At 42.0% G+C, this 72089-nt stretch overlaps 3 protein-coding genes across 3 annotated transcripts in view; 1 reads left to right on the top strand and 2 right to left on the bottom strand.

Annotated features, from left to right (window-relative positions):
- krt1-c5 (keratin, type 1, gene c5) overlaps positions 1 to 4306 on the bottom strand; it is a 6567-nt gene extending 2261 nt beyond the window's left edge. The window contains exons 1-6 of the mRNA XM_083673130.1: positions 4237 to 4306; positions 3432 to 3838; positions 3052 to 3134; positions 2355 to 2511; positions 1072 to 1236; positions 659 to 784 (exon numbers count right to left, since the gene is read on the bottom strand). Of these exons, the coding sequence (XP_083529256.1) occupies positions 659 to 784; positions 1072 to 1236; positions 2355 to 2511; positions 3052 to 3134; positions 3432 to 3830 (930 nt within the window). The 5' untranslated portion in view covers positions 3831 to 3838; positions 4237 to 4306. The remainder of the gene's footprint in view (positions 1 to 658; positions 785 to 1071; positions 1237 to 2354; positions 2512 to 3051; positions 3135 to 3431; positions 3839 to 4236) is intronic.
- Positions 4307 to 11884: 7578 nt separating this feature from the next.
- Positions 11885 to 17685, bottom strand: lhx6b (LIM homeobox 6b; the record flags this gene model as incomplete). The annotated part of the gene is made up of 8 exons (XM_083672882.1): positions 11885 to 12737; positions 13002 to 13176; positions 13436 to 13531; positions 13820 to 13920; positions 14541 to 14761; positions 15614 to 15735; positions 16042 to 16218; positions 17608 to 17685. 8 exons carry the CDS (start codon positions 17683 to 17685, stop codon positions 12652 to 12654), a joined length of 1056 nt encoding a protein of 351 aa, XP_083529008.1. The 3' UTR covers positions 11885 to 12651.
- Positions 17686 to 26612: 8927 nt separating this feature from the next.
- On the top strand, positions 26613 to 47314 carry ptgs1 (prostaglandin-endoperoxide synthase 1). Its single transcript, XM_083673100.1, has 11 exons — positions 26613 to 26660; positions 27210 to 27305; positions 30071 to 30187; positions 31085 to 31225; positions 33853 to 33996; positions 34127 to 34308; positions 34619 to 34702; positions 35916 to 36162; positions 36520 to 36806; positions 45476 to 45623; positions 45969 to 47314. Exons 1-11 carry the CDS (start codon positions 26654 to 26656, stop codon positions 46316 to 46318), a joined length of 1803 nt encoding a protein of 600 aa, XP_083529226.1. The 5' UTR covers positions 26613 to 26653; the 3' UTR covers positions 46319 to 47314.
- The last annotated feature ends 24775 nt before the right edge of the window (positions 47315 to 72089 follow it).

Here is a 72089-nt window from a genome sequence, read left to right as displayed (position 1 = left end):
TTTTCCAAAGCATTTCGAAGAGCTGTGTGTATAGACATTTCTTCGCACGTCAATGACAGTGACACAGTCCTGGCCTTGGCTTATTTGACTGTCTAGGTCCTGCCACATTGATGAATTGGTCTCTTCTCATTGAGCGAGCGGAAACAACAAACAGTGCAGCCTCTGTTGGTTTCGAATTGAAAAGTATATACGGTATGTTCAGTGTTTGGAGAAAACATGTAGGTGTGGTGCACATTACATTTACATTTATTTATATTTATGGCATTTAGCAGACGCTTTTATCCAAAGCGACTTACATCAAATACATTTGTTTAAGTAAGGGAATCATCTATCCATCAGTCATCATAAGATAAAGTAATCAATGCTCAGGACCAGGGGCCATAGGCAGTCATAATGCTAGAAGAATTTTTTTATTAACAGGAGAGAAACTTGTACGGGGGGCTAGTGGGGGTGAAGAGGTCTTTAGGAGGGACCGTTAAGACGTAGCCTGAAGAGATGGGTCTTGAATCTACGGCGGAAGATTGGTAGTGACTCTGCAGTCACATTAAGTGCTAAACCCTAACCCTAACCGTAACCCTAAACTTCATACATTGCCCATTTGTTAGCTCATTTGAGAGGGGTGTGTCTGAACAGGGGTGTGTCTGAACCGCTGCAGTACCTGCTTGCGCAGATTGTCCAGCTCCACCTCCAGGGCCTGCAGGAAGCGACGTCTCTCGTTAAGCTCGCTTTGAGCACAGCGCAGCGCCTCACCACTCTCCTTCACCTCCGACTGCACCGCCTCCAGCTACAGAACACACACACGCACGCACACACACACACACGCACGTACGCACGCACACATACACACACACGTGCACACACGCACGTACGCACACACACACGCACACACACACACACACACGTTCAAAATGTATACATGTAACATACTGGAGGTATACATCAAATTTCCTCAGACATTAGAGACATGCATCTCACATTAGCATTGTTGCACACAGCTGTCACGACGGGCATGTACTGTACAGTAACGGAGGCACTTGAAGGATATCTTTCACAGTCCAAAGCGTGACTGACCTTCTTCAGGTACCAGGTCTCTGCGTCCTCCTTGTTCTTGCGTGTGATGCCCTCATACTGGACCCTCAGTTCAGCCATGATGGCCGCCAGGTCCGGACCCTGGGCCGCGTCCACCTCCACGCTCACCTGCTCGTTGGCCATACGCGCCGTCACTGAAACCATCTCCTAAAGCAAACCACACAGTATGGAGACACACACATTCAATCTGGCTGGAGATGACTGTATTGCAATCCTTTACAGTAGTTCACCTTCACAGAGGGGCGAGGGGTGATTGAGGTATTGAGAGGATACTGAACTGTGGTATCACGACTGCACTGTTTTTGTAGTGTTCCTGTTTTTGTCTGGGTTCTGCATTGTGGTTCTCTATGGGGATGTTGAGTGACCTACATGCCACAGAGGGCTTTCTTATCCGCTTGACTGAGGATATTCCAGTCGATGCAGTGAGTCTGTCTGTATGCCAGTCTCACCTGTGACACCTCTTCACCCCCACTACCCCCCTGAACAAGATTCTCTCCTGAAAAAAACAACAACTAATTTTTCCTTCTTCTAGCATTGTGACTGCCTATGGCCCCTGGTCCGAGCATTGATAACTTTATCTTGTGATGACTGGTGGATAGATGATTCATTTACTTAAACAAATGTATTTGTTGTAAGTCGCTTTGGATGAAGGCGTCTGCTAAATGCCATAAATGTAAATGTAAAATGTGTCGTTGGCCACATCCTGGACACCACACCTGGCTGTCTAAACATACACACTCCTATTAGTGTGTACAGCGAGTGTGGTCTGTGTGTGTGTGTGTGTGTTTGTGTGCTGTAGCCTGAATGCTGTATGATCACGGTATCTACAGACTGAAAGACAACAGAAAATGCAGGGTGTGGCCATATGCATGATCAGATTTCAGTGAGTACACTTAACCCTACCCATGTCTGAGGTAGGAATCTGTAGCACCTTATTAAAGGACTAGTTTGGTGGAAATACATGGGATAGAGAGGATATATCTAAATACCTCTACTGCCTATTCAAACACAAGTTACAAAAACAGCTTTTAGAGACATCATAAGAATGAATAAAGTCCAAATAGTTTTACAGGCTATACCATAATTCATATTTGCACTACGCTTTTGAACATAAGCAGTCCGAATCCTCTTTTCCTTCCTGCTGCCTAATGTCCCCCCACTCCCCCCTCAAAAAGGTTTGACAACTGAGGTCGTTAGGTTGATGTGTACAGTATATACAGATTGATCATGTCCTGACATGACCTTTGACCCAGAGGAAATGTCACCTCATCGTGATTCTTCTTGAGGAAGTAAAGCTCCTCCTTCAGGCTGTCCAGGTCTCCTCTGAGAGTAGCTATGATCTGGTCATGGTCTGACTTGGCCCTCCTCAGCGCCAGGCAGTCTCTCTCAACAGACTGGCACAGTGTGGCCTCAGCCTCCCATCTACGGACATGGACATGGATAGACACAGACAAACAGACATACACACAGACACACATGAGCACAAACACGCACACAGGCATGCACACATGCACACACGCACACACACACGCACACACATGCACACACACACACACACACACACACACACACACACACACACACACACACAGAAGCACTGCTCTATTCCTATACTTTGGGGGCATACCATTAATACATTGTGAAGACTTGAAGACAAGTCATGACCATACTCTCTGTACTTTCAAGCCTCTTGGCTTGTGCTTCATCCTGCCAACCGTAGATACCTCTGTAATGGATGATTAGGACCCTATCTTCCCTGACCCTATCTATCTAACATGGCCTGTGCTAACTGATGGGCGAGCTGTGAGACTCCTTTCTGTGAGTGAGCACCGTGGGAAGGGGCTCTTATTTCACAGCCTGACAGAAAGGTCATTTATTCACACAGTGCAATGCAGTCTAGCACTCCCATGTGAAACCCATAGACCAGGAGGTAAAAGAAAAGCCCTTCTGTGTGCCACCCACTTGACTCTGAAGTCATCGGCTGCCAACTTAGCGTTATCAATCTCCAGCATGATGCGGGCGTTCTCCAGAGTCTTCTTTCTCACCTGAGGAGTAACGGGAACACACTTAGTCACGTAGTCAAATCAGTACAACACTAAAGTGTGTAAATTCATGCCCCATTGCAACAAAATTTTGTTTGCCTGCTCATCTAATGAAGGGCATCTAATGAGCAAGCAAAAGAAAATTGTGCAAAAGAAGATTGTGTGAGTGTGTGTGTGTGTGTGTGTGTGTGTGTGTGTGTGTGTGTGAGTGTGTGTGTGTGTGTGTGTGTGTGTGTGTGTGTGTGTGTGTGTGTGTGTGTGTGTGTGTGTGTGGGAGGGAGGTATAATGACCATACTGACCTCCTGTCCGATGGCGTGAGCCTGGGCCATCATGCCCTCGATGTCGTGACCCTTGGGCGCCCGGTCCAGCATCAGCTGCTTGATCTTCAGCTCCAGCTCGGCGTTGGACCTCTCCAGAGAACGCACCTTGTCCAGGTAATTGGCCAGCCGGTCGTTGAGGCCCTGCATGGTCTCCTTGTCGCTGGCGCCCACACCCATACCATTGAGGGACAGGTTGCTGAGCACGTTGAGGCCGTTCCCCACGGAGAGCGAGCGGGAGAGTGACAGGGTGCTGGCGGAGGATAGGGGGGAGGAGATGGGGGCCTTGGAGCGGACAGTCCGACCGCTGTCCCTCAGGGACATGCTAGAGAAGGAGGGCTGGCGGACTGAGTAGCTGCGCATGGAGAAGGTGGAGGCCATGGTGTCCGCTGGAGAAGAGTTTGTGTGGATTGGAATGTTATCAAATGATGTGTTTACTTTGCCAAACTGTGTTGGTTTTGGAGTCTTATCAGATTATACAGGCGTATGGAACGCACTGTAATTGCAGCTTTGTGTCAATACAAGAACAAACAGTACACAGCCAACTTGGAGTCTAAACTAAACGGTGAAATAATGCAGAGAGGATTTAGACACCAACATTAACAAACATTATCCGTATCTTTGTATTCAATCCTGCAATAACATTTTATATTCTACATTAGATAGATAAAAGCCTGATTCTAGACTTCTTAGTTGTGTAAAAATCACATTACGCTTAAAGGTAAAAGTTCAACACAGAAATGACCTCTGAAGCAAATGAAGCCATTCAAAGATAAGGGGTACTTACATAGATATTTCTGCTGAAGTGATGCCTATGAAAGTTGCCTCTGTAGGGTTTTGACCCTGGTGATACTGTTGACTGACTACTGACTAGCTCTATGCAATGTCTCAGGTGAGGCTGACTGTGACACTAGAGGGGGCGGGGCTAGCCTCTGAATATGTGTGTAAAGAGGCGGAGCCTCAATGGATTTATCAAATCAAACTGCTCTGAATAGAATATGACACCTATGGGGAGTGAGAAAATTAGCAATGTCATTAAGCGCTACTGTGCACTGATAGATCCAATATGTGTTATGTGCATTATTTATAAGATGGATTCTTAAGCAGTGCACATATCAATGCTGGCACACCACCACAAAGCCTAACCAAGCCAGCCAAAGAGATTTTAGAGACTAACCTGGATAAATAAAGGGAAACAACGGTATGGTAAACATCATGATGATGATGTGGGGTGTTATTACTGTATTGTAACTCAGCCACAGTGCATATATGAGCAATTCCAGCACTATGTCCAAAGTGCATCATCCATCAGATCATCAGATCATCATTCATCAGATCGTCAGATCATCATCTATCAGATCATCAGATCATCATCCATCAGATCATCCGTGCTGCGATTCTGCTTGATATCTCCCTACAGTGACAGCATAGCAATCTGTTTAAAGGCCCTGGTTGTCTGACCTGATTGGCTACAAAGTAGTGTGAGTCAGACCAGCCCTGGTCGTCTGCACAGTGATCCTTTTGAGCGGGAGCACAATACCTGGCAACCTGAGAAGCCTGCTCCACCTGAGGATGGGCCATCGGGATGGCGAGACCTGGGAGGAAGCAGAGGACAAAGGAGCGAGAGAATGAGGAGAAAGAAAAAACCCCTGAGAAATGCTCTAGAGGTGGGTGGAGGTTGGGCTGGGGTTGAACGCTGGCTTCCAAAAGAGCACACATACCTTTGCATGTCTGTGTTTCCACTATATGTGCCCCTTCTTTGATTTCATGTTGTCTGCCGTCCTCGATGCAAAAAATACAGACAAGCATCACCAGCATAAAACAATAGCAATAGCAGAATGTCAAAGGGGTGGCCTTATGTTTCAATGTCCGTCTGAAGAGTAACTCAGCTTCACGTGGCTTGTCTGATTCCCAAGAGAGAAAGATCATTACCTCAAATCAGATAGTGACACTGACCTGATTTATTGACATATATATGGCCCCAACCTATGTAATGATAAGGAAATCTGAAGTCACAGTCAATACAATTGAGATCTGTAAGTCATCAAATTAAGGCAACAAAACAAGGAAGGTTTCATTTGGATGTTTCTGGGTGGTCACATTTATATGGCTACAGTTAATTTATCATAGTAAGAATCGACCCATCTATATGCAGTGTGTGGATATTCAGAGACTCACCTCTCCAATTCACCCCCCACGTTATCCACTCAACCTTAACGATACAGTGCCACTTGGTGGGAGCAAAGAGCTACTACATTTAACAACAACCTTATTCATTCATATATTAGTCTCTCAAGCCTATTCATGTATCAGAGGTTCATTCCTCCTTTTCTGAAATAGCTACACAGACCACGATGTCTAACCATTAGAATTAAGAACCCATTAAAAGGCTAAATCATTTGTGGACTATGTAAACAAACTGAGCTATGAATGTAGATTTTTAAAAAAGGGTCAAAATAGAGTACTGGATGAGCCCCCTTATCTTATTCTCTCATTTTCTGAGAAGGCTGGGGTGGATTCAGTAAAGGACTTTTTGGCACAATCTAAGAGCTCAGTCTGCCAGATGCCTCAGCTCTCCCTCTATCCGCCCGCCAGGACAGTACAGCAGCCACGGCCATGATGCTTCCAAGATGTTACAGTAAATTATGCGGCAGTGAGTGCAGCCTATCATTTATCAAACTGAAGCGCTGTAAGATTTTAAAAGTTGTTGTCAACTCCATAAATAAACACATTTTTGAACACAATCTTGCTTTGGACTTTCATATTTGTTTTTGCAAAGTGGAGGGTTGGCTCTGAGCCATGTGGAAGTGAATCATTTGTGTTAGCTATTTCCTCTGTTTCACGTCGGACGCTCATCTGAACAGTCCTTAATGGTGTTGTTCTTACATGATACTGTCGTGTGTCTACTGTATGATAACCTATGAAAGGATTTTGCAGTTATTTCTGAGCATTTAGAAACGGTACGATGTAATGCACATAATGTACATTCTTCACTGTTGAAAGATATTCAAAATCCTCTCCCCAAATGTTGTGTCAAAACAAAAATACTGTATTCAGCCATTCAGATTTGGGGGGAACTGACTGTACATATTGTCTTAAGTAGACACTCTTAGCCTCTAACTAAGTTCAATGTGGTCTGTCCCATCTAAATGAGGTCTCCCAGCACTGCTTGGCTCTGCAGTGTTAACTATCACACCCTTGTGGTGCTGCCGCTGGCCTGGTTTTAAAACACTGGACCTCAGCCAGCCAGTTCAGGGTCCAGAATAAAGAGAATGAAATGGGAAGTCCTTCATGAAGACATTTCTTCTGTCTCTTGTCACAGAGGCAGCTGATGAATGACCCTACATGTCAGAAATACTTTAAATATGAGGTTAAAGCGCAACTACAGTGTTCCAACAAAAGCAAATTCTCAGATGCTAAAAAAGCCACACTCACCCCATAGTTTGTGGTGGGCCGGCAGGACTGTGAATCCCTGTATTATTCTGAATGTCCAATGTGAATACTCGGGGGAAAATGACAGAGAGAAGCATTTTGGAGCAGTCAGTCTGAGGCATTCCCAGGACTCTCATCCAATCATTCCAATAAAGACACCATGCTTAGAGTTAGCTCTGCTCTAGGAATGTTGTCTTTATGAGTGTGAGCCTCATAACCAAGTCCTCAGTTTATTAATCAGTCATATAAGATAGTGTGAACTTTTTACCCATGGCTGTATTTACCTTATTTTGTATTGCATTGTGAAGATGCAGGTTTTCACAAACAAACCCCCCAAAATTTAAGACAGAAAAAGGTTCTGACATACACTTCAGGAGTAGGAAGAGGAGGCAGAGCAAATTGTGAATCTTCAGCAAAAGGCTTTTGTTGACTGTTGCGGGAGTGCTGATCAGTATGAAGAGCAGTAATGTGAATATGCAGAGACGAGAGGTACTGTAGGGTAATTGCTCATCAGTGGAACAACGCTGTAATTCTGCCTGAGGAATCCTGCAATCAGAGGCCTATTCATTAACATGGGGGAGCCATTTCATCTGCAAGCACTTGAGGCTGCCAATCACTGTGGCAAACGCATGACATTATGTCAAAATGAGATAGTTCTAACTAGCAGAGATGCTTGTGCATGGAGTTACATGGCTAAACGCTCCACTGTGGCTGATGCAAGCCTTCAATAGGGATTAGATACATGTATGTAGGAGAATTCAATGAAAGAAAATAAAGTTATGTGCATTTATATCTCATTGAGTTGAAGTGTGGCCCAGAATATGCCCGATTGATAATGATCTGCACTCTTAGAAGACAGTTCTTTGTTCAGAGATTGTACAAGCTTATCAAACAAAAGACTGCATTGATTTAAAAAGAAGAACACTGATTATAATACAACTTCCCTATCAAGTATCATATTCAATTTCTCACATAATCACAAAATAGCTGGAGGTGATGGATTATAAAACCAAAAAACCCAACTATCTTGATGCCACATCTTAAAGTTACAGTATATGTCCTCTTCTTGGTTCTGCTCTGTATCTTGGGCAATGTTCATGGTGTGTCAGGCCTGGTGATGTCCTCTCTGTTGCCCCAGTCAAGACATATTGGGTGGGTTTCACATATCTCCACCTGTACTACATACACACCTGGCCCAGGCAAAGCTTGCCCATCTTTAATTAAATCTCCAATTGTAAAACAAGTGCACAGAGGAATCCATTGTGTCAGTGTTTTTATCTACAGTACGTCTACCTCTTTTTACTGTAGCTCTGGTTTCTGGGTGTCATTGCCAGGTCATACAATCTAAAATTCTCTGTCTTCTACATGCTGCAAGGATCCTCTCCCAGTAGAAAGTGGCACTAGGCACAGATCTAGGATCAGCTTACTGTAGCTTACCAGTATCTTACCATCCTCATGCAAAACTGACCTTAGTACAGTAAGTAGCGCACAAGCCAGAACGGCCCATAGGGCAGGAACCTCCTGTTGTGAGCCAGTGTACAAGTACACCCCCTGGACAGGACGCTTTAGATCAGCCTTTTATGGCAAATTCATCCTACTCCAAAGACTCTTTGGTGCAGTTTGATCCATGATGTGGTCATTGTTTCTATGCCCCCTGGTGGTGGGGAAGGGCGTCTCTATGAAAGGTGCCACTGGGTTATTCTCATTTCAGTTGGTTTCAACTTGGCTTGAACCAACACAGTAATATTTTGTGAAATTCATAACTTACGGTAAGACCCACTCATTTCCAAACGTACTTCACTGCTCTCATACATCAACACTTACGAATGTTTTGTTTGTGTCTTGTGTTCTGTTTGTTTTTTCGTCACTCTCCCTACAGTTGAAGTTGGAAGTTTACATACACTTAGGTTGAAGTCATTAAAACAAAAAAAAAAAGTAAAAATTTTTAACCACTCCACAGATTTCATGTTAACAAACTATAGTTTTGGCAAGTTGGTTAGGACATCTACTTTGTGCAACAATTGTAGATGGGTTTTTTTTCCAACAATTGTTTACAGACAGATTATTTCACTTATAAGCCACTATATCACAATTCCAGTGGGTCAGAAGTTTACATACACTAAGTTGACTGTGCCTTTAAACAGCTTGGAAAATTCCAGAAAATTATGTTATGGCTTTAGAAGCTCCTGATAGGCTAATTGACATCAGTTGAGTCAATTGGAGGTGTACCTGTGGATGTATTTTAAAGCCTACCTTCAAACTCAGTGACTCTTTGCTTGACATCATGGGAAAATCAAAAGAAATCAGCCAAGACCTCAGAAAAAAAAAAATGTCGACCTCCACAAGTCTGGTTCATCCTTGGGAGCAATTTCCAAACGCCTGAAGGTACCACATTCGTCTGTACAAACAATAGTACACAAGTATAAAAACCATGGGACCACGCAGCTGTCATACCGCTCAGGAAGGAGATGCGTTCTGTCTCCTAGAGATGAATGTACTTTGGTGCGAAAAGCGCAAATCAATTCAGTGCAAAGGACCTTGTGAAGATGCTGGAGGAAACAGGTACAAGTATCCACAGTAAAACAAGTCCTATATCGACATAACCTGAAAGGCCGCTCAGCAAGGAAGAAGCCACTGCTCCAAAACCGCCATAAAAAAGCCAGACTACGGCTTGCTACTGCACATGGAGACAAAAATCTTACTTTTTGGAGAAATGTCCTCTGGTCTGATGAAACAAAAATGGAACTGTTTGGCCATAATGACCATTGTTATGTTTGGATGAAAAAGGGGGAGGCTTGCAAGCTGAAGAACACCATCCCAACCGTGAAGCACGGGGGTGGCAGCATCATGTTGTCAGGGTGCTTTTCTGCAAGACGGACTGGTGCACTTCACAAAATAGATGGCATCATGAGGAAGGAAAATTATGTGGATATATTGAAGCAACATCTCAAGACATCAGCCAGGAATTTAAAGCTTGGTCGCAAATGGGTCTTCCAAATGGACAATGACCCCAAGCATACTTCCACAGTTGTGGCAAAATGGCTTAAGGACAACAAAGTCAAGGTATTCAAGGTGGCCATCACAAAGCCCTGACCTCAATCCTATAGAAAATTTGTGGGCAGAACTGAAAAAGCGTGTGCGAGCAAGGAGGCCTACAAACCTGACTCAATTACACAAGTTTTGTCAGGAGGAATGGGCCAAAATTCCACGAACCATTCTCTCTACTATTATTCTGACATTTCACATTCTTAAAATAAAGTAGTGATCCTAACTGACCTAAGACAGGGAATGTTTACGAGGATTAAATGTCAGGAATTGTGAAAAACTGAGTTTAAATGTATTTGGCTAAGGTGTATGTAAACTTCCGACTTCAACTGTATCTTCATCTTTCTCAGGCATTCTGGCAATCAATTTGGTTCAGCTGCACCTCATTCCTCATCACCTCCATAGCCAATCAGAGGACGGCCCGACGTATTTAAACCCTGCACTTCCTCCCCTCATGAGATCCTTTTGTTTCTATTTGCATGTGTGTGTAAATTCATTGTGACAATTCTCTGTTCAGAACTTATTCCTTCATAATTCATCCATTGTATTTTCATTCCGGTTACAGGAGAGAAGTGGTATAGGTGAGAGCAGCCCATGGGTATACATTTATACACGTAGGTTACTCTTGTCTACGTATATACACTAGTTAGTGGGAGGCAGGTGCCATCTGTTGTGTTTTCAGTTAGCTTAGAGTGCTGGCGCTAGACTTTTTTTTAAATCGCCCCCCCCCCCTCTTCTCTCCTTAGTCTTGGTACAATAAATCATCATTCCACTGTTCACCTGGTCTCCTTGTCATTGTTTTTCATTGTTCTCACTCCATTGTAACTGTCTGCGTGTGTCCTATGTTTGCATGCCTCACCCACCCCCTAGTCCTGGGCTGGGTTGCGTAACAAACACACTTCCCTCCATTGAATGCCAAAAACAAGATCTTTCATTTCAAGTGAATTCATTCTGACAGCTTTTCAGAGAGAGGTTCCGATTGGTATGCCAGAATTGAGAGCACCAGAGATGTTTGTGCTATTTTAAAACACCAGTCAATGTCATGGGCTAGGAATGATTGTAGTTGAGAGATCAAATGTTTTAGGCTAAACATACATGTTGTTTTCAGTGTACTACACAAAGTACATTTACATGTAATCCTTCAGTTTTTATTTTGAGTTTGAATACCATATTGTTACCATAAATACCAATATGTTAAAACATATTGAAGCAGTGTTCTGTGTTGCAGCAAGAGGTGCATCGAGTAAGTTGGCTTATTCTGAAATGTTGTTGTTTTTAATGTTTAATAGAAAAGGACTGGAAACTCACTTGAAGAGAACACGAAGAACATGAAGTGGAGACAAGGACATTGATCCAGGCTACAGTTAGTGTAAAAAAGCTTTATATAGTCCTTAACAAAAGAGACGCTCAGAACTGTATTTTCCTGCGTTGCTCTGAGTTCATTATTCTGTTCATTGCTACAATAGCAGCTTGAGTGCTGCTAATCAATATAACAACTTCAGATTATCTGTTTAAAAAAAAAGGTCTTATGAAAGCCAACAGAGCGCTAGATCAATAACTGAGGGAAATGCTTATAATGGTTTTCACCATTGAATTGATTGACTTCCCCATTAATTGTACAGAGAGTAAATTGGGGACCCTCAACCCATAGAGTGATCATGACATAACTAGGAATATTGCTCTTAACAGCAGGGTACTAAAGGGGCCTCTGATAGGTGGCCTAATAGATTTTTGGTCTGTATGTGTCCGTGTGTGTGTGTGTGTGTTTTGTGTGTGTTTTGTGTGTGTGTGTGTGTGTGTAATAACAAAGTAATGTGTGTCTTATTTCTATATTATGCACAGCATGTTCCCTATTACACAAGAATACTAGTAAGACTTTAATACGTCATGTGTGCATTTGAGTCCACAATTCAAAGTGTGTAATCAAATTTTTCACACAAAAAAAAAATCTGTCTTTGAAGGACATTTTATTACATTGGTACAGTATGTACAATTAACAATAAATGATTTCTTTAGTTTGAAAACATTTTTAAAAGTGCTTCGAGGCGAAGTTTCTTTTTGAATAAATAAAGGGCTTCAATATTACAACCAAAACAAATAAACAGCAACACACAACACAGTCTCTCCCTCAACATAGATAAGAAATAACATAAGTGTCTTCATCACCAATACAGAGAAATGTATTTCAGTCCATGCGTGTGAGCATTCAAGATGAGGAGACAACGTGAGCGACAGAAAAAAAGAATTTGCAAGCTGAGGATAGAAACATAAAATACCTTTAGTGGTATCAGTTGGTGAATGAGGTGAGGAAAATTGTAATCCAGAACAAATAAAAAATGGTTTCCAATTAGATGAGATTTCCTATATCATGGATTAGCAAACACCTTCCCAGTGAAGTAATGGGTGGTGGTGGTGGTGTTGGTCATCGCTGGTCCCAGTGAGTCCCAGGTGAAATGCAATGGGATCACTTTCCACTGATGAACAACAAGTGTCATTATAAAACAGTCAGTCCACTTGACAAGCCTGAAGCCTTTGAAATGGAAGAAACCACTAACGATGTCCCGTTACAGTCTGATGAAGGAGACATTTTCTCTTTCGGTAAGGTAGACGGAGGGAGACGGTCTGTGCAGGAGACAGTCTGAGTGGCGTTAGCGGCTGATGCCCCTCATTCCCAGGCTAGTATTGACAAGTCGAGAGAGGAGCGAGAAGCTGCGTCTGGTGGAGATTAGCGGCTGATGGGTAACTGTGGTAAGGTCATGGCTGGGTGGGTGAGGTGGTGGTTAGGGGCAGCCAGCATTGAGAAGGGATGACCTACACACAGAAAGAAATAGAGACACCAAATTCAATGTTATTTAATTCAACTTAACTCAACTCATCTTACAAGGGACAATCAATTGTGTTGGACAAAAACACACATACATACAATTCATATCCATTTACTTGCACATAAAGACACATCTACGTATCTTATGTGGAACATGAAACATGAAATTTCAATAGATATCAACACCTAGCAATATTAATGCACGGTCATGTTTGACAGTACGTACGTACATGTACTCGGAGAAAACTCACTGTCTATGTATCCGTGCAGTGCCATCAGGTGTGGTCGGTCAGGGCTACTGAAGGGGGAGTAGTGAAGGTCGTCAGGCAGGGAGGGCGGCATCCGAGAGTGGGGGGCACCCTGGGGGGGTCCATTGTGCAGGGGCGGGTGCTTTTTGTGTCTTGCTCTGCAGTTTTGAAACCAAACCTAATATGAAAATGTAACGTTACCAGGGATGAATATGATGCTGTAGTATTCATATATAGAAATCATATTATATCGTATTACTGTATATTATGCCATAACATTGTATTATAATGTCTCATGATAGTATACTATATCATATTATAGAATACGTTATGTTATTTTATTTGATATTATATTATTGTAACTGTACACTGTCAATTAAATTTGTTATCTTAAACATTACAACCAGTAGTAGTCTGACATTGTCCTGTAAACGTACTTGTATCACTCGTCTGCTCAGTCCTGTCATGTCTGCCAGCTTCTGTAGCGTCTGCGCATCAGGGTTGTTGTCTTGGTTAAACTGTGACTGCATGACCTGTGGACACACAACTAGCATACTCACTTATAACAATATCTATTAGGGCATTTACGACAGTCTGTAATCTTTAACTCTGCTATCAACTCTGCTGTAGTCTACATCTGCTACCAGAAGATCAAACTGTTTAATACACAAATGCTGTAATTGTACTACACACACGTGCGCATGCCTGCCTGTACACATATACAGTACGCATGGGTGCGCACACACGCACACACACACATGCACGCTTGCACTCTCTCACACACTCACCCACCCCCCCACACCCTCAGGGGCCATCTCTACCTGTAGTTGCTCAGAGGTGAAGGAGGTGCGTGCCCTCTTGGCAGCCTTGGGTTGACTGTCCTGATCAGAGGGCAAAGCTCCCTCTAAAGAGAGACCTGTCCCTACAGTATGGCACAGGAACAGAAAGGGAACATTAGCACAACATTAGCACAACAACATTCACTATCACAGAGATCAACTCATGACCTGAAAGAGAAATTATATTTTGGTGAAGAGCATTGCATTGTATTTGTGTGCAAAATGTTCTATATAAATAAAGTTTGATTTATAGCATACACCGATCATATGGCTCTATGCAAGTGCTGGATGTCAAAGTATAAATTATCATCTGCCAAAAAAAAAAAAGAGGGTTCCAACACACTTTGAGTTCTTAACCTATACAGTGGACATACAGTAGTCCAATGGTAGGAAATGCATACGGTATATTTATGGTGAGTATATGATTAATTATCACTATTATTGTTTAAGTTCAAGTTCAAGTTCAAGTTCAAGTTCAAGTTTATTGTTACGTCTCATACACAAGTGCAGGGAGTAAAATTCTTGGGCTTGGCTCCTTGACAATGCAGCATACAATACAAATAATACAAATAATACAAATACGCAGTAGTGCAATGAGGTAGGACAAGACAATAAGTGACATAGTGCAAGATAAGTGAGCCTATGCTAGTCACATGGATAGCCTCCCCCTGACATTAAGCCTATACTGTGTCCGAAGACTGACCGTTCTCAGCTGCTCTCTGGAGGTTCTCCACCATGGTGTCGTAGTGACCGCGACACAGCACCCTGCCCTCCACCAGCCCAAACTCCTCCCCGGTGGACAGCTGCCTCTTACAGGAGAAGCAGGCGAAGCAGGCGAGGTGGTAGACACTGCCTCGGGCCCGCCGTACCCAGTCACTGGCATACACCTGACGGCCACACTGGGCACACTTGGTACCAAACCTACTGTGAGACAGACGGGAGACAGGGACAGTGTTAATGATTACAGACAGGAAGGTTAGCCTATATCTGAATATGTCAAACTAGACTTTAATGTAATGAATCACTTGTGAATAACTATATGAGATCAAGTGTGAATATGAGGGTCAGGACGATGAAGACAAGCTCTTTTTTTGTAAAGAGTACAGATCATATAATATATAAGTATTATACATATACGTATAATAAGTATTATACAAATTATAATAACAATACTAATAATAATAACACATAAAACAATAATATTCATCATAACAAAGAATTAGAGTATGTACCTGTGTTGTTAAAATGTAACCAAAATATATAATATTTTCGCCATAAACAGTGAGGCCCATGGCTGGAAAATAGAGAGCTGGAGAAACAACGATAAAATGTCTAAAAACAAATAAAGCGAATGGATATAGTGAAAACGATTGAGGCTAAATGTTCATCATTTCCATCAACCCACTATTACAAAGTCTAAAAACGAAAAACTTAAGACGACAGAATGTTATTTGAATAATGGGTATACAAGTATTCATTTAGTATTATTTGGATAAGCTTTTCTTGAACGGATTTCGTTTGGTGCGGAATGATGAGTTAAACCTGCGCTTAAATTGTGCTGTTCTTGAGCTCGCAGGACTAAGACCTGGCTGTTAGAACTTAACAATGCTCGGAGTGTTATTAGACAATTGAAATGTTTTGAGGTTTTAACAAAATAAAGTGCCGTAATCCAATGTATAGGGCCTTCGCATCAAAGTAGGCTACATGCACTTTTCGATTTACAGTTTAGATTGCTGGTGGACTTTGTAATGTAAAACAGTTGCAAGACTTACCTACCTAAAATAATCCAATTTGCAAAATATTTCTTTGTTTTTAATGTAGCAGCTATTGTGCTGACGTAATGACGCTCTGCAGACTGAACACTCCAAGCACCCAACGTGCCAATTCAAATTGTTCACCTAAAAGGGTAACATGAAATAAACATTACATTTTGTGTCATAAATATATCTAATGTAATATAAACAATAATAGTAAAAATAACAATAATGACAACAATACACTGTATGCTTTATTCTGTCGACTACATTGTAAATAATCGAAATTGTATCCAAAAAAGTGATCCTTTAAGACGCGTGCAATTTGTGAGGATGAAAATGGGATGAAATTCAATCTTGTATCAACATTTTTTTTTATTTTTTTTTAAGTCTATAGAAAATGTGGATGGTGCATAATATGATGGCGTAGCTTAATAAAGGTCACCTCACCTTCAGCAGGTATCTGTCGTGGATGTCCGTACCGCAGCTGGCGCATTGGTTCTTCCCTGAGGACCGCACCGCCGCCGGGGAGACCAACGACAGAGGGGAGCACATAGGTGTGGCTGGCGGACTGGAGAGGTGAGCCTCCTCTTTCACACCCGAATGAGACTCCCCATCCGAGTGAAACTGTTATTGGGAGATATGCCATCTTACTAGAAACTTTATGAACATTATATTTGGAAGATACAATGGCCTAACTATGATTTGCCCACTTTTGGATTAGGCCTTTTAGATAAAATGTTGATAGATCATAAGAACATGCTATACGTTGAGGAGTGCAACAGACTTGGAGTGAAACAAAGGTTCCAATGAAATGTAGGCTACGCATTACATGAGATTCATTAACTTTTTATTCTGAAAATTAGTCACTATTTTCAAATATTGAAACGAAAAGGGAAGGCCCTAGTCCAGCAGCTTCACATTATTATCATTATCACTATCGTGTGCCAGACTCACAGTAGAACTAGATGAGTTAAAAGTAGACGATATAAACAATATTACACGTTAAAATATCGATCTGTTAGAGAAAGGCCCATCAGGGAAACAAATAAGATTGCCTGCCATGTTTAAAAGTGAAGCTGGCCAAATGTAATAATGTAACCACTCGAAGTCTTTTGATCTGAGTAAACAAAATGTATGTTTTGACTCACCATAATCGTGCCTCTGGGTCTATTCCGCGTGTGTGAAGAAAACCCCCGTGAAGATAAACCCTATAGCAGCGCCCGAAGTAGACTCTGCGCCCTGCCTTGCGCGTTACGCATCACTACCAGCCCATACTGCAAGCTATATCCGGTCCAAAACAATGAATAACACTTTCTCCTGCATTTAAACCCTGTCAACAAAAGCTAATTTTGATGAAGCAATTAGAATTATGATTGATTTTTTTTCCTCTTATGCTATACCTCTTAGTTCCCATGTAATCGAAAACAGTGAAAAGATAGACTACCTGCAATTAGTAATGGCTTGACATGCTCGGGATAAGAGGCAGCCAGAGTGTCAATTTCAGCTGTCAGTCAGAGAAGGCATATAGGTCCACCTGAAGAATTGCATATTTTAATTTTAATAGCCGTAATCGAAAATCGATTTTTTTTTTCCAAACAGGACTACGATGTGAAGAGGCTCAATTGGAGATCACACTATTCATCAGAGACAATGTACAGAAGATGCAGCTGATCTTGAAACATAAAAGAGCGTGATTGTCTCGCTTATGATAGGCTAGTTAAGTACTTGAGGCAGGCTCTCTTGGTGATTATAACGGTATTCACTGAGTGCCAAAAATCTGCTTTTGGATAAAATTCAGAATCTGTTTCGTCCTTCATTTAAACGACATTAGCACGAATGTGGAATATGTTGATAATTGTCACAAAACATAGTCGTTGAAAACAAAAAGGAATACGAGTTGGTCCTATGAAAAAACGCAAGACTTCACTTTCATCGTTAGCAGAGTCATAGTCACCAAATCACACTGAAATGCAGACATTTACAACTAATAATCCTCATAATAGATGTCATTACCTGCTTAACGAAAACATTGTCCAGTGGGACTTTATCCTCCTTTGGATGTGCGGACGGAACTTCATTTTTCCAGTACATGCAGGACACTTTCAGCAAGAGATTCCGACAGCCTCCAGATATCCAAGAATCGGGACGTGTTCGGTACCGTGCCAAATTGATTATTTATTTATTTACTTTCATTATTTTAGATAGGCCTACCTTCATTAACTAGAGATCTTGGCTGAGGTTGTTTTTATCCACTGCCTATTTTAGTTTATTTTTAAATAATTTCGTTACGTATGAAGTTGGGGTAGTCCCTTTTCTATAAGTAAGTAATTACAAATCTGAGGCGAATGTTCATATGCAGTCGACCCGTTGGAGAGATTCAGCCGCCCGTGTCTGTTCAAGAAAGGCAAGTTCTTGAGGGCTAGAAACGGACAATCACTGGTCTTTACGGTCACTCACCCTCTCTCCACTACACCTCTCCAACATGTACTGTACGTTAGGCAACTCCCCATCCGCCCTGGGGATACAGAGGAGTAAAATGTATTTTTAAATCAGGAAGACAATATCTAGGTTACAATCTCGTTTATATTACACTATAGCTTTCAGTGGCCACAACACAATTGAAAAGTAAAGGGTGAAACAAAATAAATTACTGCATTTTGTTATGTATTGCAATGTTCTATTCCCAATACAAGTGACATGTGTTTATCGCAGTAGGAAAAAGGTTGAGCATACTTGACAAAAAAAATGAAGTTGTGGATGGTTTATCATCCTGGGGAGGCTGCAAATGTTATATTAGGCCTACTGGTAAGAGGAGGGGAAAATGTTATTGGTAATAAACAAAAAGCTTCTCGTATTTGGTCTTTACTGTTTGGTTTTAGACATTTCTCAATTTCAAGCCGTCTGTGTGTGTGTGTGTGTGTGTGTGTGTGTGTGTGTGTGTGTGTGTGTGTGTGAGAGAGAGATAATGAGAGAGAGAGAGAGAGAGAGAGAGAACACATTGCAAACAATGTTGTTCAGCATGTGTTTGTCTGTGAGGATACTCTTCTTCCAGGTATAGGGCATGATGCATCCGATGGTTTACAGGAACCTGCACTGATTTAACCAAGTTGTTCTGAAGACAAATAAACAACCCTGGTCAGCCACGGTGTCCTATGTGCTGCATGAATGTTTTCCCTCTATTTCCCTGTGGCTTTTCTTAACGTAAGGGATGTCTCTCACGTTCCCAGACCTTTCCCACTGAGGGTTCCATGAGGACGCTTCCTTTAATGCAGTAACAGAGTTTAAGGCCTCTACCAAGTGACTATTGTGACTAAGTGACTTCCGCTCGTGCGTGCTAGTTTCCAACTTTCAACACAGTTTTCGAATTTAATGTTATATCTACGTTCTCTACTTTCTAATTTTCGCATATGTAAGAGCGACATTGGACTACTATTTTGTGTTACTGTTTTTTCATTCAACTTTATACAACTGAGGACCTAACAACCGGTGAATTACACCAAGCAAATCACAACTCACGTAGCCCTAAGCTATTGACTATTGAAGCCGATGGGCTGTTATTGATCCCATAAAACACCCTCAGCGTTTGTTGTCACCATAATCAGAATCAGAATCAGAATTCAGAATCAGAATCAGAATCAGAATTCTTTTATTTGGCCAAGTATATTTGCACATACAGGAAATTGACTTGGCAGAATATGCTCCTCAGTCTGTTGTCCTCGTGCATTACAGTAGAAATAATCACTAGCGCTGGGCAGGGTTGACTGGAAGAAAGCTGGTAATGACATTAGTGCACTATAAATGGTAAAAGGGTAGATTGATTCTCCCCCACAACTATTACCCCTTGAAGAGAACGGTTGACATAATTCAATGTGTGGAAAGATATATTTCATATTAGATTTGGGTTGACAGAATTGTGCATGCAACAAATGATCATTTGAAAAGAATGACCACATTTTGCTTCATACTATAGGGATTCACACAACTGAATGCACTTGTCTTAACGAAACACAATTTGATAACGTTTTTAAAAAATATGAATAGTGATTGGAGTAAATAACAAAAGCATGAAATATAAAGTGTTGGAATTTACAGTAATGATTCTAAATGTAATTTATGATAATCAATCATCTTAATGTCATTTACAGTAACATTGGAGCGTATAAAGAGAGTGTGATTTTTGGCTGTAAATCAGTGAACGTGAAGTGTATCAGTAACATTGTCTGACCTCACACAATGGGGAGGGTCATTGACAGGGATGTGTCACCTGCTGCATCCTGTTCTGTTGTGTGGATGTGTGAGTGCAGTGCTATACGTATTGGCTGTAGTGTATTGTATTGTAGTGTATATTCTTGTATGGCTCCTCTTCTTCCTTGTTACTCTGCCCTTCCGTTTGGTACATCTGTCCATGCTCCATATAAACAATGAGCTTCTAGCCGCCCACCTCAATAACAACAACATAGCACATGCTAAATTCATCACAGACACTGATTGGGCCCCAGTGGACAGTCCATGGGGTCAATATGTCAACAAAGTATTATGTGTGTTGTCTGCTCTATATGAATACATAAGAGTCATTTAAGGGCGTTATTTACAACGTGTGTGTTCTGCTTCTAGGGAAATAATCAGCATTAAGGTGGAGTTCAATTGTTGCTCTTGAATAACAAGAAGAGTTGAACAACATGTTGACTTTCAGTCTACAGTATACCCTCACCCTAAAAAAACTGAACAGGCTACATGTTAAAGTGGTAAGTACCATTTCTGGTGAGAGCTATACTGATCATATCATTGATTTTAGATGTTTAGTCTCATGTTATTTTCTAGCAATATACTTTGTTCTGAGTGGGTGAACCTCCTCTGGTTGATACTAGAACCAGATTAGCCATGGACTACTCTTAGTACAGTAGTATGGAATTAGTATGGCACTAAAGGTGTAGCATGTAGCTTTGTGTGTTGCTGTCCTCTTTGACGACACTGAAAATCTGAAAATATACTGTACAATATGCTACGTTTTCTAATGGCGGAAAATGTGTGCATATCCACAAAACCTACAAATGGTACGTAAGGGCCAGTGCCATGACAGCAGATTTTAGAATGCCTTGTCTGGACCAAAACCGTGCTCTCCAATAAATGTTCTTTATCATGCAATCTCATTCCTTGATCGCTACTGATTTATCATGGCAATTTAGCACTATTTTAAAGCTACATACTGGACCTTTAATAATAGTTTCTAGTACAGGGTTATTGCTAATCATATCTGTACATATTTCATGACCGAATCATCTAAAATTTAAATCAAGTCTTTGGAAACCATGTTTTGAAACCATGTGATTTTGTAATTTGGATGAACTATCCCTTTAAGGAGGGAAAACAGACTATTGTGCTCTGTTTCACACCGACATCTTGGGTGTTAACCTTGAAAGCTATTGAAAGTTCCTTGGATTGGACTGATTGTTGCTTGCACCCTGCAAATACAAACTGTATCTAATCAGAGTCAGAGGAGAAACGGCTTGGCAGTTGGTACCAGACATCTTTGTCCCCTCCTGTGTAATCTGAAGCAAGTCTCTCTTTCTCTCTGTGTTGTTCTTTCCTGTGCAAGCGAGGTGTAGATGCAGCACTCTGGTCTCCTTTTGGAGGGCTTTCCCCCTGATGGTCTTGATTACAGACGTCCTGCACACAGCACAAAGCCAAGTGACAGAATGACAGATGCTCTGCTTGGCATGTTCGCTGAAAGAAAATGTTTGGGGAAGGACACGGCAAAGCCCAAACCCAACACTGAGGCCTTATCTTGTTTCTGTAGCACCACTGCCACAGTGGCTGTGTGTCACTAGTAACACACTGATAACATGGTGGAGATGGAATGAGGGGTATGTGATTGTGAATAGTGTGTGATTATAACCAATGTTCAGTCTGGCACTCGAGTCAATTTAATAAGGGAGATATGCTGTGTCTCGTTGACCTCGTTGGTGAGAAAACTTTAATTGGGGAGGTAACTAGTGTAAACGTGGTGTATATTTCTGATTCAACACAGATACTTGCCCGCAGTTGCCTATAGCAATAATAGGCTGGTTGGGGCTTTGGAAAATCTCCATGAGGAGAATTTAGTCTATGAGAAGAATTTACCCCCAGATCATAAACATCTACACTGGGGTCCTTCAGCCAACCTTTCAACAAACAAAGGAAATATCACATTACACCAACCCTTTCTCTAAAGCATTGTTGTACTGTGACTGGACGAAAATACTCCCCAGTCATTAAACAAACAAGGGTTTATTTGAAGTACAAAGGAGGTAAAATGGTGGAGTTTTTCAGCACTTGGGGCCCCATATGACAGCAATTTGAGGGTATTGTGTATTTTGGCCTGAGCCAGCGGTTCATGATGGATGACAGAGAGAAAATCACCAGCCCCTGGCTTCAACACAGACATGCCAATTGCTTTCAGCTGATTGCTTTATTTCAGTTGATATTCATCAAGTGGCTTACAGTGTTTACAACTAGCTGGCAGTGGATAGGTTCCGCTGAGCAGTAAGGAGAGTTAATGCTTTTTCTCTGCTGGATTCAAATATACAGCCTGTGAGTGGCCACTGTAAACACGGAGATGGATTGTCCCATTTTTGCAGGGGTCTTGTGCAGGTGTGCGTGTACAGTATAGCTGACCATTGTGTAGGTATCCAGGTGAATGACCCTCCACTGTGGACCATTCCAGTGAAGATAGACACACATACTGGCAATGCACTGTAGTAGCTAATCTGTGTACCTGCCTTGGTATGCAATGCATGCTACTGTACCCTACTGATTTTGCAACAGCATACAGAGAATACAGCCCAGTTCAAAAGGCAGGCAGGCGAGCGGGCGGGCAGGCAGGTGGGTAATATCAACATAGTAACTACATAGCAATAACTAAGTAGCAATAACATTAAAGACACAGTAATAACAGCATATTATGTCGCAATGAAAACATAGTGATTGATTGATGTAATAATATCCTAGAAATGTTGTCATGAAATAGTAATAACAACACAAAAAACAGCAGACTTATAATGCAGCAGTACAAATGCCTTTAATAATCTAGCTCCGGCTCTACCTCTGATCCCAACCACAACTCCTTGCCTCAGCATTATATATGGGTGTATGGAGTGGGGTTGGGTTTAGGGGTCAGCTACTTACACAATCAGGTAACTAGCTCCAGGAGGAAAATTGTTTCCTTCCGACCACTTGAACTCACCTACAGTGACCCCGAGCAATTAGAGGTGAAACCGGCCCGTAATCAGGGAACGAATCCCTGGGTACACGGGCAGCATGTCCAGAACGCACCCTGGCACACAACCATCCCCTCCAACAGGCCATCTTTGAGTTCAAGTGTTTAAACTGTCAGATCAAATCGGCTCAACATGGAGATTATATGTGCAGGACACATTGTATGTTTAGTTTTATGCCGACTGCAATATCCTGCTGCCCTGTTGATCCTAACAGCTCTGAGTGTGTAAAATCGAGCAGTGTCAAAGAGAGGTGGCCAATGCTCGTCACTACTGCACTCTGATCAAGTGAGGGAGGTGGGGACAGGAAGGAGAGGAGTGTTTTAAGAGGGGGATTGGATTGGGTCTGTAACCTGGACCACAATCAGAGTAATTTCTCCTCCTCAGACGTTTCTTTTGAATGTGTCCCTCCCTGGTCATTCTCCACTATTGGGAAGGAGATCAGAGGTTTCTTCTCCTCCATTCAATTGACAAGCACACAGGCAGTTACAGTCAATTGGACTTCTCAATGGGGCTGAGGAGTGAAAACTATTAGTGACAGGCCATGAGTTCCCTGTATCAAATGAAGGCCACACATCATCAAATGACACCACCCACAGGTAACCCCTGTGCAATGTGTTGTGATGCACAGTCTGACTGAGCAGAAACAGCCCATAAAGGACTCATCTCTTATGGATGCCTTGCCCTATAGGTCTCCCTGTGTGTAGAGTGACTCCATTAGAATGAGGGGCCCCTGTGTTTTTCTACAGTGAACTGTGCCAACTTTCTGACAGCTGATAAATGAGCCCAACACTGACTGCAGCCGACAGATCATTACATACCACAGTATACACCACACAACCTGGAGCACATTCTGTATGGTGACAATATGTTATTGCTATGGGTCAATTGTCTACTGTATAATGACTACCTGTCTGTGTAATAAAAGCTTTGAACTGCTACCTGTGTTATTGACTTCACCACAGTATGGAAACTTACATAAAATTCAATTTGATCCTGAGAAGAAAAAAAACTCACAAATGACAAAATTGAGGAGAGACTCCTTATGAAGTTGGAGACCACCTACTAGAAGAGAAATCCCACACCACATCGCCAACGACGGCCATGTAGATAAATGTATATATCCGCTTGTGGAAAGGTAGGGGGGACCTCATTTGGAATAGCTGCTTCTCATCACAGGTTTAACAAATGAGACTCGGAGGGCCTCTTCTGGAACAAGCGCTGTGTGGCTCTGTCAGAAAGCCCATCTGAGGTAATGCATGATGCTCCCCGCCACAACCATCCGTCGGAGTAGTCCCTTCCCCAACTGGACAGGAAGTCTGCTAATCTGTAACCCGACCCCGGGGAAGGAAGAAGTCAGGAACCAGCCTTCAGTGCTTTCACCAATCGTATTCATCACCGACCCTGGCCCTAGAGTCTAGACTCATTAAACTACGCTGCTGCTCTTAACTAAACATCTTCTCCATAAAATAAATGCTTCCAGGTTACTCTGAGCCCAGGTTTCGATGGAGCATCTGATCTCAATTACTGGGACCCTATAGAAGGCTATGAGCCCCGTGCCAGCATGCATACGCAAACAGCACCATGGCAACCAGCAGAAAGTGTAGCCCCCCCCCGCCCCCCTACACAGATACAAGCCTTCTTCACGCACTTGAAAAGGGGGAAATTATTATTTGATAATTAGTTCCTGATGCTTTTCATTCCATTTCATATCAATCATGAGATGATTGCCGTTTTCTTGCTGTGTGCTCAATTTGGGGAAACATCAGACATAATCACGTTCCCACTTGTATTATGAGGTACTGTACAGTAGACCTCGGTGTACTGTAGGCCTACAATGTAGAGACACATATTTTCCAATTGTATATTTGCACAGCTTAACAAATCAATGGTTGTCCATAGCATTAAATGTTCCAAAGGTCAAATGCAAACTGCCAGTCTTGTGATTAAAGTTAAAGGAGTAAAGCTGTGTCACAAACAGCATGTCTGACAGAGACAGTCAGCCATTGTCAGAGGGGGGTGAGTTGCTGACACAGTATTGAGCTTTTGGACAGCAGCTGGACCTTCTCTCCGTCATGTAGCCTCAGGGCTGCAGAGTGATGCAGGCCCCCTCCAGAACACACACAGTGAACTTGGCTGACATTAACACTGAGATAGGCTGAGCTCATGCATGGGCTCCATTGAAAGCGAAGCCAGAATACAGAACGCTGAGGATGACAAGATGTTGACACATATTTATGTGATGCTGGATAATGGAACTCTATCTCTACTGTTGTTGTTTTTTGGTCATGACGTAGGGTCGGTTCACTCACACACAACGTCGATATCAACATTGACCTGAGCCTGTACGCACGTATGAAGCACTTTGCACAACAGCAGAATTAAAGTACCACCACTCCCTCTAGTGGACGTATGAGGCACATTACTATTGTAACTCTTACAATAACTCGTACAATCTATGAAGACTATACAATCTATGAAGTACAGAGGTGTGACTGCGAATAACATTTTTTTTTTAAATTAAAAAAAAATAGAACCCTCGTAACTTCAACATTTTAAAGGTCATGTCAGCTCCTCGGTACTGATTTAGGAGATGTGGGGGTTTTTTGTGTTGGAAACAGTAACATTCTTGAATCGGGGGCGGAAGGGGGCAATGACCCTGCCCCGTTGCCCTGCCACTCACACATTGTTTTGATAGCTCAATCTTTTGGGTTGATATTCAGAACTTCATAAGGAAAAACGTGTTGTATTGTTCATCTCAATGGTAGAGATATAATGTTGTACTATGAACATGATAAGATAGAGACGTTTATTTAATTCAGCTACTGATCATTATAGGGACATTTCACATCCACAAAAATGAACGGTAAGATTCCAAGCCAAACTTTTTGTGACTATTATCCTCTTTGTTGTTACTCTAATTTTTTGTTTCAACTTAAAAAAAAAATTAGATGCTGATTATGAAGGTGATACGAATGGGGTGATGATGACGACGACGATGATGAAGATGAGCAGGAGGAAGAGGATTGGGGTGATGATGATGATGATGATGATGACGATTTTGTGCAGGATTATAGATATATTATAGATTTCATGGTATGGATTCACATTCTCAACTTGATTTGCATCCTGCTGAAGATAACTGGATAAACCATTTCCCACCATTCTGCAATGCTCTTTCACAACCGATAGATGGAGTCAGTAGATAGCAAATAAAAGAAATTGCGCACTTCATAGATTATTGACACAGCTGATGGGCATGTAATGGGCAACTGTAATTGTATGTCTCTTACTGTTGTAGGGAGAGGGTTATTTGTAGGGAGAGAGTTTTATCCGGGCGATAGAGATTTTCACGTGTTGAACGCTTAGGCCTACTCTTAAGCTTACATTTTCACTGTGCAACTCATGTTATTCAATGTCATATAATCACAAAGAATACAATTAAATATACTCGTCTAGATTCACTTGGACCGAAAGCAACTATTAGGCATAGGCTACATACTTTAGTTGAACACTTATCAACAAATGAATGATTCGTTGAGAAGTGAAGTGGTGTGGGGAGGTACCACACCATCTGTGTCCGCCTCTTGCAACAAGACCACTTCACATGTCAAGTTCTGTTTCAGTCGTAGTCATGCTGTGTGAAGTTCTCATTATTTAGATAATAATTATTATTTAGATAACAATTTCCGGCAAGGACAAGGAAATACATTGAATTGGTTATGAGTAGGCTTATTTATTTATGAGTAATTTATATGTTCTTACCTTGCTTGCACTTGGGGTTACACAGAAGGCTAAACCTGACAATGAAAGGTAAGACCATCTCTTTACAAGTCAACGCAGAGTATCGCATCCAAGGGTTTAGGGGGGACAAGGGCTTAGGGAGTCCCCCTCAATAATAATCGCGAGTTTCATTGCAGGATTTTTTTTATTTTGAAAGGCCTCCACATAAATGTGAATACACTTTGAGATGTTAAACAAATGTGGGAAACTATCCTAGTAGTTACTGTAATCGTCAGATTTTATCTTTAGCATCTGCAAAGTTAGCGAGCTAAAGTTGGGTAGTTATGGCCTTGTGAAAAAGTGATATCGAGTAGTATCAAGTTTTGTATAGTAGGGAAAGAGTACAGAAAAATGATTATTTAATTGACTATCCAAATTCACAGTCACACCATTGCCATACAATAGACTAGTAGAATGCACTAGAACGACCCCTGTCGTAAGACAATGGTATTCAGTACATTATGAACGGCCCAAAGACTGATTCGACTGTACCAGAGGAAGTACCACAGCAAGGCCCCCCTTAGTCTTGTAAATTGCTTAAGTTGTAAGTTAAAATGTGTCTTTATCCTGCGTTGCCAGAGTTCAGCAAGAGCGTTTCCATGTGGACATTCATCCTCCTGCTGCTATTGGTACAGACAAGTCCTGGTGATGGAGTTAAAGACTCTGCAAATGTTGGTGAGTGTCTGAGCTTAGTGTCTGTGTTTGGATCTGCTCTACGTTTTTATCAATTATCATCCACATCAAGACAAGACCTTAGACAAGACCTTTACTTGAATGACAATCTTACTGTATGACACCTTGATCCTGCCTTGTCAATAGTGTGGGTTGGCCTACGCTTCTCAAATCATTTACTTGTATTTGGTTCTTTGCAAAATCTGCCATGACTTGGCCATGACATGTGCTTATGAATGATTACTGAAAAGTCATGACTTCTCAGGCCATTATACAGTATAATGAAATAACCTTTAATGACCCTGCTTCCAAATGTAGACCTACTTGTTGCTAGTCATATTAAAAGAGTGTATACATGCTTTACACTATCATTAGTCACTCTAATACCATAGCTGTCAGCACAGAGTAACAGTACTGAATGTCTCATATCAAGAACCTACAGTTTCCTCCTCAGATCTGTCCTGAAGACTGAAGGGTCTCAGCAGAGCTCAATGTGCAGGATGTACTTATCTACTCCCTCTAGGAGGGCGTAGGAGACAGGGGGGACATGTCCCCCCCAGTGTTAGAAGCAAAATTGTCCCCCTTAATGATAATAGGATTATTTTTCTTAACAAATTTTTTCAAAAGTCAAAGGTTTCATTGCAGGATTTTTAATTTGAAAGACCTCTGCACTGCTATTGTCAGCCTCAGCTTCAGCAGTATCATTAGCCTATTCACCGCACCGGGTAAGGTAATTGTAGAAACAATAAAGAGTAAATATAACCGGGTAAGCCTAATGATTGATTGGACTGTACCAGAGTACCCCTAGGCCTTGTCATTTGCTTCAATTGTAAATTATAAAAATAATAAAATAATTAACTTGTACGCCATTGTTCACACTTCACTGTAAATGAAATAACCACTTTGTATGATAATGTCAATGAATGTGTGTCTTTTTGAGGGAAGGACAGGAAGCAGTAACATGACATAACACTGACAGGAAGGGAGAAGGATGTGGACGTTGGCATCTCACTTTGTCTCGTGACAGCAGGCATTCCTTCACCACAGCGGTCTCTCTCTCTCTCCCTCTCTCTCACTCCCTCTCTCTCTCTCTCTCTCTCTCCCTCCTTCTCTCTCTCTCTCTCTCCCTCTCTCTCCCTCCCTCTCTGTCTCTCTCTCCCTCCCTCTCTCTCTCTCCCTCTCTCTCTCCCTCTCCCTCTTTCTCTCCCTCCCTCTCTCTCTCTCTCTATATATATATATATATATATATATATATATATATATATATATATATATATATATACATCTCTCCCTCCCTCCCTCTCTCATTCCCTGGCTTATGGGTTTAGGGCTCCTTCAGCTCTGGCTCTGGCAGCATCCCCTCCAGATGTTGTCACACCACTGCCGAATGAATCTCTTAATCACCAAGCAGAAGCCAAACACATTAGGTTGAGACTTTTGCCTTACCCCCTGTTCTGCAAAATACATGTCTCTCTGGCTCCCACCAAGGCTAGTTACACATTGGACACCATTTTGATATTGCACCTTCACACTTGTTTAACTCTTGGCCCACTCACCAGACTTGTGTGTGACTGATGTTGAGTCATGAGGAGTAAAGGGGTGCTAGGGTAGGATGTCTACCAGAATTCCGGGAAGGGGGTATTAGTCATAGCATCTCTCACACACATGTAGAAACAAGTGTTATGGACTATACACTCACCGGCCACTTTATTAGGTACACCTTGCTAGTACCGGGTTGGACCCCCTTTTGCCTTCAGAACTGCCTTAATTCTTTGTGGCATAGGTTCAACAAGGTGCTGGAAACATTCCTCAGAGATTTTGGTCCATATTGACATGACAGCATCACGCAGTTGCTGCAGATTTGTCGGCTGCAGATCCATGATGCGAATCTCCCGATCCACCACATCCCAAAGGTGCTCTATTGGATTGAGATCTGGTGACTGTGGAGGCCATTGGAGTACAGTGAACTCATTGTCATGTTCAAGAAACCAGTTTGAAATGATGTGAGCTTTGTGACATGGCCATCAGAAGATGGGTACACTGTGGTCATAACCGGGTGGACATGGTCAGCAACAATACTCAGGTAGGCTGTGGTGTTTAAACAATGCTCAATTGGTTCTAAGGGGCCCAAAGTGTTCCAAGAAAATATCCCACACACCATTACACCACCACCACCAACCTTTGAGTTACTGTTGCCTTTCTATCATCTCAAACCAGTCTGGCCATTCTCCTCTAACCTCTGGCATCAACAAGGCATTTTCGGCCAGAGAACTGCCGCTCACTGGATATTTTCTCTTTTTCGGACCATTCTCTGTAAACCCTAGAGGTGGTTGTGCATGAAAATCCCAGTAGATCAGCAGTTTCTGAAATACTCAGACCAGCCCGTCTGGCACCAAGAACCATACCACATTCAAAGTAATTTAAATCACCTTTCTTCCCCATTCTGATGTTCGGTTTGAACTTCAGAAGGTCGTCTTGACCATGTCTACATGCCTAAATGCATTGAGTTGCTGCCATGTGATTGGCTGATTAGATATTTGCCTTAACAAGCAGTTGAACAGGTGTACCTAATAAAGTGGCCGGTGAGTGTATATTGTACACAACACTGACTCTCTCTCTCTTACACTGGCAAATCCAGTGACATTTACAATGATACCTCCAGCATTAGAGGTGTGCATATACAGTATCTACATTTATGACCATGGTGCTACACTCCAATTTAATTCACGTGTGATTGATTGATGTGTATTGTATTGTCTCATTTTCAGTGAATCCCTGTTGCTACTACCCCTGCCAGAACTGGGGATTGTGTGTAAGATTCGGCATGGACCGCTATGAATGTGACTGCACTCACACTGGCTTCTATGGAGAAAATTGCACCAATCGTAAGTGAACTATTTTGCTTGTACATACTTTTGATGCAGGTAATATTTTCCATTTCCAGCTCGGGCTTATCAAAACATTGCTATCCTTTCCCCATGTAAGAAAAGAAGAAAAAAACATGAAATAACATTTCCCATAAAACTGATTATGTCTCGTGGTAATCCTATCCAGCTGGATTTGAACGAGCCAGAAAGATGCTTTCAAAGTGTATCTGTTTGTGTAATGACGCACTTGAAGTGACAGATTACAAGAGAAACTTCTGAACCTGTAGAACTGGTCCTTTCACCATCCACATCTTTATTTTATTTGTTCTTTAACTCTTCCATCCATCCTAACATGGTAACTTGCATGAAGCTTGTATGGAACACTTGTATTGTTTGTGTAATGGCAAACAAATGTGGGGTTTCTAGGAATAACATTGTCACTCTATTAGGAAAAACTTGCTTGAAAAAAATGTCTACTACTTTTATGTTTATTCCAAGTCAGTGTGACGTCTGTGTAACATACTCACAGTGTATTCTGTTGGTTGTAAGTGAGGTGCAGTGTATCACTTCTCATGCCATGGCGTCCAAAACCCACCTACCTTTAATACCGTTATCAATGCAGTACAAATGATCCATTTAAATATTATGTATGGATTTAAGTATTATGAATTGTAGGACCTACTTGTGGACCAACTGTTGTCTAGCACTTGCTAAATTTAGTTTGGCTTCAGTTGGTTTCAACATAAAATGTTACTTTTGGCAGGCTGTAGCCCTGGATAATGATTTTAGGCACCTCTGGATCTTGGCTAAGAAATGGAGGGAAACAATGGCTGGCAGTGATGCAGTGTGTGACGTCTGCTCGATGAAAGCTTTGTACAGTTTTGTACCAGATGTGTACCTTCTCTCTCTCTGTAGCTGGGTTTTGGACAAGGGTCCACCACCTGCTGAAGCCCAGCCCTGACATGATCCACTACATCCTCACCCACTTCCACTGGCTGTGGAGCCTCATCAACCGGACCTTTCTACGGGACATGCTCATGCGGGTGGTCCTCACAGGTTAGTCCACTGCAACTGCAATCACTGGGAGCATTCTGACACAAAATGGCTGCCACACAGCACCCAGATGGTTGTTAAACATGAATGTTGTATGGGGTATTGATGGGGTATTGTAATAGACAGTTGCTGACTGGTGCCTTAGGTTGGGATTCATATTTGGCGACAATCAGCAAATCAAGTTACTGGAAATTACTCATTTTCAATGGAAATGTTTGTCAACAAGAGGCAATGAGCTATGTGATTTGTTGGCATGGTGATCCCTGCTGGTGATGCGGCTTGCAAGACGTCAGGAATCTCCAACTTTATGCATCATTGGGGATGTTTGAACAAAGTGTCAACAAACACAGTTCAAAGACACACCCATACAGCGACCAGCCCAGTTAATGACTAGATTTGCTGATTGTCTCACCAAGCGTGAATCCCCAATTGCAATGGTATCACTATTGAGACATGTTGTTCCACTGCTCTGGCACTGATTATATTGAAGGGGAACGAGGAGTTCCTCTCCCTCTACTACTCTACACAGTCTACACAGCAGATCAGACAAACTGCATACAGCCACTGGCCATTTGCTTCTCCTGTCCTCAATTCTCCTCTGTTATGTTGACTACATATAAATATTTGGATAGCACATATTGGCCAATGGTTTCATCATTATGTCATCCCCAGTCCCACCAGTTTGACCTGGAGAAGAGTTCTAGCGGTTTGAGGCGTATTTGTGTGGTCTGAATGCTGAAAAAGGAACACGTTGAGGCGCACAGTTGGTTCTCATCAGAAAAGAGGAAGGTTAGCAAGGTCTTGCCACAAGTGCAGATATAGACACACACAGCTCACAGTCTAGATAGCAACTGTAGCTGCAGTCATGGGGATATTGCTTTATATAATCATAGCTTTTTAATAATCTTTTGCAACCTACAACACTCAGCCTACTCCATTGTATGTGTCACTTAGCTTGTTACATTACACTGTATACTGTAACGGTTTTATAATTCTAATATTGATACTAGTGTAATCACTCAACCAATAAGTTCTGTACAGTATGTGTCATAAAACGTGTATTACATACATGCCATATTAACTTTGGTGTCTGTTATTGCTCTTGACACCATGTATGGACTGGCTTTCAATATGATTTAATGAATTGGCGTCGTGTGAAGTTAATTCCAGTTGTGTTATTGCAAAACAATATCAGTGTGCACAATCTAAGAGTGTTCACACACAAGCAATGCAAGCTCATTGACACACTCTAATGTCAATCGCTGTTCTGTATATTGATATTTGTGTCACCTTTTGACTTTCACATTTGTGGGTGACATTTTGGTCAGGTTGTTTTTGTGCTTTTTGTGCTTGCATTTAACACCTCCCCACCCTCTCTCTCTCGTGCTTACTGGTAGTGGGCGGGGTGGAGCGGCACGGCCTCCGTCGACCTGACATCCTGCCCATATTTACTCAGTCCCTGCTGCAGGGTACTGTAGCCCCCAGCCCAGTGCTAGATGCTCCCCCAGCTGATTTACCACCCTGCTTTATAGCTATGACTTCCTTTCATGGGCTCGTAGTGGATAGTTTCTCTCCTCTCCCTGACCTTGTGGCTGGGGAGAAGCAGTGCTGGACCTCCTGTACTGGCTGTCACTGGGGCGTACTAGGGGGGGGTGGTGGGGGGCGGGACAAAGGAAGAAGCATGCGTCACCCCGTTTGTTTTTACTGCTTTTACTTGACCAAACGCTTATGCTTATACGTGTTTATGTATATTATTGGTAAGAGAAGGGTACCCCACTATGCCCCAAACATTTCTGTTATGTTCTATAACTGTAGGGTGAGCTAGCTTCACTTTTGTGTTAGAGCTGACAACCACCACCGTGTTTATCATCAGCCACAGTAAGCACCGTATAAATCCATGATGTGTGTAAGAATTCCTCCCTCTAAAATATCCTGCTTCCATTTGCCAGTTTTCTGGGTGTCCTCCCCTAACCTCCCTGGTGGCTACATTCCATAGATGATTATATTTTCTCCCTCCCCGTGAGATAGATTATTACAGTCACTTATTTGGAATGGACTGCCACAAGTGTTTTCATTTGAAGAACCCACTGTGTAAAAACATATAGTAAGGACGGTTTACTATATATTATTCATAAAGGACCATTTTGTTGTGCTTAGCAGATGAAGACACGTATTTTCTCAATCAATAAAACAGTCCACTTGCACTCTGCACATTTCTCAGATTGGTATCAGTATGTTTCATGTTAAAAAGCAGAAGCATTTGCAAATGTACTAATAACATCACATTATCATCTTGATTTTTTTAAATGTATTTATTTTTATTTTATTTTTTTCTATATACTATATTTTCATCTCAATGTGTGATTTTTTTCGTCTGTTGTGCTTCCTATAACCTTTGTAGTATAGGATATGTATAGTATTCTCAACAGTATACTGTATACAGGGGAGGCTGGCCAAGGTAGAAATTAGAGGACAGGCTCAGAGTAATGGAATGGTAACCATTACTCATTCCATTCCATGCATTACAATGAGCCCGTCCTCTGATTTCTACCTCCACCAGCCTCCCCTGACTCTAGTATAGGATGAGGATGAACAGTGTCTCACGCAATTCTATGTTCTCCCTCCCAAAGCCAGATCCAACCTGATTCCCAGTCCACCAACGTTCAACTCCAAGTATGGATACCTCAGCTGGGAATCCTACTCCAATGTCTCCTACTACACTCGTATCCTACCCCCTGTGCCCGAAGACTGCCCTCTGCCCATGGGCACCAAAGGTAAGAGAGCATTCAGGGGTAACTGTCTTTCTCCCAGTTTAGGGCTATTAGAGTGCAGACAGATATACCTTTAAAAATCTATCTTCTGACCGGAGACATGCAAAGGTAACATGTTTGTCCTTTCCACCAGGGAAATCTGTACTCCCAGATCCAAAGTTATTGGTGGAGAAGTTTCTGCTGAGGAGGACGTTTAGACCAGATCCTCAGGGAACCAACCTGATGTTTGCCTTCTTCGCTCAACACTTCACCCACCAGTTCTTCAAGACCCACAAGCGAATGGGACTAGGTTTTACTAGGGCTCTGGGGCATGGGGTGAGTGGGTCCACACATTATTGTATAGTTATCTGCAGGAGAAGATGAAAGCTGAGGGTGTGTACAGGATCAAGGAGTTTGTGAGACATGAGATCTATGGAATCTCCATCTGTATCACTCATCTATCTTCATGTCATGTAAGATAAATGTCAATCTCTGTACTAAATATAGTGTTGTTTGTGTTTGGTGTGTCCGTTGAGTGTGTTGTTTGTGTTGTGCTGTTATGGGGTGTTTAATATACTTTTTAAAGTCTATCAGACTTTTTAAAGTTGATCATAAAAACATGTCAATATCTCTGACACACACACAGGTCGATGCTGGACATGTGTATGGAGATAACCTTGTACGTCAGCTGAACCTCAGGCTTCATGAAGATGGAAAGCTCAAATACCAGGTAGAGTATTCAAGCAGAGGTTGCATTGCCAAGTCCTAACTGGAATGATATACACCGTACCTTACTTGGCTGACTCCAAGCTCCAAGTGCATAATGAAGCAATTGAAGTCCCATAAATTCTCTTGCATCGCATCACTGGCGTTCAATAATACACTTCACATGTGTACACATGCAGACCAGTATATGCAAGTGCAGAGTATACAATGACAAACAATGGGTATATTATTATATTGCTTAACTCAGTTAGTGCCAGGGGTGAATGACGTTGCCCAAATTGTCAACATTCTAGAGTGCCAAGGATTACTTTATTCACCAAAAATGCATACATTATGGAGCCAATCAAAGTATTGTAGCTAGGTAAATACTACGTAAAACACTTGGCACTCTAGGTGGTCAATGTTCCGAAATTCTTTGGCGGTTAGTGAGTTAAGAAGAGTAATGTTCCTGACTCGTCTTCTTCAAATGATTTGTCTGTGCTTTGTATATAGCTTTTTAGGTAGGAGTACTGTTGTCTCAAATACACTGGTGATGTTCCTTCCTGGGCTTGATCTCTTGCATTCCCACCAGAGGAGGCTGGTGGAGGTAGAAATGGGAGGACAACCACAACATGTGTGTTTGATACCATTCTGCATTCCATTTCATGCATTACAATGTGCCCATCCTCTGATATCTGCCTCCACCAGTCTCCCCTGATTCTCACATGGTGGTATTTACCTGCAGTCACTTCATCATAGAGGTTAGGGAATGGTATCAGGCTAGGGGGAAACAAAGGGGTGAGTCAGAGATAGCGTAGGTAAAGCTGTTTCTCTCTAAACAGTGAAATGTTTTTGAAAACAATGCCTCAAGGAGCAATAACTAAAGTTAGGTTGAGGTAAAGGGAGTGGCTGTTTGGCCTGCCGTGGTCCATGCCCTGTTGACACGTCCTTTCCTGTCTCTATCCTACAAAAAATTAACCCCACTCAAAAAAATAACCTTTCAAAAAAAAAAGAGTGGCTGAACCCATAGGTATTTGTTCTTCCCGGGTGGCTGCTGCAAAACACTGGGTTCTGCCAGGAACATGTTGTATTGTTCAGATGTGACAGGTCAAAAAGAACACTGCAGGATTTCAAGTGAGTCACAGAAGGTTAGGAAGCTGCTAGGAAGAACTCATTTACTGGACGTTTTTTGTTAATTTTCCTTTCCTTTCACATGGGCACTCTCTTCGTCCTCCCAGGTGATTAATGGCGAGGTGTACCCCCCAACGGTGGCCCAGGCCCCCGTGAATATGAGCTACCCTCCAGGGGTGCCCGCGGCGCAGCGCATGGCCATCGGGCAGGAAGTGTTTGGCATGCTGCCAGGCCTCACCATGTACGCCACCTTGTGGCTACGGGAGCACAACCGCGTCTGTGACGTTCTGCGGGGGGAGCACCCCACCTGGGGGGACGAGCAGCTCTTCCAGACCGCCAGGCTCATCATCATTGGTGAGGAGGAGGACATCTGTTAGCCGAGGGTCTTTTTTTTTATTTAGTTTTTTATCAATGTACGTATGTCATGACTTTGTTCAGCCTTACTGCCAGACTCGTTATGACTAATTTCGATTCATTTCAGACATTCAATATTGGAAACCATCAAACTCAAACTCATATTGTGTTGGTATTGTTCAGTGATTGAAACCAGAGAGGCCCCTATTCTAAACCGTATTTCCTCTGGAATCACCTTTAGTGGACCCAACATCAAGTGGTGAATGCATTTGGAAATGAAAGTGCAATGTGGGTTAATGTGGGCTGATGTTATGTTGTCATCTCTCTCTCTTCGTAAACATGAACATGTTTGTCCAGGTGAGACCATCCGGATCGTGATCGAGGACTACGTCCAGCACCTGAGTGGCTACCAGCTGCAGCTGAAGTTCGACCCGGCGCTGCTGTTCAACTCCCAGTTCCAGTACAGGAACCGCATTGCTGTGGAATTCAACCACCTGTATCACTGGCACCCGCTCATGCCTGACAGCCTGCTCATCGACGGGGAAGACATCCCCTACTCTCAGTTCATCTTCAACACCTCCCTCCTCACCCACTTTGGGGTGGAGAAGCTGGTGGATGCCTTCTCACATCAGCAAGCTGGACAGGTAACTGCGCTCTGTGGCCTCAATGGGATTTCACATGCAGTGTTGCAATCATAGACAGTGAGTCGCTATAAGCATTGGGGGTGGGGGGCAAAAAAATCTATCGCAAAACTTGCATCCAGGAAATGATTGAAACAACACAGTTTTTCGATAGGTCTACCTTACAAAGTACAGAGAAGCCTGTCGTCTACTGCAGCGAGAATAAACTGAAGCAGTTGAAAAGACGTTTGGCCTGCTAAAAGCTTCACTCACCACGATGAGTTAGACAATTCAGTTTATATACTCAAGAAGCGGCAATGCATGCGCATGACAGTGACCATTATTATTGTGTCTGTGTGCTCAGCCTTTGCACTGTGATAATGTTAGTAGCTAGCATCCAGGGCCGTAACCAGGGTCAATGTTTTACTGAGGTCATGTACCCATGTACAGTAAGGGTTCAGGAGGAATCCTTCCCCAGGAGATTTGTTTTCAGCTCAACAGTTACAAAGGTGCACTTACAACTACATACTGTATGCAATGAATGGATCTGAGATGTATTTATTTTTGGCAAATTTGCTATTTTGCTTTTATTTGGGCAACTTCTCTAACGTCCCTCCTGAAAAATTAACAAGCCGTCTCAATGCAATTCAATAATATCATAAGAGCATATGAATAATTTGATAGATTTGATCAGAATTCATGAATCTTATTTTTTGTGACCCTTGATTGTCTCTCTCCCTCTCTGTCTTCCCACTCCTAGTGTCCCTATTTGGCACCTAACCATTGCCTTGCATTTCATATCGCTCTCATAAAATTCCGTGGGTAGGCAAGTGCATCCAAAGAGAGAAGGTAGATAATTAACGATAAACATGTCTAGTCCTATTCTATGTGGACTGTTTCGGCCCAAGATTAACACATTTTCAAGCTGAAAAAATGAAAAAAAAAAATATATATATATATATATAAGATTTGGTTCAGGTGATCACCTAATCAATACCTCATTAAGTAGAATGAGGTGTGCCTGTATTGGAATTCAACAGACACTGGAATGGAATGGCTGCCATACATGTGTGTGTATATACATATAAAAACAGTGCTAGTAGTACCTCAAAAGTAATTGGAATAAAAAAAAAACTATTGACCATGCCAAAAGTGTTGAAAAGAAAAGTTTTGAGTGAGCAAAAGAAGTTAAATTCTGGCTTTACTGGCAGAGGGATACAGTGAGCGTCAGGTTGCTTCCATTCTTAAAATTTCAAAGACGGCGGTTCATAAGAACAAGGTCAAGCAGCAGACATTAGGGACAACAAAGCTACAGATCGGCAGAGGGCGACTCTCCACTCACTGGGATGACCGCCAACTCATTCAAATGTCACTCAACAACCGTAGGATGACATCAAGTGACCTACAAAAAGAATGGCAAACGGCAGCTGGGTGAAGTGCACAGGGAGGACGGTTTGAAACAGGCTCCTAGGGGCAGGGCTGAAGTCATGCAAAGCTAGAAAAAAGCCCTTCATCAACAAGAAGCAAAGAAGAGCCAGGCTGAGGTTTGCAAAAGACCATAAGGATTGGACCATAGAGGACTGGAGTAAGGTAATCTTCTCTGATGAGTCCAATTTTCAGCTTTGCCCAACACCTAGTCATCTAATGGTTAGATGGAGACCTGGAGAGGCCTACAAGCCACAGTGTCTCACACCTACTGTGGAATTTGGTGGAGGATTGGTGATGATTTGGGGATGCTTCAGCAAGGCTGGAATCGGGCAGATTTGTCTTTGTGAAGGACGCATGAATCAAGCCACGTACAAAGTTGTCCTGGAAGAAAACTTGCTTCCTTCTGCTCTGACAATGTTCCCCAAGTCTGAGGATTGGTTTTTCCAGCAGGACAATGCTCCATGCCACACAGCCAGGTCAATCAAGGTGTGGATGGAGGACCACCAGATCAAGACCCTGTCATGGCCAGCCCAATCTCCAGACCTGAACCCCATTGAAAACCTCTGGAATGTGATTAAGAGGAAGATGGATAGTCACAAGCCATCAAACAAAGCCAAGCTGCTTGGATTTTTGCGCCAGAAGTGGCATAAAGTCATCCAACAGGAATGTGAAAGACTGGTGGAGAGCATGCCAAGACGCATGAAAGCTGTGATTGTAAATCAGGGTTATTCCACCTAATAAAAATGAATATGAACTTGTTTTCTTTGCATTATTCGAGATCTGAAAACACTGAATCTTTTTGGTTGTTTTGACCAATTGTCATTTTCTGCAAATAAATGCAGACATTTTTTCATTTGGAATTTGGGAGAAATGTTGTCAGTAGTTTATAAAATAAAACAAACATGTTCATTTTACTCAAACACATAACCTATAAAAAACCAGAGAAACTGATAATTTTGCAATGGTCTTTTCCAGAGCTTTATATGTATCTAATATTTGGTCATTTACTTGTGCTTCTGACCTCTCGATTATGCATTGATCGATAGATTTTCCTCTCCACTTCAAGATGAACTTCACAAACATGTGAGTTATGAGCTGGTTTGGGAAACACTCACCAAACGACATTGCACATTAGCTAATTCTTTCTTGAAGTGCTTTGTTAAACTCAAACATCCATCGTTATCAGGAAGCTCGACCCTGATGCGGTAAGAGGGCTTGTTGGTATATGCGGAAATTCAGGGGGCATGTTTTGGTCTTTGTGTGTCTTTCTTCTCTTCTTATCTTCTTGACTAAGAACATGAATTGAAGACTGCAATTGAGTAGTGTGCAAGATAAAAAAGAGAGAACATGAAAGTGAGATAGCATGAGAGAGAGGAAGAGAATAAAATAGAGGGAGATGTAATAGTGTTGTGTAACTTGTTAATATTATCAACATGACAGCCGCAAGAGTATCTTGGCAGTAACTAATTCTCATTAATCATATCTTGTGAAATATTTCTTGTTGATGCTCAACATCATCCTGGTGTAATCTTCTGTCTGTATCTGAGCTTCATCTTTTTTCTTCGCAGAGCAGGTTCATATCAGTGGAAACGATGATATCAAACACACTCTGAAGTTCAACTCTCACTTTTTGGACCATTTTAAGTGACAAGCAGCTGATGTGGTGTTATCTTCATGACCACACCCGCACCACTAGTATTTTTCTCAGATCTCTCTCTCTCTCTCTCTCTCCCCCCCCCCCCCCCCCTCTCTCTCTCTCTCTCTCTTTCTCTCTCTCTCTCTCTCTCCATTTAAATAGGGCTCGTTTGATACACTCAGCCAAAAACGCTAAAAGTCTAAGGAGCTCAGCACAGATCTGAAAAAGCGTCTCATTGACTTGAACAAGTCACGAAAGTCACTTAGAGCCATTTCAAAGCAGCTACAGGTCCCAAGATCAACTGTGCAAACAATTGTTTGTAAGTGTGAAAACGTGTTCGTTTATTTGAAGGAGAAGACAAACTACTTCTTACTTTTAGCTATTTATTTATATGTCAGAATTCCAGGCTTGTACAAGGACCACTTTTGGCGAAGAAAATCACAGTCAGCAAGCTGTTAATCTGTAACCAACCTTCCAAAAATGGATGCATTCTAACAGTCACACAAAGCATTTACAATAAACAGAGTGATTGTGTGGCTATTTGGTTGGGGAGGAACCGTGGTTTAAACTTGGCTCTCCTTGTTGGTTCACGGGCTGGTCACACCATTCGTCCCATCTGCGGAGTCAGCGCCCTGTTAGAGATAAGTTACCTACTCTGGTTTGTCCTCCCTAGTCTGGTACTTTTTTCCACTACAGCTTTTTGTGTAAGCGTGTGTTGCAACATCTTTCTTGATGACCTGGCTTAACCTCTCCATGTATTAATCCAACGTACCACGGGACTAATGCTTGATCCATCTCTGATTTATCAACAGGCCATCACATTAGTAAATTTAGCACACTGCAGTAATGTATTTGTCTTATAGCAATAATAAACTGTTTTTATAAAAATAATTTCTAACATAAGTATAAAATGCATGGCACAGTTGTGTCACTGCCACGATCAGGAAGAAAATGCAAGCTATCACCTGCTGCTGAGAGAAAATTCATCAGGATGGTCAAGAGTCAACCAAGAACCACCACAAAGCAGGTCTGCCATGAATTAGAAGCTGCTGGAACACAGGTGTCAGTGTCCACAGTCAAGCGTGTTTTACATCGCCATGGGCTGAGAGGCTGCCGTGCAAGAAGGAAGCCGTTGCTCCAGAAGTGGCACCTTAAGGCTCGACTGAAGTTTGCTGCTGATCACATGGACAAAGAAAAGGCCTTCTGGAGGAAAGTTCTGTGGTCAGATGAAACAAAAATTGAGCTATTTGGCCACAATGACCAGAAATATGTTTGGAGGAGAGAAGGTGAGGCCTTTCACCCCAAGAACACCATACCTACCGTCAAGCATGGTGGTGGTAGTATTATGCTCTGGGCCTGTTTTGCTGCCAGTGGAACTAGTGCTTTACAGAAAGTAAATGGAATAATGAAGAAGGAGGATTACCTCCAAATTCTTCAGGAAAACCTACAATTATTAGCCAGAAGGTTGGGTCTTGGACGTAGGGTTGGGTGTTCCAACAGGACAGTGACCGCAAACACACATCAAACGTGGTAAAGGAATGGCTAAATCAGGCTAGAATTAAGGTCTCAGAATGGCCTTCACAAAGTCCTGACTTAAACCCCATCGAGAACATGTGGTGTGTGCTGAAGAAACAAGTCTGTGTCAGAAAGCCAACAAATTTAGTTGAACTGCACCGATTCTGTCAAGAGGAGTGGTCAAAGATTCAACCAGAAGCTTGCCAGAAGCTTGTGGATAGCTACCAAAAGCGTCTAATTGACGTGAAAATGGCCAAGGGACATTTAACCAAATATTAGCATTGCTGTATGTATATTTTTGACCCAGCAGATTTTGTCACATTTTCTGAAGACCCATAATGAATTCATAAAAGAACCAAACTTCATGAATGTTTTTTGTGACAAAGAAGTATGTACTCCAATCAATCCATCACAGAAAAATAAGAGTTGTAGAAATGATTGGAAACTCAAGACTGCCATGACATACATGTTCTTTACAAGTGTATGTAAACTTCTGACCACAACTGTATATACAGCTCTGGAAAAAATTAAGAGACCACTGCAAAATTATCAGTTTCTCTGGTTTTACTATTTATAGGTATGTGTTTGAGTAAAATTAACATTTTGTTTTATTCTATAAACTGCTGACAACATTTCTCCCAAATTCCAAATAAAAATATTGTCATTTAAAGCGTTTATTTGCAGAAAATGACAACTGGTCAAAATAACCAAAAAGATTCAGTGTTTTCAAAATAAGTTCATATTCAGGTGGAATAACCCTGATTTACAATCACAGCTTTCATGCTCTCCACCAGTCTTTCACATTGCTGTTGGGTGACTTTATGCCACTCCTGGCGCAAAAATTCAAGCAGCTCGGCTTTGTTTGATGGCTTGTGACCATCCATCTTCCTCTTGATCACATTCCAGAGGTTTTCAATGGGGTTCAGGTCCGGAGATTGGGCTGGTCATGACAAGGTCTTGATCTGGTGGTCCTCCATCCACACCTTGATTGATCTGGCTGTGTGGCATGGATCCAATCCTTATGGTCTTTTGCAAACCTCAGCCTGGCTCTTCTCGTTGATGAAGGGCTTTTTTCTAGCTTTGCACGACTTCAGCCCTGCCCCTAGGAGCCTGTTTCGAACCGTCCTCGCCGTGCACTTCCCCCCAGCTGCCATTTGCCATTCTTTTTGTAAGTCACTTGATGTCATCCTACAGTTGTTGAGTGCATTCAAATGAGTTGCCAGTCATCCCGGTGAGTGGAGAGTCGTTTTCACCCTCTGCCGGTCTGTAGCTTTGTTGTCCCTAATGTCTGTGCTTGACCTTGTTCTTATGAACCGCCGTCTTTGAAATTTTGAGGATGGAAACAACCTGACGCTCACTGTATTCCTCTGCCAGAAAAGCCAGAATTGAACCCTTCTTTTCCTCACTCAAAACTTTTCTTTTCAACTCTTTTGGCATGGTCAATAGTTATTTTTTTATTCCAATTACTACTAGCACTGTTTTTGCCATCCAGCTGGTCCTATTGCAAGAGGATAGTGATGACCACAGCAGTGGTTTTTATACTTTTCCTCATTAAATAAGATTTGGTTCAGGTGATCACCTAATCAGTACCTCATTAAGTAGAATGAGGTGTGCCTGTATTGGAATTCAACAGACACTGGAATGGAATGGCTGCCATACATGCTGATAGAGATGCTGATTTAAGAAAAATTTGGAGTGGTATCTTAATTTTTTCCAGAGCTGTATATACAGTGGGGGAAATAATTATTTCATCCCCTTCTGATTTTGTTAGTTTGCCCGATTACAAAGAAATGAGCGGTCTATAATTTTTATGGTACTTTTATTTTAACAAATAGACACAGAATATAAAAAAAAAGAGTCCAGAAAAACATATTATATAAAGTTATAAATTAATTTGCATTTGATCGAAGAAAATAAGTATTTGATCCCCAAGCAAAACATGACTTAGTACTTGGTGGAGAAACCCTTGTTGGTAAGTACAGAAGTCAGACGTTTCTTGTAGTTGGTCACCAGGTTTGCACACATCTCAGGAGGGATTTTGGTCCACTCCTCTTTACAGATCCTCTCCAAATCCTGAAGGTTTCAAGGCTTTTGCTTGGCAACTCGAAGCTTCAGCTCCCTCCACAAATTTTCTATAGGATTAAGGTCTGGAGACTAGCTAGGCCACTCCATGACCTTAGTGTGCTTCTTCTTGAGCCACTCCTTTGTTGCCTTGGCCGTATGTTTTGGGTCATTCTCATGCTGGAAGACCCATCCACGACCCATCCTCAGTGCTCTGGCTGAGGGAAGGAGGTTCTCGTCCAAGATCTTACGGTACATGGCCCCGTCCATTGGCCCCTCAATGCAGTGAAGTTGTCCTGTACCCTTAGCAGAGAAACAACCCCAAAGCATAATGTTTCCACCTCTGTGTTTGACGGTGGGGATGGTGTTCTTGGGATTGTAGCATTCAGCATTTCTCTCTCTCCAAACACGAATAGTCGAATTTATGCCAAAGAGTTCAATTTTGGTCTCATCTGACCACATCACCTTCTCCCAAGCCTTCTCTGAATCATTTAAGTGTTCATTGGCAAACTTCAGATGGGCCTGTACATGTGCCTTCTTGAGCAGGGGGACCTAGCGGGCACTGCAGGATTTCAATCCGTTACGGTGTAGTGTGTTACCAATGGTTTTCTTGGTGACTGTGGTCCCAGCTGCCTTGAGATCATTACCAAGCTCCTCCCGTGTAGTTCTGGGCTGATCCCTCACCCTTCTCATGATCATCCTTACCCCACGAGGCGAGATCTTGCATGGAGCTCCAGGCCGAGGGCGATTGATGGTTATTTTGTATTTCTTCCATTTTCTAATAATTGCACCAACAGTTGTCTCCTTCTCACCAAGCTTCTTGCTGATGGTCTTGTAGCCCATTCCAGCCTTGTGCAGGTCTACAACTCTTACCCTGATGTCCTTTGAATGTTCTTTGGTCTTGCCCATGGTGGTGGAGAGGTTGGAATGGAAGAGATTGATTCTATTGACAGGTGTCTTTTATACCCATAACAAGCAGAGATTAGGAGTACTTTCTTAAAGTGACAGGAGTAATCTGTGTGCCTCATGGGCATATAACCGGTCTGTATGAGCCAGAATTCTTGCTGGTTTGTAGGGGATCAAATACTTATTTCCTTCGATCAAATGCAAATCAATTTATAACTTTATATAATGTGTTTTTTCTGGACTTCTTTGTTGATATTCTGTCTCTATTTGTTAAAATAAAAGTACCATAAAAATTATAGACCGCTCATTTCTTTGTAATCGGGCAAACTAACAAAATCAGCAGGGGATCAAATAATTATTTCCCCCACTGTATATACTTCAAATCCACCCCTAGCCCCTTTTCCCTAAGCACTATATATAGATATACACTCACCAAGGTCTTTATTAGGAACACCTGCACACCTTCTCATGGTGGAGGTGGTGTAATGGTGTGGGGAATGTTTTCTTGGCACACTTTGGGTCTGTTAATACCAATCAATCATCGCTTGAATGCCACAGCCTATTTGAGTATTGTTGCTGACCATGTGCATCTCTTCATGGCCACAATTTACCTATCTTCCAATGGCTACTTCCAGCATGATAATGCACCATGTCACAAAGCAAAAGTCGTCTCAAACTGGTTTCATGAACATGACAATGAGTTCAGTGTTCTTCACTGGCCTTCCCAGTCACTGAATCTGAATCCAATAGAACACCTTTGGGATGTGGTAGAACAGGAGATTCACAACTTGAAAGTGCACCTGAAAAATCTTACAGGAATTGCATGATGCAATCATGTCATCATGGACCAGAATCTCAAAGGAATGTTTCCAACATCTTGTGGAACCAATGCCTTGAAGAATTGAGGCTGTTTTGAGGCCAAAGAGAGGCCCTACCCAGTATTAGTATAGTGTTCCTAATAAAGTGTTCCGTGAGTGTATATAGATAGATAGATAGATAGATAGATAGATAGATAGATAGATAGATAGATAGATATTGAGAGAGTATATAGATATACTGTAGTGCTTAGGAAAAAGGGGTTAGGGGTGGATTTGAAGTAAAGCATGCTGTGGTCCATGGTTTTAATCCTGTTTCTCTGTCTCTATAGGTAGGTGGTGGTAAGAACATGCACCCAATGGTGAGCCAGGTGGCGGAGGGGGTTATTAAGGAGTCCAGAGCTCTCCGTCTGCAACCGTTCAACGAGTACAGGAAGAGGTTCAACCTCAAGCCATACATGTCCTTCTCAGAGTTCACTGGTAAGAACATACTGTACACATGTCTTTTCTAAGTTTTCCAGTAAAACAAGACTGGAAAAGGCAGGTAATACATCACCCAGAGGCCTGTTGTTTCATATAGAGGATTTTGCAATTGTTATTCATGTAGCCTAGTCTGTAGGCTATAGTCTCTTGATGGGTATCTTTAACAGAGCATGTGTCATCATGAACTATTGCCGGATTGAGGAGTTTCTGTACATACAGTATTGAAATGGAAAGTATCCGAATTCCATCTAAGTGCCATCTAATCCTCATTGTCGAAATTTTCGCTTCATACGGTCCAAGTCATGTTAATGTTGTTATTCTTGTGATGTTGTTTCTCCACAGGTGAGGAGGAGGTTGCCAGGGAGCTGGAGGAGCTTTATGGCGACATAGATGCTCTGGAGTTCTACCCCGCCCTCATGCTGGAGCGGACACGCCCCAACGCCATATTTGGCGAAAGCATGGTGGAGATGGGGGCTCCTTTCTCCCTGAAAGGCCTCCTGGGAAACCCCATCTGCTCCCCTGAATACTGGAAGCCCAGTACATTTGGAGGCCAGATAGGTTTTGATATAGTCAACTCAGCCACACTGGAGAAACTGGTGTGCCTCAACAGCAAGAAGTGTCCATACGTAGCCTTCCGAGTTCCCCCGGCCAGTCAAGAGGAGAAGTCAATGAAACCATCCACTGAACTGTAACTGTAGATACCAGCGTATGTTTACTGTTGTTTTTGTATAATTTTTAAAGCGTTCGTTCATCCCCTGTGTTTACAATGCATGGACTGCAGATAGTAGTCAGCACCATGTTTTACTATAGCCTCCTGAGACTCAGGAAAAAAAAGTGTTGTAATTTTGATTTTTTTTGATAAATTAAGTGTTGGGGTACTTTTTTTTTAACTTAACTTTATTACAATTTTACAACATGTGCACTGTAGTGCACAACAGGACTTCAATGATATGTAATTGGAAAGCTACGGTTGTCCTCTGTAAGGAACATCAGGGCTCAATAGAGTAACGTATAGTATTAGAGGAATTAACAAAAAACTAATGTGCACTACAGTGTACAAAAATGAATTGCTGGGTCTCAGGAGGATATGGAACATGCTGACAGATTGAATTAGTTGCCTTTAATTGATTTGTGAAATAAATGTGTGTTGGCTTCTGTCAACTTAATGTAAACTGTTGGTTACATTAAAGATTTACATCTGCCAATGTACATTTATGCATTTATACATTTGGGATTGAGTGAGTGGTGAAATCTGTTTTCCAGTCTAAGTAAGTTAGTTGGATCTTGTTTAATGTCAGTGTGCTATTGGTAGCTTGTATATTTTGCTGTGGCTTTAAGGTCAGGAACCTAGTTTCTATTGGAAGCCTTCTGTTTGAAGCCGATTGCTGTGAATTGCTGTCAATCTACAGTGGGAGGGCCTGACATTATCCTGTCCTCTCCACAAGCCCTCATCACTGGGGTCCCCCAGGGCTCTGTCCAAGGGCCCTTACTGTTCTCCCTCTATACCAAATCTCTTGGCTCAGTAATTTCCTCACATGGTTTCTCCTACCACAGCTATGCAGATGACACTCAACTCTTTCTCTGTTTCCCCCCTTCTGACTCACTTGCAGACATTTCTGCTTGGATGTCAGCCCACCACCTCAAGCTCAACCTTAACAAGACTGAGCTGCTCTTTCTCCTAGGGAAAGCCTGCCCTCTCCATGACTTCTCCATCACAGTAGAGAACTCTACTGTGACCTCCTCCTATACAGCCAAGAACCATGGGGTGATCCTTGACAACCACTTATTGTGTGTGGCCAACAGCACGCTCCTGTAGATTCTTCCTCTACTACATCAGAAGGATACGTCCATTCCTCACCAAAGAAGCAGCACAACTTTTGGTCCAAACACTTGTGATCTCTCGCCTTGACTACTGCAACGCACTTTTGGCCGGTCTCCCTGCCTCCACCATCAGGCCTCTGCAGCTCATCCAGAACGCTACCGCCCGTCTGGTGTTCAATCTCGCGGAATTCTCTCATGTCACTCCCCTCCTCCGCACCCTTCACTGGCTCCCAGTAGCAGCTTGCATCAGATTGAAGACCCTGGTGCTCGCCTACCGGGCGGCAAAGGGAACAGCCCCTCCCTACTTGCAAGCAATGGTCAGCCTCCAAACCCCTGCCTGATCACTCCGCTCTTCCACCTCGGCTAGCCGCCTGGTACCGCTGCCTCTACGTGGATGCAGCAGCCGCACTACTCGGTCATGGCTTTTAACTGTCCTGGTGCCCCGCTGGTAGAACAAGCTTCCCACTGCTGTCATGACTGCAGAGTCACTACCAATCTCCCGCCGTAGATTGAAGACCCATCTCTTTAGGCTACATCTTAATGGTCCCTCCTAAAGACCTCTTCATCCCCACTACCTGTACAAGCTTCTCTCCTGTTAAAAAAAAAAGGAAAAAAAAAGAACATTTTCCTTCTTCTAGCATTGTGACTGCCAATGGCCCCTGGTCTTGATTGATTACTTTTTCTCATGATGACTGATGGATAGATGATTCACTTACTTAAACAAATGTATTTGTTGTAAGTCACTTTGGATAAAGGCGTCTGCTAAATGCCATGAATGTAAATGTAAATGTAAACATCTGTAACATTAAACATAACCATTAGGACAAAAAAACAAGGCCAAACACAAAACACAATAGTTATTAAGGCGTCTTTATTATTTGTATATGTCTACAGTACAGTCTATACAACTGTGACAATGAGATCATCCCAATGTATGAACAAATCCCATTGGCCAATTGTCTCCTTCCAGCCTGAGGTGTTGCCAAAGTACATTTTGATCAGTATAACAGTATTATAACACACAGAAATACAGGATTAATTCTACCTTCTTTTTAAGGCTATTGTGCAATTCATGTAGTAGACAGTACCGTATCATTGTTTCCAAATGACAATATGTGAATGTAAGATGTTTTTGCCAATTTAACCCTCCATAAAAACTTGGTTAGGTCACTGAAAATATGTGTATACACTGAAATTAACAATATGCACTGTAAGAAAGATTACAAATTAAAAAAGACACCCTTAACTGTTTACCATTACTATTGTTGTCATTGTAGTTTTTATTAATGGCAATTTATACTTGGCATGGTAATGAAAGGACTTTGAGACGAAATGGTAATGAAAGGACTTTGTGTTATTGTATTACAGTACATTGCTAATATAAAGACATAATATAGACGTGGAAAAAGAGAATATTCAAAATGCTATATCTTAGTGACTTATGTACCTACAGCACAAAAATATAATTGAGCAAATTGAGACTTAGTTTCACAGATTTCATAAGACAACAAAATACTGATTAATCACTGGCTTGGATTGTCTCAAAAAGCATGAGTAAACCGCTCCTTTGGTTTCAGTGAAGAAATAACAGTCAGTGTATTGCAGAGTGAGTTGTTTACCTGAATCGGAAGTGCACAGTTACAAAGATTGCAATCTGTTGACTGTACACATGTATCCGTCCTTGGCTTCTTTCAGTGTAGAATCTACAACTGATAAAGTGTATTTGTATTTTACGATAAATCAGCTTGTTTCTAAAGTTTACAGTATGATACACAGAATGAAGGAGATAAATTGAGAATATACTGGAACAAACACCTAAGTAGTTAGAAAAAAACATCTGGACATAACAGCAGTTGCAGCTTTTTGATATTTTTTGGCCTCTGAGATATTCTATTTTTTGCTTCCTAGAAACACATTACTTTAGCACTATTTCATTATTTCAAAAAGATATTGAAGATTTGTAACACCATTCCATAATAAAAGCACACATTGAATAAAGTCCTTCCATTTTAGAGACAAGTCCTGCTGTTGTAGACTTTAATATAAACACAGAAGATGATGGAGCCAAAATGTCCACCAGAAGAGTAATGGCAAACAAATGCTGGAATATTCCAGCTGGTCCAGCTCTAGCTACTTATTCTGGTGCACGCTTGGAGTGGATTGGTCGATTTCCTGATTGTGGGCCAATCGGGAGCTAAGCTGAGGTCCTGGGGCAGGAGCGGCAGCGGTGGTGGTAATGGAGGTCAGCTGGGTCGGGACCGGCGCTGCGGTGGTGGTTGTAGTGGGGGCTGCTGGGTAGAAGTGGACGTCCACGGCGACAGTGGTGAGGCCCAGGGAGACGCAGTGGGAGAGGAGGAGGGGGGCGTTGCCGTGGGAGATGCTGAGGCTGTGGCGGACGGGCGGGGCGCCGAGGTTGGCCGTCTGCAGGGTCAGGGAGGAGTGCAGGCCTTCCTCTCGCATGGGCGGTGGAGATGGGGAGGGAGAGCGGTGGGGGGGCGAGGGCGGTGAAGGGGGCGGGAGGGCATCCTGGCATGGCGTGTACTCCACTCCACCACCACCCCCTCCCCAGTCCTCCACACACTGCAGCTGGATGCTGGGGTGGGACAGCGTGCAGCCCTTCTCTTCCTCCAGGGAAGGATCAATCTAAGGGGGGAGGGCAGTTGTGACAGTTACTGATACTATGCTGGTAATGCAACAATGGCAATGAGAGGGCAATGGCAAAGTCTGTTTCTCTCTTTCTCTTTCTCACATACCATCACCACATACAGTCAACATGAGTCAGTGTATAGTATTTGTGTCCGGACGTCCAGGTCCGACAGTACCTGTGTGTCCTCGCTGGGCTCTAGGTAGGTCTCTGCTGTGACGGAGGGGTCCGGGGTGGGCTGGGTCTGAGGCTCCTCCTCCTGGAGCTCGTCAGAGGAGGGCTCCATCTGTATTGTGACGGGGCTGGGGGCCAGGGGTCTGGCACGGGTGTTGGACGTGTTGGGACTTTGTTCAATGACAGCCACCATGTCATCATCCTCAAATGCCCTTCACAGAACAGAGGATACAAAAAACTGTATGTTAGCCATTTAGTAAATACTGTACAATATTGTACAGTCTCCTCTAATACAGATATTCCCCAATAACACTACAACTACAACAGTGCTTAAAGCGGTCACCTGTTCTCATACGTCCTCCCTGTAGCCAGCCGGTCTGGATGTCTGCAGGGGACGCCCAGGTTCCTCTGAACTGTGAAAGAGGGGGTTCAGTGAGTGTCCACCTTTACATTCAACACTGAGACACATCCCTCCTCTAATTCTATTGGCGGTTGGCAGTAGGGGGGAGATGCATGTTTGTAAATTGGTGCACTATTCAGTCTATGACTGCAAACTGCTCATACATGCTACTGCTACTACTACTAACACTGGGAGAAAAACTTGTACGCTTCAAATGAGATGTTTGGAAAGGGTAGGGTGGTCAGATACATCACTAGAATGCAGAATGAAGGTGTAAATCAATGGCAGCTTTATGTTGAGGTTCATAAGAGCTGTGTTAGGGACAGGCCAGCACCACTCACCCCCTCTACACATGATGGGCCCAGGCTCGTTCTTCTGGACCAGGGAGTAGAATGCCATGGTGATGAAGATGAAGGCCAGGGACACGCCCACTCCCACTACAATGGGGATGTCGTGTTTCTCCAGCACAGGTAACCACGATGACGGAGGCTTCACCCTGAGAACAACAAGAGACTTCATTAGACAAAGGGGACTTAAACTCATAATGATTAGTGTCTCTAGTGCTGCATCTCGTAGAAGAAACCAATACAACAGTTCACATGATAAGGGGTTGGTTTGGAAACTAGTTCAAACATTTGCAACAGCATCCAATGAAAAGAATGATGACTCTAACCCTCATAATATAAAAACATGAGATTATTATAATCAGCAAGATAATACACACACTCATTTCAGTCGTTCGACAAATTCAATCTCCCGGAACATCGTGAGCAAAAGGAGTGATAGCAGCTGTGGTTGTGGTTGCCGAGGTCTATCTGGAATCTTGTCAGCAGCTAACTCCAGATGAACCCTAAAGACAGTGATAACAGTGATAACTGTCATAACTGCCTACCAATGTAGAGCAGAGGAAAGATATGTTCTACCATCGTTCCACCCCACCCCCCGCCCCCGCCATGTTAGAATCCTGCAAAATTGTCCTGCTCAATAATAATAGGATTAGTTAGCTTTTATTTTGAAAGAAAAGTCACTGCTTTCATTGCAGGACTTTTATTTTGAAAGACCTCTGCACTGTGATTGTCAGCCTCAGTTTCAACAGTATCATTAGCCTATTCACTGCACCGGGTAATGTAATTGTAGAAACAACAAACAGTAAATATGATTAAAAAGTGAATATGACATGAGAAAGTTTTCTCCTGGCTAGTAGTTACTGTTGCTGCAGTCTCAGGTTTTACCTTTTAGCACTTGCTAAGTTAGCTAGTCAACGTTAGGTAGTTCTGGCTGTGTGAGAAACGAATAGTGAGAACACAATATGTTTTGTACAGTAGGAAAAGTACTTAAAAATGGTTGTTTAATTGAATATATTCACACTCACACCCCCTAGCAAAATGCCCCCCACCCCTTTTGTCTAGCTGACTCCTCCGCCCTTGTTAGGATGGATAGAAGTTAGAGTTAAAGGAAAAAGAAAATAAAGAAGTGGGACTGTTGGATGGTGAAAGGACCAATTAAATTCTACAGGCTCAGAAGTTTCTCTTGTAATCTGCCACTTCTCCTCTGTCCTTGCTCAGGTCCTCATATAACCACTCAGATTCACTGTCATCTTCGCATCTCCAATCTACAACACCAAATCCGTATGTCATTTGCATTTTTGCACGTAATTCCCTTTAGAGAAAACCATTCTTCCAATTTGGTATTGCACCGAAACATTAGAACTTTTTGTTTTGATTTCCACAGCACAAATGAATGCATACGTACATACTCTGAGAAGAAGGTCAGTAGACTGCCAGTAGGCTACACCACACTGTGCCCTACCTGGGGTCATTGCTGGTCCTCATAGGGGACTGTGAAGTGTTTCTCTTCAGCCATTCAGTGGGTTCCGTGTCATTGAGTCCTGCTGATTTAGCTGGATGAGCTGGGTCAGCAGGCTGGCTAGCGTTCTGCTGCTGGGGCTCTGAGGTGGTGACCTGGTGGACACTGGGACCCTGTGAGACAGGGGTAGGGGGTCTGGGGCTCACTTCAGGGGGTTGGGTGTTTGAGACTGAAGGCTGGGTGTGGGGTAGGTGTGTCTGGGTGTGTGGTAACTGAGGCTGAGTGTTGGGTAGGTGAGTCTGGATGTGTGGCTGGAGGTGTGGGTCCAGAGTCCTAGTTTGGGTTACAGGACGGTGAGTTAGTGTGAGTAGGTCTGGAGGCTGCACGTCATCAAAGAGGGAAATCTTATTCAATGAGACTGAAATCCCATGGGTTTGTAGATCTGGAAGCAGAGCTTGGGTAGGTAGAGACTGGGTGAGAGGGTCAGGGAACTGGGTGAAGTGGTCTGGAAGCTGGGTTGGTGACACTGGAGAAGACTGTGGAAGTGAGACCAGAGTAATACTGGTGACAGGGTCTGGAGACTGGGTTGGTCGATCTTGAAGCTGTGTGTCAGTGACTTGATGTTGGATGTGCATGACTGAGGGCTGGCTGTGTGTGTGTTGGAACTGGGTTTGTGTCAACAGAGACTGTGTATGTGGGACTGAAAGCCGGTTGTGTGTCAATGGAGACTGATTGTATGTTGATGGAGGCTTGATGTGTGTTACTGGTGGCTGAGTATGTGAGAGTGAGGGAAGGATACCATGAAACGAGGGCTGGGTGAGAGGGTCTGAGGGTTGATACAGGTCTAGGTGTGGGGGCTGTAATACTGGAGACTGGATCTGTGTGACTGGGGGCTGGGTTGGATTGTCCAAGGGCTTGTCCAATGGGAGCTTGGAGTGAGGGTCAGGTGACATGAAGGTGATCTCCCTGGGAGATGTGAGCTGTCGTGAGTTATCAAGAGTGGACACAGGGGTGACATGGGTGGAGGAGGCTCCATGTGATGCTTGGCCTGAAAATAGAGAGAAATGAAAAAAAGTCTTCATTGTCTCTCTCTCTCCACACTAAAGCTAGGCAACTTTACAAATGCTAATGTCAGAGTGTGACTCCTCACAGAGTGTCAAAGAGCATTTTTGTAGAAAACCTGTTGCATCACAGTAAAGTACAGTACTAATCAAAAGACCATCTCAGCCTCTAACAGATAGTAGAGTAGTAGATAATTAGTGCAGTGTTTGTCTATATTGCATGTTATGGTCTATGTTTCTGTTTCTGTACATACCTGTGCTCTCTCCCTTTTGTGACACATGTGGATGTGTCGTCTCAGAGTGCTGCAAAAAATGGTTGTCTTTGTATACAGACGTTATTTGCGCTGTCTCAGTGCTCCTAACCTGCAATTTGTGAAACATCTATTTTTCAGATAAAGGCAGAATCCATGTTGTATCAACAAACAGCATTCTAAGACAGAAAGAAAGTATGGCACACAGAGCCACTGCTTGAAAGAGACGTAAAACCGGAGGAGAGCAAGAAAAAGCTGTGACTCATGGAGTATGAGACATGGTTGACCTAGCATGTTTACTAAGTACTGATGATGGCAAACAAGTCATCACTCAAGAGACGTTCACAACAACCTTATTACTCACTGCAGACAAAATCTGTCTAGTCTGTTTATCAGCTGGGTCATCTTCAGCTTAAGATAGAAAAGATTACAATGAGAAAATAAAATGTTGACAAGCATGTTTTTTTTACAGTGTGTACGTGTGTTCTGTGTGTGTATGTGTGTGTGTGTGTGTGCGTGTTCATTTGTATGTGTGTTTGTGCTTGACTGTACTATAATGTAATGTACATAATCCCAAAAACATAGTTCATACCAGACACAGTGAGAGTAGCGCTTCTCTGCTCTCGTCCCACCCTGTTCTCCGCGGTGCAGTGGTAGTCCCCTGCATCAGACCACTGCACACTGGAGATATGCAGAGCCCCTTCATCTGCACAGGCATACAGGCACAAAGTCACACCTTCCGCCATGCTCTCCATGGTGTTGAACATCCCAAACAAGATCAGTCTGGCATAGTCTGGTCCCAAAACAACCACAAGCCCATTCCCATAGCTCCTTCCCCTACATCTGAAGGAACCATAAATGTTATGTAAATATAACCAGATAGGTGTGCTATGAGGCTGATGGCTCTGCTTAGCCTTCTACTGATTAGAATGCTGAACTGGATCATCACCATATTACGTACATCTGCTATGTCCATTCTGTTCAGATCTGCAACCAATGGAGGGGAATAGGCCATAGGTTTGTTTTCAGACCAACCTTTCAAACCCATCTTACTCACCATCGATATGCCTCAGGTGGGAGGAGGTGATGGAGATCTGGGAGGCTCCTCTGCCTCTGGTCCAGGTGTAGCTGATGGGGAGGACCCCCACTGCTCTGCATGGGAGGACCACGGAGACCCCCTCCGAGCTGCTTACTGCCCGCATGAAGGACACTATGATGGGGCTCACTGAGGCAAGGAGAGAGAGAAAGTATCAGACCACCTTGGCATACAGTATATAGAATGCTGAGCATCATCCAGGACCATATGAATCAATCAATCAATCAATTAATATCTTTATTCACCTTTTCACCATATTTAGTCACAAAAAGGACATTTGTAGCGCAGTCAGTGAGTCAATCAACAATGAGACAACAACAATAACAACCATTCAACAAATATACACACACGGTAAAAGCCAGGGTATACACAGTGCCCTGTATAAGTGCCGCATAAGTATTGGAAAGAGGAAGCACTTTGTCTTCTTTTAGCTCTATACTCCAGCAGTTTGGATTTAAAATCAAACAATTACTATGAGGTTTAAGTAGAGATTCTTAGCTTTAATTCAAAGTTTTCTTTATTCTGATTTTGTATACATAGTCCCCCTATTTCAGGGCACCAAAAGTATTGGGAAATTGGTTTGACAGATGTTTCTGGTTAGTCATTTGTGTTCCGTCACATCATTTGTGCAGGCATAAGAGAGCTGCCAATATGTAGTATTGAAATCAACAGCGTTTGGAACATCATTAAAAAGAAAAAAACTGGTGAGCTCAGCAATCGCAAACAGGCTGGTAGTCCAAGGAAGACTTCCACAGTGGATGACGAAGAATGCTCACCATAATTAAGAAAAAACCCAAACAACTGTCCCACAGATCAGGAACACTATCCAGGAGGTTACAGTTTGCTTAAAAAAAGTATCTAAAAAGCCTGCAGAGGTCTGGGAAATGGTCTTGTGGACAGATAAGACAAATATTATCATGTATCTGAGTGATTGCAAGAGGAAAGTTTGGAGAAAAAAGGATCTGCCCTCATCTGGTTTTAGGTTTTTGCATATATAGCTGCTACTAGAACTTGCTAACGAACATCTTGTCTGCTGGAGTACAAGCAAATGCCTTCAAATTCATTAGATGGCGCTTCATCATACAGTAAGACAATGACCCCAGACATACTGCCATAGCAATTAGGGAGTTTTTTTCAAGGCCAAAAAGCGGAAAGTTCTTGACTGGCCAAGTCAATCTTCAGATTTAAATCCATTTGAACATCCAGTTCATTTCCTGATGATAAGATTTTAGGCAAAAAGACCTCAAAACAAACAACAACTGTAGATACCTGCAGTACAGGCCTGGCAGAGCATCACCAGAAAATATACCAAACGTCTGTTGGAGTCAATACTGTAGGTCGCAGACCTCAGGCAGTTATGCAAACGATTGTTGACCAAATACTAAACATGTTTAAATGCTGTACTTTCTAAATGGTGAATCCAATCTGAAAGGAAAAAAACCCACTGAATTAAAGCTGAGAATCTCTACTTTAACTCCATAGTAATGTTGTTTGATTTCAAATCCAAACTGTTGGAGTATAGAGCTACGATAGGACAAAATGCTTCCTCTTTCCAGTACTGATGGAGGGCACTGTATCACGTTATGTCTCAGTCATCAAAAACAGTATCTGCTTCTAAGCTCCTTTTCCTCAAGAAATATCAACAGTAGTTAACTTCATGGTCAAACACACATACAGTACTAAGATCATACAGGTTCTACATACTGTTTGAATAAGGATTGAGTTACCAGCAACATGTAGAGTGGCTGTGCTCTGGTCACGGCCCACAGTGTTGGAGGCCTCACAGGTATAAGTGCCCTCGTCATAGCTCCTGACCGACAGGATGTAGAGGGTGGCGTTTTTCATCCTAAGAAGAGGGACGCTGGTCAAACATTCACTGCCACAACAACCCTTAGGTCATAGGGCCAAACTACTACTGTAGCATTTCCTCACACAACAGAAGTGGCCAACAGTTCATTTGGTCAATCTGCTGAGCTTACCCCACAGTGACCTTCCCTCCGGTCTGCATGTAGCGCCCCTGTTTGGACCAAATGACTGAGGGGAGAGGGTGCCCCCACACCTGGCACTGGAACACCACCTGGGCCCCCAAAGGGACAGTTGCCACTGGGGGCCACAGCTTCACCGAGGGAGGGACTGTCAGGGCAGGGTTTGGGTCAATATAACTCTCTGTTCAGTCAATTCAGGTGGTGTGGACTGACTAAAGGTATATTGTGTATCAGACAATAACAGAAGGAGCAGAATTTGAACATGCTGAAGATTGATGCTATGTAACAGCATACCCAGCACATTCAGGCTGGCTCTCCTGGAGGTCACAGATCTGTGCAGATAGGAGTTGGACGCCCTGCAGAAGTACATTCCACTGTCTGTGTCCTGAGCACTGGAGAGACACAAACAGTTTAGAGGCAGTTTATGCATGCAAGCACACACACACACACACACACACACACACACACACACACACACACACACACATTCATCACTTCCTCAGATTGTTGTTGTCCTCTCTAACATGACTGTCTAGTGACCACTGTCTCAGGTGTCTTGTTTTTCATATGAGTCTTTCTATGCTGTTCTCTCCCAGCCAGTGTAAAGTAAACCATGGTTCATTGTTATAGGTTTATATTTAGGGCTGGTTTCCCAGACACAGATTAAGCAACAAAACAAGATGTGTCTTCAATGGGAATTTAGCATAGATTACTTCTTCTTATGATGACTGATGGATAGATGATTCACTTACTTAAACATGTATTTGTTGTAAATCGCTTTGGATAAAGGCATCTGCTAAAAGCCATGAATGTAAATAAATGTAACACAGAGTACACACACACATGCACACTAATACACACACAAGTACACACACACACACGCACACACACACAAACATACACACACCTGTGGAAGATTAGGTCTCCTCCAAGCCCCACAGTAAAGTGTGGCTTAGGAGTGAGGAGTCGGTTGTTTTTGAACCAGGACAGGCGAGCTTTCGGCCTGCTGTGGGGAGGCCTGCAGGCTAGAGTAACCGAGTCCCCCCTCTTCACTGTCTTGTTGTTGGGCTGCTGGACAAAGTTCCAGCCCATCACTGTGGAGAGAGAGAGAGAGAGGAGCTGCATGTTATGCCACTCTGGGTTGTGTAACAAAAGTCTATGGCAAACACACACACAACACACACACAACACACACACAACACACATACAACACACACACAGCACACACACAACACACACACAACACACATACAACACACACACAGCACACACACAACACACACACAACACCACCGACCAACAGTAAGTCAATCAGAGATTCACAAGCTTTCATGATGTCCTCCTTTCATGAATCCATCATTTGAAGCCACTTCATGGCTCTCCAAGCTAACAGGCTACAATGTATTAAGTATTATGACCAGAACAGAGCTAGTATATGGTACCTGCTGAAAGGAGGAAGGCTGGCTGAGACCTTACTGTCTCTCTCTCGTCTCTGGCCTCACAGTGATAGAATCCCTCGTCTTCCACAGACACGTTCCTGGGGAATGTAGAGCACAGCATATAGCCTTTTCTATCTGTTTGAATGAGGCAGGAATACTGTATAATTACATTCCATATACTATTCCATATAATGTGAGTTAGAAATACTGTGTTATATGTTCCATATGATGTGAATGGACATTTCTGTGATGCAAAACATGGATGTTTCTTCTGTAGCTACTAAGTGATAAACCACTTTAGCGGGACAGAGGTCTGAGGACTGTGAGGACTGCTCCTGAACCTGCTGCTTCCCCCACTGGTCGCCAGAGGCCGCCATAGACTCTTTTGTTGTTTTCTTATTGCTTTCATTTAGTTAATTGGCCACACCTGTGCCTTGTTAATTACCAGTTATTTAAACCATGCTTCTGTTACACTGTGCTCCGTCTTGAGTTTTCACTCATGGATGTACCTGTGTTATCCTGCGAGTAAACTATGTAAAGATTACGTTTGATTTTGAGTCCTGCCTGCTTTCTGCGCTTGGGTGTACTTGAACCACAGTGTTGATAAAAAATAAAAACAAAACGTTTCCTCACGTGAAGAGCAGCCGCTGTCCGTTGTCCTGCAGGGTCAAAGCCAAGCTGTTCATCAGGAGACGCTCGTCTTTGAGCCATCGCACCGTGAAAGCCGAGTCGCCGCGGACAACACAGCGCATGGCGGCCTCCGTCGCTATGGCAACGGTGATGTTGTCGGGTCCCCGAGTGATCCGTAGCCTTCGAGGGACTCCTGGTGAGGAAGGAACAGATGTACGATATGACCTAGGGTTGAGTCCCGATAGTACAGTATAGAACGGCTTCCTCTCTACATTCAGTTCCTTCATGGATGTGATGCTACAGAAGTGAAGATTCTACTTCAGCCAACTGTTTCGTAGCTGTCATGGCAAACAAAGGAGTTGGCTTAAGCAGAACAAACTCGACCCGGAGCTATTGTAGTTCCCTCACCTGAACTGATCTGAAATGACCAGATAGAGGAGAAGCAGTGTGGGAGAAACAGTGCATTGACTCACCTTGCACTGTAAGTGTAGCTGCATTGCCTTCCCTGCTGGTATTCAGTAAAGGATTGTGTGTGACACAGATGTATTTCCCCTCATCCTCCACTGACACGTTAGAGAGGTGCAGAGTGCCTGAGGTCTTCCTCTGGTTACCCCCTCCATACTGGCCCTGGAGAAACAACCACAGTCAGTCATATCCCTCGGAAAACACAATCCAATGCGTGGAATGGAATAAGGAATAGTATCAAACACGTGGAAGCCTGTTCTCCGATTTCTGCCTCCACTGATATACAGTAAGATGACTGTATACTCACACACAAACACACACATACATATACGAGTGTGCACACACACCTAAACTATACACCATATGTATGTCCTCAACTATACCTGAATCTGTTTGCCTTTAGTGAACAGTGTCCCGTCTTTGAGCCAGGCGATGTACGCGGCGGGCGAACTGTCCCCAGACACACACTGGAAGAACACTGCCTGTCCCTCACTGACCATCTGAGACTGGGGACTGAAGAACACAGCCTGCAAATCTAGACACAAACACAGACACGCATAGGACAATACTTCTGTATGCATCGAATAGAAAAGCTCATCAAATTGTCTCCAAGAAGTGTACCGTTGTATTTACAACAATTCAATGTTGCTTCTGTATGGTATTCCCTCAGCAGATAGGCCTATCTGGTGGTGTGAGAGTACTGTACAAACCTGCTTTCTCCACTTGGACAATGGTCCTGATGTGTTTGCTTCCAGTGCCTGCGTTGCAGACGTATCGACCCAGGTCTCCCTCTCTCAGACGGGGGAAGAACAGAGAGCCGTTGGCCATCTGGTGGATGTTTGTCTCAGGGCTCAGAGCTGCTGCTGGGCCTGGTTCTCCACTGGCTCTCTCCCACCCCACAGGCAGCGCCCTCTGCTGGCTGAAGTCGTACACTGCACAGTGCAGCGTGAGGGGAGAACCCAGTACACCGACACCATCCTCTGGACGATTGGAGAACACTGAATAGCAGCACCAATATGTGAGACAGAAACCAGGGATGGAACAATCAGAGATTGTTTTTATTATTTAGTGGCTGCATTTTCATGGTATCATAATGCAATATTAAAATAAATATTTAAGATGTTACAGTGTAAATTAAAAGCCATTACGATAAGTGGCCTTCACTGTAATACATTGCTTTAAAAAGACATAAGAGAATGCTCCAACATACAATATATGATTTTCATCGGATCAAACATTTTAATATTTCCTAAACTACACCCAATCTCAGAACTAAGATAAATCACACCATCAGGTAACAGGGCAGTGGGTGGCCTCTTGTTGCTAAGTAACAGATGAAGCTGAGGCAGCCTTTTGTCACATTATACATGAGGCCTGCACATTAGCATGGGATCCATGCTAATGAAACCTGTCTCTAACCATGGAGAAATCATTACATAATTTGGTAGTTCTAGACTTGCAGGACATGTGCTCTCTACCTCTGTATCTAGCTGTAATTTGGAAACAAAAACATGTATCTTACATACAGTATGTGATTTCTGTTTGTCAAGAAAATCACATACAGTACTGCAGCTCCAGCATATGCAATAAAGTCCGGCATCCAGTCCAGGCAATAATTTGGTTTGGACACTTGCATAACATGGTTGCATGATTATACTCTGTTGTACTGTACATAATGGCAATGAGAGCAACCAGAGAGAGAGAGAGAGAGAGAAAGAGAGAAAGAGACCATCTACCCAGTTCAGAGAGGGCTGGTTGAAAATGAAGAGAGCAGGAGAGAATCAGCACCCAGACGTGAGAGGTCATCAGAGGGGGACCCCAGAGAGAGACAGAGTCCAGCATCCTACTACAGTGCTCCATGTGAGGCATTGGAGGTCCAGAGAGGCTCATCCATGGTACTAGCTGAAACATACAATATCAATAAGTATCTATTACATCATTTATATGTTATGGGGGGGAATCAAGCATTGCGTCATGGTACATTCGAACATTTTGTGAGGCTATGACTAGTGGGCAAATGGAACTCTAAAAGATGTTGTTTATATTGTAATAGGGTTAGGGTTAGGGTGCATTATTTCAAACCATTTATGTCCTGTGCAGGGGAGGCTGGTGGAGGTAGAAATCGGAGAACGGTCTCATTAATGCATGGAATGGAATGAGGAATGGTATCAAACAAACGCGTTTATGTATAATACCATTCATCATTCCCCCATGCATTACAATGAGTCCGTCCTCGGACTTCTACCCCCTGCAGCCTCCCCTGGTCCTGTGATAGAATAGTGTGTAAAACCTAAATTCATGGATTATTTATTTGCATCTACAAGAGTTGAATTACTAACACAAATATTGCTGCAATCTTGCAGTTCTGTTGTGTGCATGCATGTGTGTTTTAATTCCCAACATTTAACCACCCCTCTCTCTGTCTCTCTCTCTCTTTCTCTCCCTCCCTCCCTCCCTCCCTCCCTCCCTCCCTATCTCTCTCTCTCTCTCTCTCTCTCTCTCTTTCTCCCTCTCTATCTCTCCCTCTCTCTGTGTGTTATTCCTTTTTTGGTTGTGTTTCAGCCGCACCGCAGCGATTGCTGCCTTGCTTTGTCTCCTACTGGTCTCTTTAGTCTCTTCAATGGGCCAGCCACTTTATACAGGCTGCAGCCCTCCACTCCATAAAGGTGACATGAAAAGGCTTGCGCAGCTTTGTACTGTGAAGATCAGTTATCAGCCCTGGAAGAAAGCTGTCTGATCATATGGTCTTTCATGATGTGGCCATGTATGGACAGATCACAGTGTGTAACGTGACACAGTTTTCACTCATACAAGCCTGTGTTTATGCACATGAGTATCGTGTGTAGGACTAAAAAGAGAGCATGTACCTACCTACCCACTTATATCTGATCTCAAGAAGCTCTAAAAGCATGCTGCATGCTGCATGCTGCATGCTGCATGCTGCTTGGTGGGATGATGAAAGGAGGATTGACACACATGGTAGTGGTGATAAACGTGATATTGGTACACTGCTTTTCCTTTGGTTTGCATATAGGTAGGTTCATATTACATGGTGAGAGGAGAGGTCTCAAATGTGGTTTCTAAGGATAGTAGATCACTGGAACACCACCAGATTTTGGATAAGGAACTCACCTCAGATTGTGTCACTGGTCATATACTCCCTCATAGAACACAAAACAGAAAAAGCTGAGAATGACAACAAGCAGGCAATTGAGAGTAAAGATAAAATCAAACAAAAACAAATGCACATTTTGTCTAAATGTTACTGGTAAGCAGAGGCCAAAATGATTTACCTAAGATTACCTAAATCCAGTGACCTGCATAAGGGTTTGATAGGAGGCATGATAGTATGCATGTCAGTGGGTACTTTAGGCCCTGACTCATCTGGCTAGCCAGTGGGTTGGTATGCTAACATCTGCTGAGAGCTCGGGGGTGTGTGTTTACTTTGGCTTCACAACAGACCATTTACCCAGCAAGCAGTTTAGCAAGTCATTAGGAATTGTTTCATCTCAAGCACTTACACGCTATCTCTTTCATATGTATATATATATTTTCAATATTCTTCATAATAATAATAATTATAATGAATAACAAGTATAATTATTATTAAGAATAATAATCGTAGGTATCTTAGGTATTTTCATTTCAGAAAGTACATTGAAAATAGAATTTAAAGAATGATGTTCCTCAGCACTCTAATCAAATAGGTAATCACACTAAAACATACAGTAGCTTCCTAAATACAAGATTATTGTCAGTCTATACCAGGTCTCTCTTGAAAAAGAGACTGACCTGGATAAATAAAGGTTAAATCAAATCATTATTTTTGTGTTACAAAAATTAATGATGCAGAATATATCAAGTATTAAAGTAATGTGTTTGATGCCTTACAAAGACAAAAGCTCTCCTCACTACTGCAGCAATGAAACTAGATTTATTATAACAATATTCAAAACATCCAACAACAACCAAAACTCTAAATATCGTTAGGCAAAATGCAATATGCATTCAAGTGTCAATCTCCTGTTGTTGCAATTTGAATTCCAATGTACTCCTTCGGTAAAAAACAACATTTCCTTTGGCAAAAAACTTGACATACAGAAACGAAAACGGTGAACTACTTACTGTAGCTGTATCCAATGTGACAGTTGTTTCTGGTGGTTTATAAGCAACCCCATGTATGTACCTTCTACCAGCAGCTCTCTCCAGCGCTCTCCACAGACCCTCTGTTCATCTGATGCATATGCTTAGATTTGAAATGGATGAGAACAAGCCTCGCTCGCCTACGTGCACACAGATGCACACACACACACACACACACACACGCACACATGCAGGCATGTGCGCACACACACACACACACACACACACACACACACACACACACACACACACACACACAATGAATGAATGAAGCACATAGATGAAGCACAAAACCATCACTCAGGAGAGACGGCAGATCATTTTTTACTCAGGGACGATGGTCTACTTCAGAGGATCCACTTCCAACATTGTATAACAAGCTTATAATCAAGATACAATACACAGTATGTCCATTGTTGCGTTGTTGTGGCAATTGGAGGACCAATGCACACTGAGAAAAAAGGCTTGCACAGAAAATGAAATTACTGCTAAATTCAAATTTCTTGTTACTCACCTTTCATGTAGAATTACCAATACAAGTAAGTTACATTACTAACCTAGATTTCATTAAACATATCCCACCAATTTTGCCCAATTCATTTTTCAATACTGTTACCTGGCACTGAAGATTATGAGATATCAGAATAAAAGCAGACAATCTTATCAATTATTGTTATCATAAAGTTGGGTTCTGTTTGAGCAGACGTCCTAGCAGGACTGTTTGATAGTAAGACATACAGCACAGTGCTCAGTAGTGAACAGTCATTTTATTATGGAGGGACCAGGCAGTAAACACATAGGTACTTCTAGTAAAAGCCTAATAGGTTTCCAACTGTCTGAGTGAATGAAGCAGGGAGTTAGTTCCATGTGAACAGACAGCAGTCAATATTGTTGTGGATTTGTTAATGGACACATTTGTTATTGGACTGGCTGGACTACTTCCACATTAATGAGTTCCAAGGGAACACCAAACCAGTATTTGACCTTGTATGTTTAGGTCATACCTGAATTTACACTAATTAGTGATTAATAGAATAGCATGTCAACAAAGCTGTCACTAAAAGACACATCACCGATTAAGCAGCGATGGACACACAGTTCTCTCCCTCATATTACAAAAAAGGAGAATAATCCTCACTAAACAGCATCACACATTAGTTGGTCTAATCTCCATAGAATTGTAGCAGCGCTGTTTAGCACATTCAAAGGCATGGGTAATATCAGCACTGCCTGACTTATTTTTCCCAATCAATTCAGCACAATCAAATGGAAATTGAAGTACAAATAGCCCGATTTATAATCTATGCAAGGGGGGTGATTTTAATTAACTGGACAAAGACTGATTTAGTTGGCAAATGTGATATTGTCAGTTCAGGACATCAAACACACAAAAAGGAGAAGTATCTGGATAGCTGTCCAGGCTCTAATAATTTCTACCTGGCTGTGGCTGTGATAAAGTTTCATAAAGGCACAATATAATGAAAATACTGAAGCAGTTTTTGGCATCATTTAAATATACTGATATTTCAGTACAATAACAAAAAGAATAATAATAAGTGAACATGTTATTTTTTAATACAAAACATTGTATGCTATTCTTATGAACATGTTGCTTTTATATTTACTTCAGTTAATATTATTATTAATATTATTATTGTTATTATGACTATGCTTATAAGCCCTGATCAGTTATGTCAAACCCAACCCATTCCAGCATTTCAGACATTCAGTATGGGGTAAATATTTACAGTAACTGTTTACTGTACATCTACTTACTTATAAGTAAAGTTTACAAAAAGTAATGTTAATTAAAGTATCACTCTAGTCTGATATGTGGGGGATATTGTCGGCTTTGAATACATATACTGTAACAGGTAAAAGCATCAGATAGTGTTATTTGTACAGAACTGGACATGCACATAATAATGCAAATGCATTTACTATATCAGTAGTAAAGCAAATATGATAAGACCCTAAATGCATGTTTCAATTGATTGCATTGATATACCTGTACAGTACCTTGCCCTTGAGAGGGGTCTTGGACAATGATAATTTGAAAGGTGAGAGCACTTTCCTCAGTGCTGAGAGAGTGTGGGTGTGTAGAGTGGTCTCATTCAAATCCCCCTCTCTTTAATGAAGCAGTAAAGTGTATCAGCAGCAAGCAGACATTACTGAACAATGACTCATGATGAAAATCACATTCAGACTGAAACAGCTGACCCAGCTAAATGTGCAGTATTACAATATGAATACAGGGGTGATATTGATTTGCACAAAAAGAGCATTAGTGTAAAGTGTCTTTATTCAAAAAAGTTAAACAATTAATCAATTATATATATATAATAATATAATATATGCCATTTAGCTGACGCTTTTATCCAAAGCGACTAACATTGCAGTGAGTGCATACATTTCAGTATATATGGTCCCAGCAGGAATCAAACCCACAACCTAAGCATTGTTAGCGCCATGCTCTGCCAACTGAGCCACAGAGGACCACAATTAAAGCAAATATACTCACTTTGGAACCTCTCTGAGACAATCTGAAAGCATTTGATGGCTTTTTTTAACACTTTATTTGACTAACAAGCTTTTGCATAAAACAGCTGTGACACATATCACAATATCATTAGGATATTTCAAAAGGGATAAACATATTATTTTCTTTCTTTCTTTTTAGAGCTTTAGTCCGCCGACTGTGACAAAAAAAAAATCTAAGTCACAGGCGTATGAATTGTGACAGGTAGATCAAACATTGCATAGGCAGATTTCTCCCTTCTACCTATAGTATTAGCCACCACTTTTGAAGAGATGCTGTGTTCAATAGTTGAGCCATCAGAGAAGCAGAGGGCTCTGCCAGATGATAGCAGTGAGGAAGAGGAGGAGAGGTGTTGTGAAGACTGGCCTGGCAGCTCCATGTAGATCAGGCCAGCAGAATGCTTTCTCCAACAGGTGATGGGTCTCAGCACTGATACCTGCAAAACCAAGAGGAATTATAACAGGTGTACATGAATGTAATGGTTATTATGCATCATAGTACAGTGAGCTAACAACTCTTTTGTGTCCTACAACGACGACTGTACCATGCTGTGTCCATTCGTTCCAAGCATGCAGAGCGTCACTGTTATCTTCGCCTTCAGCATCTAAGTGGAATTGAAGTGTTGGAATTAATAATGGAAATATTGAGTGATCATTTCTTTGATGAGCTGAACTAAATTGAATCCACAACCAATGGATATGCATACTGTGATCTGAGAGCAGATGTTTCAGTTCACGGAGAGCACGGGTGAGGTTCTCCAGTCAATGATGAAGATGAAGATTTTCCTCTTTGAGTCCATGAATGGTATCCTGGAGCTCATAGGTAGAGCCAAGGATCGGGAACATAGATTGCCCATAACATTACAACCAACTGGATAATGCACATGGTTCTCCCTCAAGGCCATAATAGCAAAACTAAAAATAAGTATTGTAAAATCCACTCAGTAGTTCATTACTTTGTAATGACCCACTGAATACACACACACCACAGCAGCTGTTGTGGTGAACTGCCACTACTCCAAAATGTCACCAAATCATGTGAAAATGCCAGTGTTCAGGCACTTGGCTACTTCCAGGGCAAACCATTCTTGGGGCACAATAGTGGCAGGCATCTACTGGACTACTCAGGGATCAATTGTACTGTTCTGCTTCACTAATCTAGGCTAGGAGGACTGCCCAAATGTTGTTTCTCCTGTTACCTAATGACAAGCACTTCAAGGTCCAGAAAGGTGATATGCAATATAATGAGTCATGGTACAATAAGAATTGTAATTTGAGCCTAAAATTCAAAGATTTCCAGGAAGTCAGAACCCTCTCAGATTGATTTAGCCTACAGGTAATTCCAATCATGCATGGTGTCCATTTAAACCATTTGTTCTAGTCTGTCCATGGCAATTCAATAACAATTTCACTCAGCAGAAAAACATTGTACTATGGTGGTACCGTGTCTATTACAGAGAATATGCTTACTATAAATATAAATCAAATCCATTTAAAATATTCAGAATCAAGCAGGTAGTTACAACAACAAAAATGGCATTACTGTAGAACACAAAAAGTGGCAACAAAAACATTTACAGTAACCCATTCTCTCCTGTCTTCCAGGCTACATGTTACATTACTGATGACTTTGTAATGGCAGGAGTACTCAGGCAAAGGACTCAAACGCACGACAAAAACTTAAATCCAATAGAATAGTCTTTATTTTCAGAAAGGTTTGGTACGCAGGTAGGGAGTCAATGGTTGGCCAGTAATCCAGGAAGGGGGTAGGCAAAGCAGGGTTTGGTACACAGGTAGGTAGTTCAAAAAGACAGGGAGATAATCCAAAAAGGGGTAGGCAAAAAGGCAAAGTCAAAAACACACTCTGAGATAATAAAAAAAAAACAGGACTACTTATCACTAGAAAATGCTGGGACGTATGACACAAAGGTAGAAAGATGAACTGGCACAGATACAGGGGAACACACAGACTAAATACACAGGGAAGGATGATGAGGAACAGATGAAACACAGACAAACATAAACTAAGAAAAAGGATGAGACGTTACAGACCTATTGTTGACTGATTGTTAGTTGAACTGTTGAGCAATCAGTGTTACAATGTATGGAGTAGAGATTCACTATAATAGGGGAAATGGCTATATGCTATAGGTTAAGTACGTTTTTAGTTTGTCAACACTTACTTACTCAATAGATGTTTGTGTCTTATGTAGATAGTTGTGTTAAGTGTTTTGCAAATATGTGCTAAACATTTGCATTTCTGGAAAGCAGTAAGATATTACCGTTTCGCTGAAAATGTTGTTGCGCTCATGTATGTTATTGCTGTGGATATGTGAACTTTCATACAAATGGTTTAAGCGATTGAAAAAACAATTAAATGCATGCATTAGTTTCTTAGTGTCAGCCTGAGAGAGAAAAGGTTGCACCTTAGCAATGTTTCTGAAGTGATAAACATGTTTTAGTCACATTCTTGATATAGGTTTAAAAACTAACATGACAATGGCATTGAATAATATCAATGTCAATAAGATGACATTCAGTGAGCGATTGAAGCAAGTATTGTTTTTTTACAACATTTTGTAATAATTAAATAATATTGTATGATTAAATAACAAATTGTTGAAAACAGATAAACTTGTGGATATAGGGTACATATTAAAGCAGTTTTTACAATGTTTTATATATCGTGTGCTTGCGAAGCATGTCATTTGTCATACTTACATTTTTTATTTCAATTACTATTATTCCCACTGCTACTACTCCTAAAGCTTTTATACTAAACATACCATTTCAACTTTATAATGTGCAGAGAGGTCTATCTTAAGTTGCTTAGATTTTTTTGAAAGGCCTACTCATCATACAACAAAATTAAAAGTGCATTTTAACATCGGTCTATGATGACCGTGCTGTTCATATACCTTTTAAGTGACACACTCCAAACCAACTCCAAATCATTCTGATACCTATTATACCTTTTTAAATATTCAACTTTTTGTAACTCCAAAAAGTCCCATTAGTTAACATGGTGTTAAAAACTAAACTTAACTTAAAACTGGAGCTAGCAACTGTTATGACTCAGTTATGACTAGGGTAAAGGGAAGTGCGTAACAGATTGAACCTTAAACAACTGAAAGCAGGGATCTTGAGCGCATTGGTGTGAATAAAGGAGACCAGACAAGGATGGACTGAATAACGGGGGGGGGGGGGGGGGGGATGTTGCCAAAGAAAAGAAAGTAACACAAAAATCTAGGAGAGCTAGGAGATAGGCTACTAACTGTCACTAACTAAAGAAAAGATCCATAAATCAAAAGACTGTCTATCTGACTAACTAACTAATCTACTCTCACCAAGGACATCAAAATGTACATAGTTGGCAATAACCCCTTACCTAGTGTGTCTAGACAATAGTTCCACCTACGTGTGAGTGTACAGAGGCCTCTGTCTTACCTGCCCCAGGACCTGGACCATACATACTACTTACACACACACACAATCAGAGTAGGGGATAACAAGTGTCAAACAAAATGTGTCAAAATGGCATGGGCATGAGCTTGTGAAGAGAGCAACTGGCATGAAACACACAGCTTAATACTAAAATGAAGGGAGTTGATTGGGGCCGGACTGGGATGGCAGGTGATTAGGGTGATTGGCAGCAGGTGCAGCAATGGGAGTGGTGATTTCGCCCTGTAAGGGAAGAGGGAAAACAGAACACAGACACAGACAACAGACACACGTACGTGGAACATAACAGCAACTCACAGGAAGTTACTGGCAGCCAATAAATTGCCTAGCAACTTCTTTTACATTAACAAGTAATTTGTTTTATGAGATGAATTACGCAAATTAACCTCAATACCTCATGTTGTCAACTGCTTTTTAACTGATATCACTAGTGCAAGTGAATAATTAGCTAGCTATAGCTACCTTACTGGCTAGCAAGTTCCTGTCTCTAGCTAGCTAGCTCTGTCTTTTACAAATAGATTAAGTAGATAGGATGCCACCCTTCAATCTAATGTAGAAATATAGTTAGTGAAGTAACTAGCAAGCCAGGCATACCAGCTGCATTCTCGCTGTGGGACACTCTAAAAACACTGGTGCTGTCTAAATCCGCCATTATTGGAGGCCAGAATTCAAAAAGTCTCCATGGCTTTGTGGTAATGAATGCCTTCCAGCCATACAGACCAGGTTCAAGTCCCACTGGTGGAAAAATAATAAAAATCATTACTTTTTACTGTTTTTCCTTATATATATCTCACTTTCTCTTTCTTCAATAACTTAAGCAAAGAAATTACATTTACTTAATTAGGTAACTTAAGGTTAAATTGACTTATAGTAGGCCTAGATTGAATACTGTCTCACTCCACTACCCCCAGGCTCTGCAATTCTTAGAACCCCACTACTCTTGTTCAGTGTTGAAGCTAGGAAGACCAAACCAACTTCATAATGTTTAGAAAACCAATTCAATAGTGTAATGTGTAGTCTGGCTCAACTTTATAAACTTGAATACTGCTGTTTGATATTGCAAACTTTTAACACGATGAGCATTCCATTGGGTTTAAAAGGTCACTGTAAATGTACTTTTCATTGTTCTTACTTGAAGATATCTCAAAGGTTTTTCACTATGTAAATGTATCTTGTGCAGCATCTGCAAAAGGAGAAAGCACCCCCAGTGTCCCCCATAATGTCTCTTCTCTATGCCAAGACTGCCAAGATTATCTATCCCACCTGTGGCAAAATGTATCATGCCTTTTTACTGTTTTACTCCATCTCTCACTTTCTCTTTCTTCAACAACTTAAGTATATAAATTATATTTACTGTTGGGTTAGTTAGGTATACCTTACGGTTACTTAGTAGTTACTTATAGTAGATTGAAGACTAGTCTCTCAATCCACTGAACTGCCCCCAGGCTCTTTACAATCCTTAGAACCACACTGTTGAAGATAGGAACACCAAAACAACTTCATAATGTTCACAAAACTCTTAATTAAGAAAGCTGAAGAAGTAATTTTGATAATGTTCAAATTGTACAACTCAAGGTTTCAATGGTCACCAAAATCATATCTATCTTACTTGAAGATATCTCAAAGATAGTTCTATCTCACTAAACTTCCTCCACTACCAATAATTAGAATATTTTTTTCTCAGTTTAAATATTACATGTAATTTATTGAATGCAGTCATCTTCAAGTCCTTATTCACTGAGAGGGGTGATTCTCTCCCTTCAATACACCACAGTAAGCAAGGAAGATAAACACAGGAAACAAGGGAATTCTGGTGTTAGTAGCTCAGCTTGTTGCCAAACCTGAATGACGTTAACAACACTATTGTGACTGTCAAGCCTTACAATACTGTATTCCCTAATATGAATTTTGTTGGATTATTTTTAAATGTGTGTTAGTCAGTTCTGGACAAGGACTAAGGACTAAGGACAAGCGACAAGTGTCAAATGTACGACTAAAACAACAAATATGGTCAACTTAATTGGATCAAAATTAAACAATTTGAACATTGAAACAATTTGAAATAATGAACCTGTCAGTAGAAATGATGAGTATGTCTCCAAGTCACACAATCATAATGTAATGTCCATATCAATAGCATGCATGTTCTGTTCAATAGAAAGCAGTCACTGCCAAGACAAGTAGATACAAGCCAAATTATTTTTATTTCTTTAAAACCTGCACATTTTTCAGTGGAGTATTTTGGCAACCTCAAATTAGAGTAATATACAGTATTCTATGGTCCAATAAAATTGTGAAACAATTTAGAAAATGCAGTATGCAGTACCATTATCAAGGTATAATTACATACTGATTTGATTGTGAATCTGATGAATATGATTAAAATAATGAAAGTTTCTCGCTTTTAAAATCAAATGTAAATTGAGTAATGCTTGAGAATGAATTGAACTGAAATGATGAACAGAATATAATGCACAAATCAACTATTAATGTAAAGAACATACTGTCTTAATGGCAGGCTTATTATCTCACACACTTATACAGTACA

The sequence above is a fragment of the Argentina silus genome (assembly GCF_951799395.1).
Source record: "Argentina silus genome assembly, chromosome: 7".
Taxonomy (NCBI): domain Eukaryota; kingdom Metazoa; phylum Chordata; class Actinopteri; order Argentiniformes; family Argentinidae; genus Argentina; species Argentina silus.
This window is presented reverse-complemented; position numbering and strand designations above follow the sequence as displayed.

Bases quoted from the DNA above. Each gene is read 5' to 3' on its own strand.
- ptgs1 (XM_083673100.1), top strand. The intron at 30,188-31,084 runs GTAAGTGAACTA...CTCTCTCTGTAG, and splicing joins TGGAGAAAATTGCACCAATC to CTGGGTTTTGGACAAGGGTC. The intron at 33,997-34,126 runs GTAAGAGAGCAT...CCTTTCCACCAG, and splicing joins TCTGCCCATGGGCACCAAAG to GGAAATCTGTACTCCCAGAT.